The following is a 64,919-nucleotide window of genomic DNA, read 5'->3' on the forward strand; positions in this document are numbered from 1 at the left end:
GCTGCGATATACCTGCTTCCACAAAATACTGATTACGGGGATTTTTATATCTGTTTCCACCAAATATTGATTGAGGGCTGCGATATACCTGTTTCCACAAAATACTGATTAAGGGGTTTGATATACCTGCTTCCACCAAATATTGATTGAGGGCTGCGATATACCTGCTTTCACAAAATAGTGATTAAGGGGATTTATATACCTGTTTCCACCAAATATTCATTGAGGCCTGCGATATACCTGCTTCCACAAAATATTGATTGAGGCCTAATGTACCTCCAGCCACATCATCACAAGTTATTTTCTGTCAGGTGAATGCCTAATATTTGGAGCCTGTACTCCTGTGGCCTAAAATAAAAAATTTCCAGGCTCCAGCAGGGCAGATTTTTGAGAGTTTCCCTTTAAGACGCATAAAAATGGCCCCTGATTAAAATGCATATTTTTTGTGGGAATTTTTGCCAATGATCCCCCTCTGGTATGTCACTGTCCATGTTGTGGGACTATTTGTGCACTTCTAGTAAGTATTAGGTGGCTGCAAATATGACCTGAAGGTTTTTCAGGTTCGCCTGCCATTAAAGTCAATAGGGCCCGTCGCGAACGCGCGGCTCGCAAACATTTGATCGTGAACGCGCGTCCGCAAAACGTCCCGGCCGATGTTCGTCCATCACTACTGGTGAGGACACTCTCAGTAATAGCTTTTTTGTATATCCTGAGTTGAAATAAAGACTCTTTGTATTTATGACGAGTGATGAACATTCTACACTATTTTTCTATGATTTCCGGGAACCAGCCCTGCGTTCGTGCGCCTCAGCTATAATGGAGGTGAGCTGATCTTGTTTCTTATTATTAGACAGATACGTGGATAGATAGATAGATAGATAGATAGATAGATATGAGATAGATAGATAGATAGATAGATATTAGATAAATAGGTATTAGATAAATAGATAGATAGATAGATAGATAGATAGTGTTATTGTCTAGTTCTGGGTGACAATAACACGACTATTAAAAGCTGTGTTTAGAAGATCTATTTCTGCCGCTCTAACATTTATTTCTTTTAGTAAGTTAACACCCGTCAGGAATTCGGAGATTATTTTAGATTTCGTTCTGCCTTGGAGTTTTCCATAACAAACATTGTCCATGAGGGGAGATCCTGACCACCCGGCAAGAGATTTCTTCAGAGGTGGTGGTGGGTGTAGTGGAAAATCCCCCCATGTGACTCACGGGTGAGAGGGGAGGACACTTGTTTATTTACCTTGTCGCCCCCTGACCGCTTTAGACGCAGGGGACAGGGGAACAATGTTATTTGTGGATTTAGATTTGGCAGTCGGCTCATCATAACGGAGAATGTGAGTCAGAGCTAGTGCAAAGCAAGCAGATTTACTATATTATTATAGGGGGTCCTACACCCTAAAATTATGGGCAAATGCATCCCTGCTGGTACTCCTATAGGGCCTATATAGAGTGGAGGCCGCAGGTCGTGATCCTCATGGGTGGTGTCTCATGGCTCCTCCTCTCCATTACAATCACAGTCCGAGGTTGTATTGGTGGAAAGACTAATCACCTTGGTGGGGAGACTCTCTAGCCAACAATTTTTCATCAGAGGAGACCCCTGAAAAAAAGCTGGTCTTACGGAAGAGTTGGCAAGTCTCTTATGAGCTGTTGAAATGTCCTGGAAGGGTGTGCTGCAGAAGACCTAGCGCTGGACGCTGCATCATCAGGCTTGGTCTATGCACCATGGAGGACATACTGCAGGTGGCATCCCGCTAGGACATAGATCCTAGCTCCAGTGGCAGGGAACATGCTATTTGCCCGGTGGGTCTAGTTTGAGGTAGTGATGCTGAATTATTGTGGGGTCTGGGGCCTGAAAAGAACTTTTGTGGGGAACTTTTCTGTGTTTGTGGTTTGTATCCTGAACAGGATTTGTGGGTGGGTCTGGGTCTGCAGAAGGGTCAGATTTGGCCTGTGGTCTGTACAGATAGATGGTCTGGGCTCTGTATAAATGCAGTTTCTGGTCTGGGGTCTGTATAGATGGTGGTCTGGTCTGGGGCCTGCATATATGGAGAAGTCTGGGGTCTTTATTGATAGGATGGTGTTGTCTGTGGTCTGTATAGATTGTGGTCTGGACTCTATTGATAAGTGGTCTGGTCTGGGCTCTGTATACATGGGGGGGGGTCTAGTCTAGGTTCTGTGTATATGGTGGACTCTGGGCTCTGTATTGATGGGTGGTCTGGTCTGGAGTCTGTATTGATGAATAGTTTGGTCTGGGGTTTATATATATAAGGTCTGGTCTCTGGATTAATGGGGGTCTGGTATAGAGTCTGCCTGTATGGAGAAGTCTGGGCTCTGTATTGATGGGAGGGTGTATAGATGAGGGGAACTGGGCTCTGTATAGATTGTGGTCTGGTCTGGCATCTATATTGATGGGCGTCTCGTTCAGGATCTGTATATATAAAGGAGTCTGGAGTCTCTAATGATGGGTGGTCTGGTCGGGGATCTGTACAGAAGCGGGTCTGGTCTGGTGGTCTGTATTGATAGGTGGTCTGGTCTGGTTTTTGTATACATGAAGTCTGGTCTGGGGTCTGTATTGATAGGTGGTCTGGTCTGGTGTTTGCATACATGGAGTCTGGTCTGGTCTGTATTGATGGATGGTCTAGGGTCAGTTGATGGGTAGCCTGGGGTCTGTATATATGGAGGATCTGATCTACATTCTGCATTTATGGAAAAGTCTGGGGCCTGTATAGATGGGGGTCTCGTCTAGGGTAGGTACTGATGGGGGTCTGGTCAGGGGTTTGTATAGATGGGGATCTGGAGTAAGTATTGATGGGGGGCTGTATATATAGAAGTATGGTGTGTGGTCTGTATTAATTTTGGGGTGTGCTGAAGGGAGACCTTTCAAATGCCATATGTTGGGGGCTGTCATATATAAATGGGGATATTAAAAAACAAAAAATGTTCTGATTTTCAGAATCTCCCTGATGCCCTTTCTCAAAATTTTGCAAGATTGAACTACAGAGTTTGCAGGACCTACTCACTGATTTCAACGGGCATCAAGTAATGCTTTATCTCCCCTGTGGTGGCGCTGCAGGGTAACTAAACACTTGCTGCCAGGATCACCCACAGATCACAGCTGATTGCTGGAGATCACTTCAGTGGAGTATCTCTGGAGGACTCTTCTAACAACCAACTTCTAACCATGGTGGACAATCCCTTGAAGGCATCTTTAAGTGGCACCAAGCACAGACATGCCAGGCTTCTTCTCCTTAATGACTCGTTCCTGGTGACAGATGCTGACATGATGTCGGCTGAGGATGGGAAGTAGGTGGCGGGCCACCAGTCAGCACTGATGTACGATGACTTCCTTGGCTTCACTTGCTATTTATGAAGAGCTCAGTAATGGAGACTAATGCCTCTTGTCAATACCATTAATCCATCCTATAAAGCGGCATTTACTCACAAAGCAGCTACTGAAAGTGAGAAGCCTCGCCTGTAATGTAGGGAATGGGATCGGGATCCTGGGAAGGTGTGGAAATACTACCCTCTAGAGGCCAACACCAGAAAAACATGAGCAATTTTTTTTGTAATTTTTTTTGTAATTTTTTTAAAGGGATTATCCATATTCAGATTTTAGATAGCTGTCTCATAAGACCGACAGCTATTTAAATTTGGATAATCCCTTAAAAAAATATAGACAAATTGCTCATGTTTTTCTGGTGTTGGCCTCTAGAGGGAAGCAGTCCACACATTCCCAGTGTCCAGAACTTACTTTAGCTATCTCTCCTGACCCATCCGTGCACATGCCAACCAGACACTGATCGGCAACACACCTAGTCATGTTTCAAGGCTTTAAATGGATTGGAGGTTGACTTACAGGTTTTTACCTATAGATTGAACCAGAGAGACAGTTCTCTTCCTTCTTGAGAAGAGCTCATTTGCATACTTTTCCCATGAAGCATTGCCTGTAGCTGAATCTCCTCAATGAGAACCAGTAACCGCCAAAAAGAAAACATAAAACCGGTAGAACTCAAATATTTTAATAGAAAACCAAGGACGTACAAACAGTTGTAACAATCGTAACAAATTAAGACTTGAGTATTATTGGTATGACACAAATAGGGTTGAGCGAACCCGAACCCAGACTTTTTCACTGAAGTTCGGTTGATTTTATTATTTTCGGTTATAACGGAAAATAATAGCATTCTTAAGACAGAACGCTAAATAAAATGGCCATTGATGGATTAAAAATAATAAAAAAAACTCACCTCATCTACTTGATCGCGCAGCCGGTATCCTCTTCTTTCTTCTTTCTGCAGGACCTGCAAAAGGACCTGTGGTGTCGTCATCGCAGGTCCTGCTGAATGAAGATAGAAGAGGATACCGGCTGCGCGATCAAGTGGATGAGGCGAGTTTTTTATATTTTTTAACCCCTCAATGGCCATTTTATTTAGCATTCTGTCTTAAGAATGCTATTGTTTTCCATTATAACCATGTTATAACAGAAAATAATAAAGTGAAGTTCGGGTCCCCGTTAACTTTAATGGGGTCTGGGTTCGGGGTCAAGTTTGACCTGAAGTTCGGGTTCGCTCATCCCTAGACACGAACAATCTCCGTACCTTGTCTGGATAGTGGTATAAACACAAAACGTCGAAAAATAAAAGCTCATGAATTAAAATAGATGCCATACAGTCTCCACCCTTCAAAAGCAGTGGTTAAACCCCAGGAGAACTTTGGATTGAGGGTGTAGATGCTATAGAGGCAGACCATGAGGTCCATGGCCCAGCTTTGGTTGGTCCTATAGACTTTTCGATTGGATGGCAGGACTGTGCAGGATGCCACTCCCTAGAGGAACTGCAGGGGGTGGCAAAATGTTCCAAGATAGGTCGGAGACAGTAAATAATGAGGCCCCTTCCCTTCTTTGTATGTCACTACTTTAGATGGCCCCTCTATCCAAAAGAATAGAAAAAGGAATCCTGTTTCTTCTATTTAAGATATGTGAACCCCACCGGTATTGTGACCCTTCAAAGTACTTTGTTCTAAAGAGTCTCAGATACCTTAATAGGGGTGTGTCTGACAACACAATGCTGTCCGATTCCAAGGGGCAACCAACAGAGTTTTCAGCTATGGAATTTTGGCTATAAACGGAAAGTGGAAAATTCCTTTAAGACATTTCCTCCCAAATAAAGTGGTAATAAACGTCATTCAAGACCCTCCATCATGGTCCATAAAAATGGCAGCCCTGACAGCTTCAAAACAGATCAAGCCGTATAGTGGTTCCCTCACTATGTCACCTCAATTTCCTTCATAATGAAAACTATATACAGATCATGCATCACAAAAATTCCACCAAAAGGAAAACCCACTGGGGAACAGCAGCCATAATGGAGGAGGCTTGACATGTATTCGATGGCCAATTTGTAGAATTTTTTAAATTCTACAAATTTTTAAATCAAATTCTTCCGCTTACTAAACACATCCTTCATTTACCGTAACTCTAAATGTAAAATTTCTTCCAATTTTGCGTAGAATTGTACAGTCCAATGATGGAATCCCTGACAGCTGTAGTAAGAGGGACCTACCACTAGAGGGAGCTCTGAACCATTCAATAAATCGAGTGTTGGTGAGTGCTTGATATTAGGGGTAGTAGTTCTAGGTCACTTCTTTTTTGGCAGGACATTGTCCTCGAAGTATCCTTTGTTGGCGATGTTACCGGCAGGGTCGTAGAAGCCAACAGAGATGTACATTCCTTTATTGTCTGTGCTCAGTCCAAACCCGACCTGGGTAGACCCTTTCCAGACCATCTGGGTGAAGTTCCCTGGAGAATGGAAAAAAAGCGGGTGAAGGGAATGATGGGTGCACAGAAGTTGTAGAGGGCCATAAGTTAGAAAAACATGGCTGTTTTCTTCCAGATACCTGGTATTACAAATAAGCTCCAAATGTCCAAATAGTTCTAGAATATACTCCACCAACGCTGCTCCGAAGCTGCCTGTCCTTGGGGTAGCCCTTAGGAAACGGGGCCCTGAACAATTGCTCTGATTGCCACCACCTAAAATCAGCCCTACCCTTGAAAACTGGTGCCATGTTCCTCCGCTCTGAATATCCAATTATTACTAAGGAAGCTCAGGGGAGTTGTCATGCTCCTCCCCTCTGAATATCCAATTATTACTAAGGAAGCTCAGGGGAGTTGTCATGCTCCTCCCCTCTGAATATCCAATTATTACTAAGGAAGCTCAGGGGAGTTGTCATGCTCCTCCCCTCTGAATATCCAATTATTACTAAGGAAGCTCAGGGGAGTTGTCATGCTCCTCCCCTCTGAATATCCAATTATTACTAAGGAAGCTCAGGGAAGTTGTCATGCTCCTCCCCTCTTAATATCCAATTATTAATAAGGAAGCTTTAGGGGCGTTTTCATGCTTCTCCCCTCTGGATATCCAATAATTGATAATGAAGCTCAGGGGGAATTGTCAGACTCGTGTTCCTCCCCTCTAAATATCAAATTATTGATAACGAAGCTCAGGGGGAGTGGCCATGACAACCTGCTGCTTGATTTAGGTGTGACTAGAGTGTCCTATCATGACATAGGTTTTGGGGAATGTAGGATCCACTCACCTGATCCGCTCTGGAACCCAGGGGTGCTGAAGTTGTACTTTGAGATCTCATTGTACCATGATTCTGCCACCTCCTTCCCTGTGATAGGAGAACAATCAATGACATAAGATGTGAGGACCTCATGCAACGGTAGATACCAGAGGGCCCCTGTGTAAGAACAGTACGTGTGGCCCCATGGGGACCAGTAACACAGGTAACACATATTGTAACCTTCTCAATTACCATTAGCGGTCATGTAATCTAGTAGCCAGAATTGGTATTTGCCGTTAGGTCCCCTTTCCTATGGGGCCCCTGTGTAACTGTATAGGCTGAACACGCGACCTGTCCTCCCCTGACATCCCATAATGTAATTATGTTGGCCCCTAAACTGAACCAGGGTGGAAATAGTGGGCGGGGTTTACATGGCCATGTCCAAGAGTGGTCACTGGTTGACTAAACCTACATTCTTCTCAGAAGAGAAGCAGCAAAATTTCCCTCCACTGATCTCCTAAAAGTTAGGGGTACTGACCAACAAGGTTCACTACACCCAAAACGGAAATTTCACTTTTGGTGGAGTCACTCTTTAAATCTGATTTGACCCCGATGCCGAACATGCCAGCAGCCTTTCTCCTATATGTATTCGAGCTCACCGTCCCTGCATATAAAAACTCCCTTCTCAAATATCTCATTCAAGCGGGTGATTCCTCGACACTGGAAATCGAAGGTCCCTCCGACCCTCGAGGAATGGTTTGAGGAAGTAATGTTATTTCAGAGAATGGAGGAACTAATAGCCCACAACCCCTGGGCCGTCTTTAACGGGCAGCTGCCTGGGCCCAGTTGCTCCTGGGGGGTCCAAGGCAACTGCCTCTTGAGCCCCTCTGGCCACTGGAGGACCTTTCATGGGTCCATACTTTATTAATTAAGTAGCAGGACATGTAGGACATACATGGGGGATGTCCCTGCACTTACTAATATTTCTGGGCGCCACTCCGTTGCGCTGCTGTGGCCCCCGTTACATTCTTCCGTGCTGTATGCTAAGTAACAGCATCGGAACACCAGGGAGGAGACGTCAGCTTTTCTCTGTGGGCGTTCCTTCTCCCTGGCTGTAGCGCTCTCCAATCGCAGCGCAGAACGTCACAGCCAGGAAAAGGGAACGCCCACAGAGAAAAGCTGATGTCTCCTCCCTGGTGTTCCGATGCTGTTACTTAGCATACAGCGCGGGAGAATGTAACGGGGGCCACAGCAGCGCAATGGAGCAGTGACCAGAAATAATAGTAAGTGCAGGGACATCCCCCATGTATGTCCTACATGTCCTGCTACTTAGGTAATAAAGTATGGACCCATAAATGCGGCAGCGACACTTGTGTTCTCCTTCTTGCCCAGGGTCCAATCAATATTAAAGACGGCCCTGCACCCCTCCCCACACGATTTCTGAAGATATGGGGCCCCTGGGATGACTTCCGTGCCTCTGGGACATATAGGACACTAAACTAACTGTGTGACCTCTTTTCTCTTTCTACACATCTTTGAATTCTCTTTCTCCACCCGTCCCCTGCTGTTCCCTACCCCCCATGCTTGTAATGCAGAGTCTTGTCTCTTATTGCAGTGCTCGTTTCGCACAAGTTATAAGATCGCGTTGTGATGTTTCTCTCCGACCTTAGCTTTGTGTGATTATTGCTTTGTATTGCAATGCTACCTTTATTCTCTGTACAATTTGTATTTCAGAAAATTGTATAAACTCCAATAAACGCTTTCATTATGGATCTGATTTGACCACATACCGGTAGGCAGGCTGGTGTCTGTACCCCAGCGGTACCAGAGGTTCTCCCCATGTTCGGTAGAACTGTTTTGTAGAGCGCGGACCCCCACTAGGTGATCCGCCCATTTCTGGGCCTCCTGGGTCAGTGGGGTGGTGAGCTGCAAGGCCCCCGATCCGTGCACGCGCCTGTACTTGTTGTGCTCATTCAGTAGATCTTTCCGGAATGTTTTCAGGTCTTTATCTGAAAATAAGGAGAGAATAACAATGGAGGTAACAAGATATGTGACTATACCACTCTACTTATATGAGGTTGTCACAGCCCCGCCCCTTCCTGATATCTGATAATCCAGCAGATATGATGACCGGCTGATGCCAGAATATAAGGAATTATTATTATAAGTGCACTAGTAGGTGTCATATTAGTCCGAGAGCCTGCAAGTCATACCTGGAATAGCAACGACGTCATTGGGAGCCGAATCCTTCACAAAACCATCTTCGTCGTCATCGTCGTCTGTGATTTTGGAGCCCCGGGGAAGGACGTTACGGCCGTAGAACCCGGGGTTGGTGATGTTCCCACATGGGTGGTACTGGGCTACAACAATGAACATGCCCTTTCCGCTCGATGCGATGCCAACTCCAACCTCCTTAGAAGCCTTCCACACCATCTGGGTGAAATGTCCTGTGGAACGAGTGAAGAAAAAAAGATCAAAAAACAAGGCAGCAGCAACACAAAAACCCACGTCACGCTCCACCCCGTCAGGCCAACTTTGCATCAGCTTTTTACGGAATGTTCCTTTAAAAACTGGAGCTCTACAGCACAGCGACACTACCAATCTTGACCAGCAGATGGCAGTATGAACCAATATAATTTTTTTAAGTTTTTTTACACACTTATTTTTTTATTTAACGCATTTATATAACGCTTACATATTCCGAAGCACTTTACATATGTTCCCAATGGGGCTCACATTGGGAACATATACTCTTCAGTGGTTTACAGACATTAGCATATATAATACATATGAATTAGACATTCTGCTGGTTAAATACCTGTGTCCGGCTGGTGGCCTGGTTTGAAGAAATTGTAGTTCTTCTCTTCTTTGTACCAGCTGTCCGCAACTTCCTGACCTATTAAAAAAAATAAAAATAATAATTAAAATGATTGCTATGAAGTCAAAAATTGCAATTCCACTAATAAACACCAGATGGCAGACCAGCACTAGTGTCGATACCCTTGTGGTTTGTATATAAATGTATGTAATGTAGCCTTTAAAACATGAAAAGGTAAAAAAAACTAACTATAAAAAAATACTGCAGTTCCGCTAATGAACACCAGATGGCAGGCCACAAAAAGAGTACCATGCATTACAAGACTCATGATGTCACTTACAGACCTCTGAAGTGTTAAAACTTTCCCTGACCCTGAAAGCCGATATCTTGGACCACACCTGAAGCTAAACAACGTATCCAACTTGAGACATTGAGACATCTTGAATGGGCCCTGGTTGTCATTGGTGGACTTCCCCTTCAAGGAAGTCCTACAACTGACCTGTCACAGTGATGGACGGACTTCCCGTTTTAGCCCAGATATTCTCTCCACAGGACGTGTCACTGTGCTTTAGTGTCTTTAAGGTCAAGAGATGCTCCGCCCACTTCTGGGCATCTTGACTAATCCGGGTGCTCAGCTGCAGGGGTTTGGCTCCGTGTTGCGATCGGTAAGCGTTGTTTGCCTTCAGAAATTCCTTTGCAAATGCCCTCGGATCCACTGGATCATGAAAGACAGGGTACGTTAATACATAAGGAACTTTTGGACAATCTCCCCCATTCAGAAACCCCCAACCCCCCCCCCCCCCCCCCCTATAGAAGCAAGAGCCAGGGTTAAGGATGTCCTCTGGACTGGAGAACTGCTCACTGATGCCATCTAGACCTGCAGATCTCTACTTCTCTAATTCCAATAATCCACAATGTTTGACAAACTGGTGCCCCAAGACAGTCTGAAGACATTACCAGTAGAAGATGAAGAATCTTCCCCACGTGTGGAGGGATAATAGGTGGTGGTGGACGATGTCCCTCGGTCAGTGGGGCTTGTGGTTGACTCCGTCACTGGGGTTCCCTTGGGCAGCACGTTCTTCTGAAAGTACCCAGGGTTGGTGATATTCCCAGCTGGACTGTACTGCGCCACTGCTATCACCATCCCTTTGCCATCCACAGCCTTGGCAATGCCAACTTCTCTGGAGTCCTTCCAAACCACCTGCGTAAAGTGACCTGGAAAGGAGAACATAGGAAGTTCAACTACTTCATCATCAACAGGTTCATCAAGACCTCGGAAAGGTTCATGCTCTAGCCCCAAGAATAACCTTCCTTCCTTACATAACTCTTCCTTACAGTCTATGTAGGATCCGTATTATACTCCAGAGCAGTATTCACCATTCTGCACACTTCAGAGCTGAAATATCCTTCTGCTTGTTAAGTGTCTGCAGAGAGTTTGCTCTGGAGATTTGCATTTGTCTTTATAGTAGAACGGTGAGTGCAGCTTTGGAGTATAATACAGGATAAGTAATGTAATGTATGTACACATTGACGCCACCAGCAGAATAGTGAGTGCAGCTCTGGAGTATAATACAGGATGTGACTCAGGATCAGTACAGGATAAGTAATGTATGTACACAGTGACTGCACCAGCAGAATAGTGAGTGCAGCTCTGGAGTATAATACAGGATGTAACTCAGGATCAGTACAGGATAAGTAATGTATGTACACAGTGACTGCACCAGCAGAATAGTGAGTGCAGCTCTGGAGTATAATACAGGATGTAACTCGGGATCAGTACAGGATAAGTAATGTATGTACACAGTGACTGCACCAGCGGAATAGTGAGTGCAGCTCTGGAGTATAATACAGGATGTAACTCAGGATCTGTACAGGATAAGTAATGTAATGTATGTACACAGTGACTGCACCAGCAGAATAGTGAGTGCAGCTCTGGAGTATAATACAGGATGTAACTCAGGATCAGTACAGGATAAGTAATGTATGTACACAGTGACTGCACCAGCAGAATAGCGAGTGCAGCTCTGGAGTATAATACAGGATGTAACTCAGGATCAGTACAGGATAAGTAATGTATGTACACAGTGACTGCACCAGCAGAATAGTGAGTGCAGCTCCAGAGTCTATATCTGTATATAAGAATAGTGATGACGTGTGAACTTTAAGAGTGACATTATTTTTTCGGCATACACTCAGAGAAGCTTTCTCCTGTTCTCACCGTCACTCTCAGAGATGACTCACATTTAGAGGCCCTCTCTTGTCTGTATGCACATTGCCCAATAAACCCTCTAGCATTAATGTCAGAGCAAAGTCCTATAATTCATTGTATTCACGATCATTAGCTTATCACAAGTTCAAAGGACAATTCAGGAAATTGGTCAATAGTATGAAATGTGTATAGAAGGATACAATGCAGCACGTGTGAGTAGCTGGAATCTAGCACTGGTCTGCAAGAAGACACTATGCCTACCACGGGCATCGCCATAGAGGGTGCAGAGGTAGCATTACACCCAGGGCCGGCGTCATAACCCGGCATCCCCGGGCAAGTGCCGGGGCCCAATGCTCCTGGGGGGGCCCACTGAGCTGCTATGAGCACTTCCATCAATACAGATGGGAGCTCTCACTGCTGTCATTTCAGTTACGCAGTACCCCTTTGGTGGGCCCTCTGAGCTGCAGAGACTCAGAACACGCCCCCTCTACACAGGGCATGCCCCTATACACAGGACACACCCCATCTACACAGGACACGCCCCCTCTACAAAGAACACGCCACCTCTACACAGGGCACGCCCCTATACACAGTACACGCCCCCTCTACACAGGACACGCCCCCTCTACAAAGAACACGCCACCTCTACACAGGACACATGCTGCCTGAGGAGAGAGACCGCAGGGCTGGAGCTGGAGCAGAGAAGTGTGGAGACAGTCTGTGAGTCTGCACTGTGACTGTCTCTTGTCTGTGGGACAGAAGGGGGAGTCTCTTCGATCGGCTGCTGCTTCATTCTATTTAGTTGTGTTACAGTTTCATTAAGCAGTTTGTCTCCATGACACCTGCCCCCCCCCCCCCCCCCCCCCCACATATCCTGTCCTATCTCATCCTCATGGGGCCCCTGCTGTCTCCTTTCCTCCCTCATGTATCCAGAGCTCCTGTTTCACCCTCCTATCTCCTATTGCTGCCCTGCACAGACCTCCTGCCCCTACTTCTTGTATGAATCCCCCTCAGAGCCCCTTCCCCCTACTTGCTGTGTCCACCCCTCCTGTCCATCCAGGGCCCCTGTCTCACTCCTCTGCCTCTCATTATGGTGGCATCTGAACAGCATTCACCATAAGGACCTTCTAACGTCACAGGTTCATGTGACTGTGCCCCCCGCCCCGTACTGTGCCCCTTTATACCCTGCATTGTGCCCTCTTACCACACCCTGTGCAGTGCCCATAGTCATTCCCTGTACTGTGCCCTCTTATACCCTTTTATCCGGTCACTGTATGGTGGTTTTATCATTGTATGGCGGTGTTATCACTATATGGCGGTGGTATCCAATAACTGCATGGCCATAACTGTATCCCCTTCCATGCCCACACCACTTTTTTTAGACCTGGCATGAGCGGGAAAAGATTGCGGTGCTAAGGACCTTTGCGCCACAATCTGTGTCAGAAATACGCCTAACATAGACGTATTTCTATATAATAGATGACCCCCTAATTGTATTATTATTCGGGGGTAGGGATAATATCTTTATATTATATAGATTCTAGTGTATTATACTGTGCCCTGTATTTCTCAGTAGAAAATGATCCTCACCCCTGACCACCAGGACCAGTTAGCGCTCTGTCAGTACATGGCGGCCTCCCCTCTCCGCCACGCTGCTCCGCTGTGTACTGGTGCTTATTCTGACACTAGGGCCGGGTTCACATCCCATTTGTGCCATCCATTTAATGTATACCAAAAATGTATGCGTTATCAGATGCCTCAGACTGATGCCGTACAGCGGCGTCCGGTCACCATACAATCCTCAGACTGATGCCGTACAGTGGCGTCCGGTCACCATACAATCCTCAGACTGATGCCGTACAGCGGCGTCCGTTCACCATACAATTCTCAGACTGATGCCGTACAGTGGCGTCCGGTCACCATACAATTGTCAGACTGATGCCGTACAGTGGCGTCCGGTCACCATACAATCCTCAGACTGATGCCGTACAGTGGCGTCCGGTCACCATACAATCCTCAGACTGATGCCGTACAGTGGCGTCCGGTCACCATACAATCCTCAGACTGATGCCGTGCAGCGGCGTCCGGTCACCATACAATCCTCAGACTGATGCCGTACAGTGGCGTCCGGTCACCATACAATCCTCAGACTGATGCCGTGCAGCGGCGTCCGGTCACCATACAATCCTCAGACTGATGCCGTACAGTGGCGTCCGGTCACCATACAATCCTCAGACTGATGCCGTACAGCGGCGTCCGTTCACCATACAATTCTCAGACTGATGCCGTACAGTGGCGTCCGGTCACCATACAATTGTCAGACTGATGCCGTACAGTGGCGTCCGGTCACCATACAATCCTCAGACTGATGCCGTACAGTGACGTCCGGTCACCATACAATCCTCAGACTGATGCCGTACAGTGGCGTCCGGTCACCATACAATCCTCAGACTGATGCCGTACAGTGGCGTCCGTTCACCATACAATCCTCAGACTGATGCCGCACAGTGGCGTCCGTTCACCATACAATCCTCAGACTGATGCCGTACAGTGGCGTCCGGTCACCATGCAATCCTCAGACTGATGCCGTACAGTGACGTCCGGTCACCATACAATCCTCAGACTGATGCCGTACAGTGGCGTCCGTTCACCATACAATCCTCAGACTGATGCCGTACAGTGGCGTCCGTTCACCATACAATCCTCAGACTGATTCCGTACAGCGGCGTCCGGTCACCATACAATCCTCAGACTGATGCCGTACAGTGGCGTCCGGTCACCATACAATCCTCAGACTGATGCCGTACAGCGGCGTCCGGTCACCATACAATCATCAGACTGATGCCGTACAGCGGCGTCCGTTCACCATACAATCCTCAGACTGATGCCGTACAGTGGCGTCCGGTCACCATACAATCCTCAGACTGATGCCGTACAGTGGCGTCCGGTCACCATACAATCCTCAGACTGATGCCGTACAGTGGCGTCCGGTCACCATACAATCCTCAGACTGATTCCGTACAGTGGCGTCCGTTCACCATACAGTTCCATAGTAAAAAAACATATACTTTAACGTCTGCATTTTTTACTTGCCTCTGCAGGATACAAAAACGTGGAGTGCTGCACATTTGTATACATCAAACCGATAGGAAAAACGTGATGTGAACACACATTGGGGGGGGAGGGGGCGTACTAAAATTTGCTGTGGGGCCCAGTCAGTTCTACCTACATCACTGCACATCTCCTTCTCTCCTCCAGGCCGGGCTCACTGCTGCAGCGGGCCCCTGGAGAGAAGGAGCGCAGGGAGCTGCGGTTAGTGAATGACAGGACCGCCGCCTCCCCTGCAATGATAGGTATGTGAGGGGGCCACTGGGGGGTCATTCATCACACTGTGAGGGCCCCTTACACAGTATAATGACTCCCAGTGCCCCCCATTTAGTATAATGATCCCCATTGACCCTCCATTCAGCATAATGACCACCAGAGCCCCCATTAAATATAATAACCCCTCGTGCCCCCTCCATACAGTATAACCCCCAGTGTGGGGCGATTGGGGGTCATTATTCTGAATAGAGGGTCACTGTGGGGTCATTATACTGTGAGGGCCCTTTACATAGTATAATGACCCCCAGTGTCCCCCATTTAGTATAATGATCACCAATGACCCTCCATTCAGTATAATGACCCCCAGAGCCCCCTCCATACAGTATTCTCCCAGTGTGTGGGCTACTGGGGGTCATTATTCTGAATGGGGGCGACTGGGGGTTATTATTCTGAATGCAGGGCCACAGGTGGTCATTATACAGTGGGGGGGGGGGTTGGGGTTTCACTATACCGTGTGAAGGGCCACTAGTAGTCATTATACTGCATAGGGGCCACTGGGGGTCATTATACCGTGTGGGAGCCACAGGGGGTCAATGTAAAAAAATGCCTCATGGGGGCCCACTGGGATTTATCGCCCAAGGGCCCACATGAACCTGGAGCTGGCCCTGATTACACCCATGCCCTCCTAGAGCCTGACAGCTCCCAAAGGCTCTTTTGCCTCATAGACAAGACACCACAGCTACTAATGGCACATGGGAGGTGGGTGCCCTGCTATAGATGTTGCATTAGGACACAGGAGTTACACTTCCGTTGCTTGCAGATCATTGCACTTGTTACATAAGCTCTCTTTATGGGATGTTGCGCCAAATGTAAGGAATTACTCTAAGTTTTGTGAGGCAGTGACAGGCCTCATACATGAAGAGGAGATACATAGGATTTGCTGTGTTTTCCCCACGACCACCTTGCTTTAGGCGAGGCCAGGTGCGATAATCACTTAGGGATAAAGCAATCCTCAGTATGTGAGAGGAGAAGTTAGGCCCCAGGGAACAGACCTGGAGAGGGTCTGGGTGGCTCCAGCCAGGAGTGCTAGGGGCCACAAGGCTGAGGAAGCCTGAATTGGGGGGGACCCAGCAACTCCTGGAGAAGAGGGGTGTCGCACGGTCAGATTCAGGAGGACTACCGGACCATTACCCCCCCCCAAGGACTGGTGGGTTGCATTGGTCGACAGCTGGAGGCTGAATACCATGGTGTTAACTGTGTCTTAGAGGTGAGTAAGGGAGACCTCTGTATAGTGAGCGCCTAGCCGGGCAAGCATTTGTTGTTTTGGTGTTAATGTAGCACATTGTGAGGTGAAGCTGCGACTTCATGGTTCCGAGTGATGCCAAACTTGGAAATATGATGAGCTGTGTGACTAATAAAGCTTGAAAACCCCCTGTTTGATAAGAAGTCTGTCATTGCGGACCCCGCAGAGAGAGCGATCCCTTACAGTTCATATACATGAGCTCCTCACCGGTGTTGGACTGGAACCCTGGCTTGCTAAAGTTGTAGTCTTTTATCTCATTGTACCATGTATCCACAACCTCAGAGCCTAAAATACATACAAAGAGACTGTAATTAGTTGGCATCTTCTGACATATCCAAAAGAAAATTTATTCTCCAAAAATACTCTCCAAAGCATACTCCAAATATACCATTATAATAGGGGGATTCATATTTACGGTATGCAATTCCATTAAAAAGTAGATAAAGCTTCCCCTGGCTATAGTAAGATAAAATTGCTTGATAATGTCTCAAAATTTCAGCAGAAAAAAAGGGAAAATAAGTCCAGAAATTCCAAAGACACTAGAAATGGATCATGTGTCTGGTGGCGATTCCTTACCAGATGCGTCCCTCACACTTGAGTTCCACTTGTACCACAGGTTCTCTCCATGGTTGGTGTTGCTGTGCTGCAGTGCATTGATGGACAGAAGGTGGTTAGCCCATTTCTGACTAGATTCACACAGTTCTCTGGACAGCTGTAGAGGGGGTGCCCCATGCAATCGGCGATACTTATTGTGAGTGTCCAATGCTTCTTGTTCAAAATTGCCAAGTTTTACTGCTGAAAAATATAAAAACATTCAACGATTACTTCACCCAATACTCCACTTTAATCCACCATAGCAAGTCTTCATGAAATGGTAAACATTTATTCTAAATTGAAAGTATGGGTTTTTCCAAAGACCTTTGAGAACATGTTGTTGGCTACTAGACAACGAATCAGGCCATAATTTCTTCTTGGAGAACCCATGGCCAGATTGGAGCTTTATCATGAGAAGATCTAACTCATGAGAAAGGGAAATTAGGCTCAAGAGAAAAGAAAAAGGAGACCCTGATAGATAGAGATACTGTGAAGACAAAAGAAGAAGGTGACCAAGACTGAGACAATAAAAGAGAGTGTGGACCATTGAGGAGTCTGAAGACTCAACGGAAGATGAGGGTTTGTGGAAAAACCATGCTCATATAGTTAACAAGAAATAGGATCATGTAGACCCCTTGGATGTAAAGGAAGGTGACCAAGATAGATGGAGATTACAAAGAAGTCGTGAACCACTGAGAAGTTTGAAGCCCCAACAGAAGATGGGACATTTATATGAACAACAGGAAATGGGATCATATAGGATCATATAGGCTACCCATCCAATGTAAAGGGATGTGGCAAAGATGGATGGAGATAACAAAGAAATCATCATCATGAGAAGATCTAACTCATGAGAAATGGGAAATTAGGCTCATGAGAAAAGAAGGAGACCATGATAGAGAGAGATACCCTCAAGACAAAAGAAAAAGAGGACTACCAAGACTGGAGACAATAAAAGAAAGTGTGAACCATTGAGACTCTGAAGACCCAACAGAAGATGGGACATTCTGGACAAAACTTTTTCATCAGAAGATGAGAACATGTAGACCCCCTCTAATGTAAGGACCAATGTTCCACCGACCTGAGCTTCTTACCTTGCCTGCCAAATACTGCCGTTGGCTTTCGATCACTTGTCTTCTCTGGCTCTGATGGCTTGCTGACACTTGGTTTCCACCGTGAACTGGATCCATCGTTATCTGATACTGTTGGGGCTGTCCCTGAGGGCAGCACATTCCTTTCAAAATAACCTGGGTTGGTGATGTTGCCTGCCGGGTTGTACTGTCCCACCACGAAGAAAAGACCATTGCCATCTGTCGCTATACCAACGCCAACTTCTTTTGAGTCTTTCCAGACAACTTGGGTGAAGTGACCTTCATTAGAGAAGACAAAAGATGATGAAGTGAGGGGGGATTCGAATTTATGCAGTCTAACACAATTCAAGTGAGGACATTGAGATTTACCTGTGTTACTGCGGAAACCAGGCCGTCCGAAATCATAGTTCTTTATTTCATCGTACCATGATTCAACAGGTTCCTGACCTGTTGGGTGGAACGACAAGATTTTAGGTCTAAGACCAGGTTTAGGTATATCAAGAAAGAGCCTTCAAGGGACATTAAACCTTGAGATTAGAGGTAAATGTCTGCTAATTCCCTTCATTTTGTCAGAGACGTAAACTATATATTAGAGCAACCACTTAGACAGGTTCACTCTTGTTGAAAGCAACTTGAGGCTGAACTCCCCTTCAGTCCCAAATGTGAGTGAAAATACTTTCCTGAAGATGGAGTTGGCTTATAAATGCTAAGATGTTAAGACTAGGAGAACCCTTTGGGCAAAAAGGTATGCCTAGAACCGGTCCTGGGAGGGTGGAGCTTGACACAAAGAAAGAATGAACGTGTCAGGCATCTGACTAAAAAGGAGAATAGTCCTGAGTGGGCTGAGAGAGGGTTGTGGGTCATGTATGTGGTGGCTGGGTGTACAATGGCAGCATATGATCTAGTATTTGCAGGAATTACCTGGGAGTTCTCTGGTGCTGGAGCTGTATTTGTAGTACAAGTTCTCTCCATGGTCCGTCCCGCTGTGTTTGAGGGTCTGTATGGACAGCAGGTGGTCGGCCCATGCCTGTGCCGAGCGGCAGAGGTCCCGATTGAGCTGCAGCGGTGGGGCTCCATGTTTCTTCCTGTATATGTTATGGGCAGACACAAAGTCTTTCTCAAACTGGTTTCCTTCAACACCTAGAAGAAGCAGATGCGGTGAGTTAATTTAGGTTCCTTGGGTCAATAAAGGCTCTACTACTAGATTATATGACTTTTGTAGAGGCAAAGTGGGGTTTAATCAGTTTTAGGGGTGCTGTGCAGCTCAGTGCTTCTAAGAAAAGTAAAATACAAGTGTTTGTTGGAGACACCAGTATTAGAAATCTTAGCAAGCTTTAAAGGAACCCCTCACCTCCATCTCACAAAACCTCTCATTGGCTGTAAGGCACCTGGATACAGCAGGAGCTCTCCACCACTGCTTTTTCTCACAGACTCCACCTAGCACCACCCTTTAATGAAGTCCCACCCTTGGACTAGTAGGGATCAGGAGGAAATGTTCTTTACAAGATGTCTACGAGACCACCTACTTTAGAAAGCCTATTACATTTTTCTTAAAGGGATTTTCCATTTTGGACAAATCACTCCCAGATAGCGAAATGAGCTCATGAGGTTCCTGAGGAGGGGTCCTGCCAATGGAGGTGGGTAGGCACTGTTGTCAATGAACTAAGGTAACTCCGACGAAGCAAGAACCAATGCTTCGAACTGTAGCTAAATAGTGGGCTTCCTGAACCCCCCCAACTATTTCCAGCAGTCCCATTGAGAATGAATGGAGCAGCATCGCGCATTGACCATGGCTCGTTTGGGGGTTACAGGACCCCATTGTCATAGAAAACCTTTGATTTTAGTGGAACCCCTTTAAGGCCAGAGTCATACAGTCATACAGATCATATGGTCACAGTCTAGCATCCTTAATAATCACCCAATGTAGGGTTATTACATTGCAGTCGGCATACTGGAGTCCGCTGCCCGCGCGCTGTAGACTGCCCATACACAGAACATTACAGGCAGATTTGGGCTTTCCTCAGACAGCCCACGTCATTCCAATCACCTCAGTCATGGGTTAGAGATGAATCACGACATTGTACTGTAAGGAATCTCGCTACTGCAAGGGGCTTCACATGGACGAGACTTCCCCCACATACAGTCCTTACTGGGAAGACAAGTGAGCTGATCTGCAAGGAGCGGTGGGCGGGAGGCTCCATATACTCTAAGGACTAGAAGACTTGCCTAAGAATAGGACTATAAATTCTCAACTATTTTTAAAAGTTCTGTCTAATTCTGGGAAAGCTGGGTGGCAACCATTCACTAGACAGAGTCACTTCCTGCAAAGCCTTTGGCTATGGAGGGTTAATCGAACGTTATAATTGCATTGATACACCCATCACCTCCTCTTTGTTCCGACTTGAATCTACTCGGAGACCTGGTTGCTGCTATTTGTCTTTCATGCTGCAGGATTTTAGCGTGACGTAGGTATTTCACATGACCCGTCACAGGCACACAGCGGATGATGGGTCATGTAGGACAATGCAGGGTGGGGCCCAGATTTATACATGTTTTGGGTGTCCCTCTGCATCCAGTTCTGCTCTGCTCTGGATTCAACTCACCATCCAAATCAATGTTCACATCCAGTGCATTCAGAAACACTTCAGACCCTTCCACTTTTTCACATTTTACGTTTCTTCTTGTGATAAAATAAAACAATTCCAGTTTCCCCCATCAATCTGCACTAAATACCCCTTAATACAAAATGCACACAGAGATTAAGAAATGTTTGCAAATTTATGTAAAAGAAAAAGCTAAAATTTCTCATGGACATACAGTAAGCATTCAGAGTCTGCAGATCAGAGTGAAAACCAAGCCATGAGGAGGAAAGAACTGCCTGTAGAGCTCAGAGACATGATTGTGTGGAGGCACAGATCTAGAGAAGGGGATAGAATAGTTCTGCTGCACTGAAAGTTCCCAAGAACACAGTGGCCTCCATAATTCATAAATGGAAGAAGTTTAGAACAACCAGGACTCTTCTTAGAGCTGTCTGCCCTCAGGGGAGAAGGGCCTTGTTAAGAAAGATGACCCAAAGGTCACTCTGGCTGAGCTTCAAAGATCCTGTGTGCAGATGGGAGAAACTTCAAGAAGGTCAGCCATCACTGCAGCCTCCGCCAATCTGGGCTTTATGGCCGAGTTTCCAGAAAGAAGCCTCTCCTCAGTAAAGGACACATGAAGGCCGACCTAGAGCTTGTAAAGAAAATCACCTAACGAAATCTCAGACTGCGAGAAACTAGACTCTCTGGTCCGATGAAACCAACCTTTAACTGTTTGGCCTCAATTTTTAATGTCATGTCTGGAGGAAACCAGGAGCCACTCATCTCATCACCATCCATACAGCAAAGCATGTGATGGCATCATCATGTCTGGAGGAAACCAGGCGCTGCTCATCACCTGCGCCATACCACCCCTACAGTGAAGCATGGTGTTGGCAGCGTCATGCTGGGGGGACAGGGAGACTGGGAAATCTGAATTGAGCAAATTATAGAGATATACTTAATGAAAACCTGATCCAGAGCTCTGGACCTCAGACTGGGCCGAAGGTTCACCTTCCAACAAGACAGTGACCCTAAGCACACAGCTAAGACAACACGGGAGCAGCTTAGGGACAACTCTGTGAGTGGCCCAGCCAGAGCCCTGAACCCAAAGGAACATCTCTGGGGAGACCTGAAAATGGCTGTCCACCGATGACCCCATCCAACCTGACAGAGCTGGAGAAGATCTGCAGAGAAGAACTGCCAAATCAGGCTTGCAAACCTTGTGGCATCATCCCCAAGAAGACTGGAGGCTGGACTCACTGCCAAAGGGGCTCCAACTAAGTCCCAAGTAAAGGGGCTGAAGACTTATGTCCTGAGTGAAGAGACTGAATACTTATGTCCTGAGTGAAGAGACTGAATACTTACATTAATACAAGAGTTTAGTTTTTACTTTTTAATAAATTAGCAAAGGTTTTACAAATTATATTAAAATATTTTAGCACAAGAAGGGTCTGAAGACTTTCCTGAATGCATTGTACATGCACTATTCCAGCCAAGTCAGCTATGGATATGGATGTTGACGGGATCTTCACAAGTTCTCCATGGCAGAGGGCAAACATCAGGACGAGACATCTTGTCCTCAGAACAAACGTCTGGTAAAAGGGGGGACCTACTGGACTCCACCCCAGGAAACATCTAGTCTGCGGTCTGTACATGTTTAGAGGTTCTGGTCTAGTCTGTATATACAGGGTGCCTGATCTGGGGACTGTTAGTTTATAGGTCTGGTTTGAAGGACTGGTCTGTATGAAGGAGTATTTGTTTGTTTTGGGTCTGTATATAGAGAGTCTAGGTCTGGGGTCTTCTTCATAGAGGCAGTCTCCTCTTGGGATGTATATATTGGGTTTAGTCTGAAGTGTATTAGTTTGGGGGTCTGGTCTGTATATAGGGGTTCTTGTCTAGTTTGGGTCAGTATATAGGAAGTCTAGTGTGGGTTCTTCATATAGGAGGTCTGGTCTTGGTCTGTATATATTGGGTTTAGTCTGGAGTCTGTATTAGTTTTGGGGTCTAATCTGTATATAGGCAGTGTGGTCTGAGGTTTGTGTATAGGAAGTCCGAAATCTGTATACATGGTTTTTGTCTGGAGTCTGTATTACTTTGGGTCTTCTGGTCTGTGTTTCTGTATATATAGGGTGCCTGGTCTGGGGTTTATTGGTTAGGACATCTGGGCAAGGGTCTATGTTTGTTTGGGAGTTCTGGTTTGGGATTTGTATACGTTAGGGGGTCTGGTTTGTACATAGGGGATCTTTAATAGTTTGTGGGTTTTGTCTGGGTCTATACATAGGGGGTCTGCTTTGATTCTGTATATATGGTGGTCTAGTCTGGGTCTGTATATAGGGATTCTGAGGTCTGTGTTAGTTTATGGGTCTATGTCTGTATAAAGGGGTCTGTATTAATTTTGGAGTCAGGTCTGGGGTCTGTAGTGGTTCAGAGGTTTGCTCTGAGTTTGTATATAGGGGCTCTGGTTTGGAGTCAGTAATAGTCTGCGGGTTTTAATGAGGGTCAGTAAATAAAGGGTTTGCTTTGATTCTGTAGATATGAGGGTCTGGTCTGGGGTCTGTATTAGTTTGGGGGTCTGGGTCTATGTAAAGGGAGTCTTTAATAATTTTGGGTTCCGGTCTGGGTCTTGTCTGGGCTTGGTTTATATGGAGCCTGGTCTGGGGTCTGTATTAGTTTGGGGGTCTGGGTCTGTGTAAAGAGAGTCTGTAATAATTTTGGGTCTGGTCTGGGGTTGGTGTTGGTTTATATGGAGCCTGGTCTGGGGTCTGTATTAGTTTGGGGGTCTGCGTAAAGAGAGTCTATAATAATTTTGGGTTCCGATCTGGGTCTGGTCTGGGGTTGGTGTTGGTTTATATGGAGCCTGGTCTGGGGTCTGTGTAAAGAGAGTCTGTAATAATTTTGGGTTCCGGTCGGATCTGGGCTTGGTTTATATGGAGCCTGGTCTGAGGTCTGTATTAGTTTGGGGGTCTGGGTCTGTGTAAAGTGAGTCTGTAATAATTTTTGGTCTGGTCTGGGGTTGGTGTTAGTTTATATAGAGCCTGGTCTGGGGTCTGTATTAGTTTGGGGGTCTGTGTAAAGGGAGTCTGTAATAATTTTGGGTTTCGATCTGGGTCTGGTCTGGGGTTGGTGTTGGTTTATATGGAGCCTGGTCTGGGGTCTGTGTAAAGAGAGTCTGTAATAATTTTGGGTTCCGGTCGGGTCTGGGCTTGGTTTATATGGAGCCTGGTCTGAGGTCTGTATTAATTTGGGGGTCTGTGTAAAAAGAGTCTGTAATAATTTTGGGTTCCGATCTGGGTCTGGTCTGGGGTTGGTGTTTGTTTATATGGAGCCTGGTCTGAGGTCTGTATTAGTTTGGGGGTCTGGGTCTGTGTAAAAAGAGTCTGTAATAATTTTGGGTTCTGATCTGGGTCTGGTCTGGGGTTGGTGTTGGTTTATATGGAGCCTGGTCTGGGGTCTGTATTAGTTTGGGGGTCTGAGTAAAGGGAGTCTGTAAAAGTTTTGGGTTCTGGTATAGGTTTGGGGTTGGTTTATATGGAGCCTGGTGTGGGGTCTGTATATTAGTTTAAATATTTGGTCTGAATCTGCATGTAGGGGTCTGGTGTGGGATCTCTAGTAGTCTGGGGGCCTGGTCTGGGCCTAGTATTAGTTTAGGACATCTGGTCATCATTGCGTTGATGGGGGTCGTATATACAATTCGTTATTCAAATGCGTTAGGTTTGAGGGAGTGTCCTATGTAAATGAGCATGAGCAGTGCATTTAGTACAGTCCACTCCCCAGTCCTCACTACACTACCAGACCCGTCCGGCAGCCGCATGGGAGACTAGCGCATGCACAGTGCCGTGTGGATGGTTCGTCACCAGACTCTCAGTAGTGCAGCCTCAGGCTTCAGACCTGTACTTTCCAGTGATCAGAACATCATACATACAAGATGTACTGGTGAAATACACCCTCCCCCTGTCATCCCTGCACCGCACTATATATAGTGTAACCGTATAGCAGCCTTTACAGTATTAGACAACCCCCACCGCAGACTGCTGTGTCACTGCTTTATCTCACAGACGCAGGACTAATAATGGGTCATCGTCTGGTTTCAGAACAGCAGAATCATGAGAAAGAATAGACTATATGGCGGTATACGGGTTTCTTAATGCTTACCCTACCCTACACGGGGTCCCACAGGGACAGTCACCCAGCTTTCCACAGGCCCTGATTGGCATATTAATCTATATCACTGTGCAGAGCCACCACCTCTGACTTTTTTACCATTCTGTCTGCGTCAGTCCTTACTGCATTTCTGGAATTCTGTTCATGAACTGGGCAGGACTGTAGGGCGAGGTGAACCGTAGCAATGAATGGAATGATGGAAAAGGTTTCTATTGAGGTTTGTCTTCTCCAGTGGGAAATGACTACAATTTTTTTGGCATCCGCAAAACTAAACATTTTACTTTGCGGTCGTCGACTCAAGTCTTCGTGATCTGTTTATAACTGAGTCCTCGATGATATCATTCAGGGGGCGGTGAGGGGCGATAGATTAGTCCCTTAAAGTTGTACACTCTAAAGATGGAGTCTCATGTCTAAATTTTAGAATATAAGGGAACCCTCCCTATCAGCTGATGAAGCATGTTCATATTTACTTCATTTCTCTTCTGCGCCCCCTGCAGGAAAGACAGGGTATGACAATCTGTCCATGTTCTAACGATAGCAGGAGTTAGGACTTACTTGCAGTGTTGGACTGGGGTACCTAGGGCCCACCACTACAAATGTATTTTGGGGGCCCACCGTACAGATACATTCAAATATATTAAATAATCTAACAAGTTTGTTATCTGAACATAGGCTGGTGGAGGTGCTGTACATTGAATATATGTATGTAGTGCAGTAAGTCTACTGTGTTTTGTGCCACTTGTGCAGGGGGTGGTAGACTAGGGGCCGACCTTGTTCAGGGGCCCACCGGGGGATTCCCCTGTGGGCCAGTCCGAGCCTGCTTACTTGTAAGCCCATGTAATCACATATAGTATTGGTCATTTGGGCCATTAAGGGCAGGGGTGCATCAGGATCAATTGTAACCCTGGACCTACACATTCTAAGAAAAGTGGACAATCCCTTTAAGAGACATGCATGCTGGGAGTTGTAGTATGCAAAAGCTGGAGGGTCACAGGATAAACCCCTGCCATTGAACAACATAGGGCAACACAGTCTGTGACTGCCAATCGCAAGACCTGTCTACACAAGTCACCCAGAAGAACCACAAGTCCCAGCATGCACCCACAGATCGTCGCACCCAGATCTACTGCGCACAGCTGCGTTCTCTCCAGCGGACTGGAATAATATTTGTGATATGTCCTTCCCCTCGTGTTCTGTACTGCAGCCACATATCATCCACCGCTGGAACAAGACATGGCCGCTCCAGCCAACGAGCTCTTGTAAAACCGTCCTGCTTACAGTGTTACTTATGCAAATGAGCCAGGGCTTTAGAGTGAAGCTCCGGGAGTTTTCGGAGGGATAAAGATCTTGAAGATCACAGGGTCTTCCTCTGACAGTCGCCTCCTTATATAGCGATCCGAAGCAATATATAAAAGACTTAGTACCAGACAGCAGGAATCCACAAGGACAGATGGATCTGCATCTACGACCCCTAACAAATCTAGATGGTCTGAGAATATGAAATATATATGCTCCAGAGCTGCATTCACAATTCTGCAAGCTTCAGAGCTGCCATCACCTTCCTGTTTAGTGTCTGCACAGAACTTTTTCTAGGAAGTGTCTTGTTTATACCAGGCACTGTACAGTTATCTGATGTAGGAAAAACGAACTGCCCCCCTACGTTATAGGAGCTCAGAAAACCTGCATTCAGGGGAGTCTGTCAACAAGTTTGTTGAACATATACATTAATAATCAGCAGGATTGTGAATGCAGCTCTGAAGTATAATGCAGGATGTAACTCAGGATCAGTACAGGATAAGTAATGTATGTACACAGTGACTGCACCAGCAGAATAGTGAGTGCAGCTCTGGAGTATAATACAGGATAAGTAATGTATGTACACAGTGACTCCACCAGCAGAATAGTGAGTGCAGCTCTGGAGTATAATACAGGATGTAACTCAAGATCAGTACAGGATAAGTAATGTATGTACACAGTGACTGCACCAGCAGAATAGTGAGTGCAGCTCTGGAGTATAACACAGGCTGTAACTCAGGATCAGTACAGGATAAGTAATGTGTATACACAGTGACTCCACCAGCAGAATAGTGAGTGCAGCTCTGGAGTATAATACAGGATGTAACCCAGGATCAGTACAGGATAAGTAATGTATGTACACAGTGACTGCACCAGCAGAATAGTGAGTGCAGCTCTGGAGTATAATACAGGATGTAACTCAGGATCAGTACAGGATAAGTAATATATGTACACAGTGACTGCACCAGCAGAATAGTGAGTGCAGCTCTGGAGTATAATACAGGATGTAACTCAGGATCAGTACAGGATAAGTAATGTATGTACACAGTGACTGCACCAGCAGAATAGTGAGTGCAGCTCTGGAGTATAATACAGGATGTAACTCAGGATCAGTACAGGATAAGTAATGTATGTACACAGTGACTGCACCAGCAGAATAGTGAGTGCAGCTCTGGAGTGTAATACAGGATGTAACTCAGGATCAGTACAGGATAAGTAATGTATGTACACAGTGACTGCACCAGCAGAATAGTGAGTGCAGCTCTGGAGTATAATACAGGATGTAACTCAGGATCAGTACAGGATAAGTAATATATGTACACAGTGTCTGCACCAGCAGAATAGTGAGTGCAGCTCTGGAGTATAATACAGGATGTAACTGAGGATCAGTACAGGATAAGCAATGTATGTACACAGTGACTGCACCAGCAGAATAGTGAGTGCAGCTCTGGAGTATAATACAGGATGTAACTCAGGATCAGTACAGGATAAGTAATGTATGTACACAGTGACTGCACCAGCAGAATAGTGAGTGCAGCTCCGGAGTATAATACAGGATGTAACTCAGGATCAGTACAGGATAAGTAATGTATGTACACAGTGACTGCACCAGCAGAATAGTGAGTGCAGCTCTGGAGTATAATACAGGATGTAACTGAGGATCAGTTCAGGATAAGTAATGTATGTACACAGTGAGTCCACCAGCAGAATAGTGAGTGCAGCTCTGGAGTATAATACAGGATGTAACTCAGGATCAGTACAGGATAAGTAATGTATGTACACAGTGACTCCACCAGCAGAATAGTGAGTGCAGCTCTGGAGTATAATACAGGATGTAACTCAGGATCAGTACAGGATAAGTAATGTGTATACACAGTGACTCCACCAGCAGAATAGTGAGTGCAGCTCTGGAGTATAATACAGGATGTAACTCAGGATCAGTACAGGATAAGTAATGTGTATACACAGTGACTCCACCAGCAGAATAGTGAGTGCAGCTCTGGAGTATAATACAGGATGTAACTCAGGATCAGTACAGGATAAGTAATGTGTACACAGGGACTCCACCAGCAGAATAGTGAGTGCAGCTCTGGAGTATAATACAGGATGTAACTCAGGATCAGTACAGGATAAATAATGTAATGTATGTACACAGTGACTGCACCAGCAGAATAGTGAGTGCAGCTCTGGAGTATAATACAGGATGTAACTCAGGATCAGTACAGGATAAATAATGTAATGTATGTACACAGTGACTGCACCAGCAGAATAGTGAGTGCAGCTCTGGAGTATAATACAGGATGTAACTCAGGATCAGTACAGGATACGTAATGTATGTACACAGTGACTGCACCAGCAGAATAGTGAGTGCAGCTCTGGAGTATAATACAGGATGTAACTCAGGATCAGAACAGGATAAGTAATGTATGTACACAGTGACTGCACCAGCAGAATAGTGAGTGCAGCTCTGGAGTATAATACAGGATGTAACTCAGGATCAGAACAGGATAAGTAATGTATGTACACAGTGACTGCACCAGCAGAATAGTGAGTGCAGCTCTGGAGTATAATACAGGATGTAACTCAGAATCAGTACAGGATAAGTAATGTAATGTATATACAAATTTACTGTACTTCTTAATTCGATATTAACAGTGTTGTAAAGTAACAATAATTTTGTGCAAACAGAAAAAGAGGGGGGAAAAAACTTTATTTTCTATAAAATAATTTCAGGTTTTGGATAGTGCAGTGTCTTCCCTGTGTAATTTTTAGTCACATGTTTGGCCATTGCTTATCAGTGTAGTAAATCAGCAGATAATTGTACAGGCCAGAAACAATGGACAGCGTGATCATGTGACTATGTCACATGACTACCTTGTTGCGACGGCACAGGATGACATGCCCTGACATCCGTATTGTTTGCATCAGATACTGGGTACAGAATCGAGGATATTCTGTATCAATTGTGGTTAACAAAAATTATGAAGAAATGGAGATGATGGTTACTTCATGACATTGTTGCAACAATGTTGCAAAATCTACCCAATAGGAGGGGGCTGGGCTGCTGTTGCATCAGGCAGGCCTCGACAGGAGGTGTCCACTGCCCATAACTCTGCCTGGAGTTTTGGGTAAACTAAAAAACCACATTATTTCCCCAAAATATATAATCATTTTTAACTTGCCATAAAAGGGGTCCATCACCCCATCAAAGACATTAAATATTCACTACTTGGCGCAGTCTGGTCAGTGTAGGTCCACACATGGAGCGATACTCCTTTCCCCTAGGAACTAAGATGGGGAGCGCATGTTTTTGGGGTTCCCACCGTTGCTGTACCATAGAACTCAGTGGTGTGAGTATGGGGACTTCCTAATGATAATGGTCACTACTTAGAGCCTCTTTGGAGGAAGCAATTCATACACAACATGATGATGAGACTGACTCAGTGGTGACCCTCAGAGCTTACAGTCTAATTCTTTGCCTTCCCCCCTTTAAGGCTGGAGTCACACATGCAGTTTTTGAGTCAGACACAGGAGTAGTTGCAAAAGGAAGGAAAAGTATGAAGGAAAGGCTGATTCGACTCCTCTTGTTTGCATGCAAAAAAATTGCACATGTGATTCCGGCCCAAGGCGACGACCGTGGCCGATCGTTCGCTCGTACTCACCCCGGGGTCTGCGGCGCGAGACGCAGCCTCCCATCTCCTCCTAGTCCTCGCAGCCTCTACCCTGGGACGGCCTCCTGCAGCCGCTGCTTCCACACAAGGGCTGAGTCACATTACTTGGCTGTGGGCTCCTGCAGACTGAGAGCTGGGCTTGTTTGGAATAGATAAAAGATTGAGCTGTGGATGCTCGGGCTTCTCTTCCCCCGGCAGCAGGAGGAGGGGAAGGAACTCTGAAACTAGACCCCTGACAGCTGCACCAACAGCCCCTCCTGCAGGACACAACATCTGGAAGGGGAGACCATTTGTGTGCCAGGGACAGAACTTGGCATGAAATTCACCCATGCAAACCTCCCACCCTACCTATGTGCTGTTACGAACCCGAATCCTTGGAACCTGTAAAGTTATAGGATCACTACCCCTATCATCCTGAGGTAACAAAAGTGCAGCTGCATTATAAGAGGAGTGGCTGATACCGGTCACACCTACAGGTGGAAATATCTAAACGCCGAGGACAGGTGGCATAAAGTAGTGATCATGGGGGTCCGGGCCCATGTTATTATCTGTAGACACAGTGTCAGGTCTTCTATAACAGGCATGCTCAACCTGCGGCCCTCCAGCTGCTGTAAAACTACAACTCCCACAATGCCCTGCTGTAGGATGATATCTGTAGGCTGTTTGGGCATGCTGGGAGTTGTAGTTTTGCAACAGGTTGAGCATGCCTGTTCTTTAAGTTCTAAGATCCCCGAACCTATAGAGTAATTGCTATATTGGCAATCTCCACGTATGGTAGTTATTAAACAGCTGCATGCTTCCATGGTCCTCTGCTCATAGAAGGGGTCTGACAGCCGAGGGGCCCTCTACACCTCCATACCTCCCCTAGTACGCAATGGGGCTCATCAGTAAATAACTTTCCACTTCATGGGCTGCTTTAAGCATTCACCTGTTGATTGCCGGGCAGATAGCATCTCATTAGCCATGGAAATACCGCTAGGCCTAGCTCAGGACCCCATGGCGGTCCCCGAGTTCATATCAATCAAACCAATAAAATCCCCAAAGCATTGGAGGCAATACTAAGAAATATTATATAATGTCCCAGTGTAAAGAAAGGTATGAGCCCTGCACCCATACGAGCCCCGCACCCATAGGAGCCCCGCACCCATACAAGCCCTGCACCTATAGGAGCCCCGCACCCATACAAGCCCTGCACCTATACGAGCCCCACACTAATACTAGCCCTGCACCCATACAAGCCCCGCACCAATACAGGCCCTGCACCCATAGGAGCCCCGCACTAATACTAGCCCCGCACCCATAGGAGCCCCGCACTAATACTAGCCCTGCACCCATACGAGCCCCGCACCAATACAAGCCCTGCACCCATAGGAGCCCCGCACTAATACTAGCCCTGCACCCATACGAGCCCCGCACCAATACAAGCCCTGCACCCATAGGAGCCCCGCACTAATACTAGCCCTGCACCCATACGAGCCCCGCACCAATACAAGCCCTGCACCCATAGGAGCCCCGCACCCATACAAGCCCTGCACCCATTCGAGCCCCACACCCTACCATTATATATAACCTATTCTAATGAAGGAGAGGATACAAAATCTACATACCTGGCTGATACCAAAGACCTGTTATGACAGGCGCAGCTCCATGTGGCCGCCAGTAATCTAATCTCAGTGAACTTTCACAAAGTGAAAGAAAAACTAGTCAAACAAGGAGAGCGGTAAACACTGGGGAAGATTGATTGAATAATAATAAGATCAGTCATCACATGGTGTCTGTTTTATATGCATATAAGGACATATAAGGACACTAGAACAAAAAACTTCCTGCTTGTCTTCTTGCTGCCTAAATCCTGCAAATTGTATAGAAATTTACATTTACCATTTGCAGTACCACTTGTCACCACTATAAAAGGCAAAACCTTTCCATAGGGGCCAATGCAATAGCGCCCCCCCCCCCCCCCCCACATGCTGTGTCATGCAGCCTCTGGGCACTAATTTTGTAACCCCGGCCAATTAGTTCAAGTGTGTCTATTTAACCCTTGCTAGATTATAGTCCAGAGAGGCTCAGTACAGCTCTACTTAAAATACCTAAGAACAGCCCCTCCCCCCTCTATCCCCACCAGGGGCTTCCATGGTAAATTTTGCATTAGCTTTTACATATTAGCACCACAGCAAAATCAAAATTCAACCCCTCTTCCCCTCTTTCTGCTACCCATACCCTCTTCCTTGTGCACCCCAATACTTACCTTATAGATAACCCCTATCTGTGCAATCCCTTCCGACGCCCCCCCTAGAGAACGCCCCCGTATTGTTTTCCGCCTCGCCCTCTGCTCCCATTCTAGTCAATGAAGAAATCCTCCATAAAGGATCTCATGTCGCTCTTCTCTTTGCGGTATTGTCTGCAGTAAACCAGGCCTGGTGCGTGTGCGGAGTCCATGAATGGGGTCTGCGGCGGGGGCTTCTGGGTATTCTTTGTGGTGCGGTGTGGGAATCCATGGAGACTCCATGCATTTTAATTCAGTCTGATTATTCGCCCCCACCCCATGAATCTGGTTTGTGTGTTATGTTCTCTCATCCATCCAAAAGAGGCAACAGTTATATCTATAGCCCTGTAGGGGGCGGCATCAAAGGTCAGCAACAAGACCCCTTCCAACACATACATTATATTAGTGACTGCACAGGGCTCAGGGTAACATTCGCCACTATCTGCGGACAGTGAGAAGATCCATATAAGTATATCCCTTTAAGAGCTCAAATTAAAGGGGTTGTCCACAACCCCGTCTTAAGCCTCATTCACACGTCAGTGTTTCACGGACAGCACACGTCCCCATTCATTTTAATGTGTGTATTCAGACATCAGTGTTTTTAGCACGGATGCATGCTCTATTTTGTCCGTGTTCACGGATCCATCACGCCCATTATAGTCTATGGGTCCATGAAAAACACGGATGCCATCCGTGTTTCACGGATCATTAGGGAGAGATGTTTTGAAAATAATTTTTCAGCTGCACAGTGTCCGTGAAACACGGACAGCAAAAAACTGACCCACGGATTCTTCACGGACAGCTTCACGGATACATCACTGACCACCTTCTCACGGAGTTGAGCATGGACACGGACGTGTGAATGAGGCTTTACATGTGGCAATCAGTTGAGCACCTCAAGTGATTGAGTCGGATTGCTGGAGAGAAGCTGTGGAGAGCCACATCTTTCTCCTGCAGTGGCCTCTGCAGGACAAATGTGGTATTACATGCTCTCCATTCAGATGAACGTATTCCGTGGTCCTCCACCGCTGGAAGTATTTCAATAAAGAGGGGCTTGAGCAGGAGACCCTCCCCTATGATATCCATTGGACCTGTCACCTCCCATGTCTGTTTTAGCAACTACTTGCATTTCCCATGTAATAGAAACTCCATGTTTTGCTATTGCTTTATTATTCCTACTAGAAGGGGGGGGGGGGACAAACTTCAAACACAGGCAAAACTTTTCAAGATCAGTTTATGAAATGTCACCTAGGCTCGTTATATAAGGCACCGTTACATAATTTTTACAAAATAAATTTGCACATTTTCGCCCCTCCAAACATGAATTAACAGAAACTATCTGGAGCTCGGCGAGAAAATTCATCCAAGCCGAGAAATGGTGCTGTGACTGTGAAACGAGCGCTCGCACCCCGGATATATTTAGCGTCAGGCAGTGAGATGAGAAAGCATTACATAAAAGGCAGTGCACACGGCAACATATCAGAAGGCAGTGCACACGGTAACATATCAGAAGGCAGTGCACACGGCAACATATCAGGTCAGTGCACACGGTAGCATATCAGAAGGCAGTTTACACGGTAGCATATCAGAAGGCAGTGCACACGGTAGCATATCAGAATGCAGTGCACACGGCAACATATCAGAAGGCAGTGCACACGGTAGCATATCAGAAGTCAGTGCACACGGTAACATATCAGAAGTCAGTGCACACGGTAACATATCAGAAGTCAGTGCACACGGTAGCATATCAGAAGGCAGAGCACACGGTAGCATATCAGGTCAGTGCACACGGTAGCATATCAGGTCAGTGCACACTGTAGCATATCAGGTCAGTGCACACGGTAGCATATCAGGTCAGTGCACACAGTAGCATATCAGGTCAGTGCACATGGTAACATATCAGGTCAGTGTACACGGTAACATATCAGAAGTCAGTGCACACGGTAGCATATCAGAAGGCAGTGCACACGGTAGCATATCAGGTCAGTGCACACGGTAGCATATCAGGTCAGTGCACACTGTAGCATATCAGGTCAGTGCACACGGTAGCATATCAGGTCAGTGCACACAGTAGCATATCAGGTCAGTGCACACGGTAGCATATCAGGTCAGTGCACATGGTAACATATCAGGTCAGTGTACACGGTAACATATCAGGTCAGTGCACACGGTAGCATATCAGGTCAGTGTACACGGTAACATATCAGAAGTCAGTGCACACGGTAGCATATCAGGTCAGTGCACACGGTAGCATATCAGGTCAGTGTACACGGTAACATATCAGGTCAGTGCACACGGTAGCATATCAGAAGTCAGTGCACACGGTAGCATATCAGGTCAGTGCACACTGTAGCATATCAGTATCAGGTCAGTGTACACAGTAGCATATCAGGTCAGTGCACACGGTAGCATATCAGAAGTCAGTGCACACGGTAGCATATCAGAAGTCAGTGCACACGGTAGCATATCAGGTCAGTGCACACGGTAGCATATCAGGTCAGTGCACACGGTAGCATATCAGGTCAGTGCACACGGTAACATATCAGAAGCAGTGATGGCCAGTTTGCATTGTTCGCCTGCGAACACATGGGGGCTGCCATCTTAACTCACAAGTCCGGCGATGCACAGGTAAGCCCTTACTTGTGCCTGTGCCGCGAGCCGGTCTGAAAACAAATGCGGTCACCGGGAGCAGGCAGTTCCAAGAACAGCCCGATGAAGGCCCCCGGCGGCTGTTTTCGGAACTGCTTGCTCCCGCTGACCACATTTGTTTCAGACCGGCTCGCGGCACAGGCACAGGTAAGGGCTTACCTGTGCATCGCCGGACTTGTGAGTTAAGATGGCAGCCCGCATGCGAACATGGCGAACTGGCCATCACTGATCAGAAGTCAGTGCACACGGTAACATATCCCAGGTCCGATGTGTTTTTATGTGTTGCAGGCACCAGATGGGATCGCCCTGTGCAGACTGTGCTCTCTATATAAAGCACAATTCTAGGAGTCAGAATGTCGGCACTTTTGGGCACTTTTAGGCCACCTTCACACGTTGCGGAATATGTACAGTTTATCCGTGTAGAAAAAACACAGGATAGTACGGCACCAGTGAAGGGATGCGATTACACAAATCTCACGTGCACTTTGCAGATTTTTTTCCTGAGCGGAAATTGACCTGCATTGTGGATTTGAAAATCTGCAGCATGTCAATTATGTTTCCGGTTTTAGCGGTGATTTCACCCTTTTCAATGAAAGAGTGAGATCGGCGACAAAACCGCATCATATCTGCACCAAAAAACGCTTTTAGACATTGCAGATTTTGGTGCTGATATGCTGCAGAAACGCACATAAATCCGAACGGAAATTCGCTTGGATCTTCTGTGCGTTCACCTGCACACATGTGCAGGTGGCCTTATAGTAGCCCTACGTGGCAGGGGTATTACTATACTACCCGTAAGTAGCGCAATTACATTAGTACTTTTATACTGATTCTCTATGATACTTTGTAGTGTTGCACTGTATTATATTAGTATTATATAACAGTACTTTATTGGCTCTGTGTGGCCCTGCTATATTGATATTTATGGTAGTATTATATTAGCACTATATGGAGCTGTTGTATTGGTATGCTATAACAGTACTCTATTGGCTCCGTTTAGTACTGCTATATTGCTGCTTATATGAGTATTATGTTAGCACTGTATGACACTGTTATATCAGTATTGTATAACAGTACTCTATTGGCTCTGTGTGGTACTGCTATATTCATGTTCATGGTAGTATTTGATTAACACTATATGGCGCTATTATATCAGTATTGTATAGCAGTACTATATTAGCTCTGTGTAGCACTATTAGGGTCCATTCACACGTCCGCAATTCTGTTCCGCATTTTGCGGAAATGAATTGCGGACCCATTCATTTCTATGGGGCCGCACAATGTGCTGCCCGGATCCGGAATTGCGAATCTGCACTTCCGGGTCCGCAATTCCCATTCCCGAAAAAAATAGAACATGTCCTATTCTTGTCCGCAACTGTGGACAAAATTAGGCGTTTTCTATTAAGTGCTGGCGATGTGCGGTCCGCAAAATGCGGAACGCACATTGCCGATGTCCGTGTTCTGCGGATACGTGGATCCGCAAAAACACACACGGACGTGTGAATGGACCCTTATATTGATGTTTATGTTAGTATTATGTTAGCTCTATATGGCACTATTATATCAGTATTATATAACAGTACCATATTGGCTCTGTGTGCTATATAGATGCTTATAATAGTAATATGTTAGCACTATATGGAATAATACATTTTGGAAAACTATAGCAAATTTTCAATGTAAGCCTGCCCCCTAGTGCCCATATAATACTGCCATCCCGTACAGCAGTACCAGCTACCATTCAGATAATGGTGCTGTATCCCCTGGCTAGTGTCCTACTATGTATCCTATTGGTGCTACTAATTAACCCAAGTGCCAAGTAACAGAGTGACTCCAAGGCTGGCAGACCGGGTAGACGGTCTGAAGGGCCACCCATTGGTCCAGAACACATACAACCTATTTCTCACCTTGGTCAGCACTGGATCTAGGTGCACTACCACTGTCTGTCTTGACTACAGATGGTTCCTTGTTGGATCCTGGTTTCAACTGGGCATCAGACCCAGCACTGGCAGTAGGTGGCGCCGCTACGGAAGGCAGAACATTCCTCTCGAAGAAGCCTGGGTTGGTCATGTTTCCAGATGGATTATACTGGGCCACAACATAGTAGGCTTTTTTACTATCCGTAGCCACTCCAAAGCCGACCTCCTTCGACTCCTTCCAGACAACTTGAGTAAAGTGGCCTTAAAAATAGTAATTTTTGCTTAAGAAAAATGAATGGATAATATTATAATCTCCAATATTTCTAGCATGAGGCAGTTCTCCATATGGCCACTAGAGGTCAGGCTTGCCAAATGCAAGTCTATGGACAAGCAATGCAGGATTTTTGTTGTGATAAATTGACCACTAGAGGCGCCGTTTGCAGAAATATTGATTTATTTTTTTCTATATTTTTTTTTACTACAGTACAGACCAAAAGTTTGGACACACCTTCTCATTCAAAGAGTTTTCTTTATTTTCGTGACTATGAAAATTGTAGATTCACACTGAAGGCATCAAAACTATGAATTAACACATGTGGAATTATATACATAACAAAAAAGTGTGAAACAACTGAAAATATGTCATATTCTAGGTTCTTCAAAGTAGCCACCTTTTGCTTTGATTACTGCTTTGCACACTCTTGGCATTCTCTTGATGAGCTTCAAGAGGTAGTCACCTGAAATGGTCTTCACTTCACAGGTGTGCCCTGTCAGGTTTAATAAGTGGGATTTCTTGCCTTATAAATGGGGTTGGGACCATCAGTTGCGTTGTGGAGAAGTCAGGTGGATACACAGCTGATAGTCCTACTGAATAGACTGTTAGAATTTGTATTATGGCAAGAAAAAAGCAGCTAAGTAAAGAAAAACGAGTGGCCATCATTACTTTAAGAAATGAAGGTCAGTCAGTCCGAAAAATTGGGAAAACTTTGAAAGTGTCCCCAAGTGCAGTCACAAAAACCATCAAGCGCTACAAAGAAACTGTCTCACATGCGGACCGCCCCAGGAAAGGAAGACCAAGAGTCACCTCTGCTGCGGAGGATAAGTTCATCCGAGTCACCAGCCTCAGAAATCGCAGGTTAACAGCAGCTCAGATTAGAGACCAGGTCAATGCCACCCAGAGTTCTAGCAGCAGACACATCTCTAGAACAACTGTTAAGAGGAGACTGTGTGAATCAGGCCTTCATGGTAGAATATCTGCTAGGAAACCACTGCTAAGGACAGGCAACAAGCAGAAGAGACTTGTTTGGGCTAAAGAACACAAGGAATGGACATTAGACCAGTGGAAATCTGTGCTTTGGTCTGATGAGTCCAAATTTGAGATCTTTGGTTCCAACCACCGTGTCTTTGTGCGACGCAGAAAAGGTGAACGGATGGACTCTACATGCCTGGTTCCCACCGTGAAGCATGGAGGAGGAGGTGTGATGGTGTGGGGGGGCTTTGCTGGTGACACTGTTGGGGATTTATTCAAAATTGAAGGCATACTGAACCAGCATGGCTACCACAGCATCTTGCAGCGGCATGCTATTCCATCCGGTTTGCGTTTAGTTGGACCATCATTTATTTTTCAACAGGACAATGACCCCAAACACACCTCCAGGCTGTGTAAGGGCTATTTGACCATGAAGGAGAGTGATGGGGTGCTGCGCCAGATGACCTGGCCTCCACAGTCACCGGACCTGAACCCAATCGAGATGGTTTGGGGTGAGCTGGACCGCAGAGTGAAGGCAAAAGGGCCAACAAGTGCTAAGCATCTCTGGGAACTCCTTCAAGACTGTTGGAAGACCATTTCAGGTGACTACCTCTTGAAGCTCATCAAGAGAATGCCAAGAGTGTGCAAAGCAGTAATCAAAGCAAAAGGTGGCTACTTTGAAGAACCTAGAATATGACATATTTTCAGTTGTTTCACACTTTTTTGTTATGTATATAATTCCACATGTGTTAATTCATAGTTTTGATGCCTTCAGTGTGAATCTACAATTTTCATAGTCATGAAAATAAAGAAAACTCTTTGAATGAGAAGGTCTGTGCAAACTTTTGGTCTGTACTGTATCTTTGGGTTTCTCACCTGTGCTGGCGGAAAAGCCGGGTTTACTGAAGTCATAGTTCTTAATCTCGCTGTACCAGCTGTCCACCGGAACGTTGCCTGCATAATAAATAGACGGATCCATTGTGATTCGAGTATAAAATATAATGTAACTCAAGATCAGTATAAATTATTCCCCTTCTCACACAGCGGTGGATTTGCTGCAATGTATTAATGTAACTAAATGTGTCCTGCAGAGGATTGCCTGCAGCTGCAATACCAGGCACAGCCTATGGACAAGAGTGGCGCTGTTTATGGAGGAAGGTAGCCTCAAGCTTCTCTTTCTTCAGGCTTGTGGATTTTGTCTGACGTCATACCTGCTAGGACTTTAGGGCTGGAGCTGCTCTTGTAGTCTATGTTTTCTCCGTATTCGGTGTCGCTGTGTCGCACGGTCCGGATGGACAGCAGGTGGTCGGCCCATTTCTGCGATGATTCGCAGAGGTCTGTGTTCAGCTGAAGAGGAGGGGATCCGTGCAGGGCCCGATACTTATTATGAGCATCCAGGAAATCCTGCTCAAACTGCTTGGCATCAATACCTGATGGACAGCAAGGACCATGTTATTGCACACATAGTATATATAGATACACAGCGCCCTCTACTGGTCACTGATCACAGCACAGTTCTTCAAGGGTCCTTTAAAGGACTTAGGTTTTTGAAGCCATAGTTATCCAGTCCCTATAATGGTAGCCCCCCAAAGTGCCTGGGCCCCTCATACAGGTTATACTTACCCCGCATCACTTCTGATGCCCGCATGGCCACCGCTGTATCCGATGACGGGGCGTCGGTGTCAGCGGATACAGCGGTGATGCTAGGAAGGCTTGTTCCCGTCGCGGCCTGCTATTGGCGGCCCGATGCCCACCCCATTGCTGGATGTTTTGATCCACGCGACGGGTAGACTCAGCGGCGGCCGTGCGGGCATCAGAGGCGATGCAGGTGCCGAGGAGCTGGTTAAATATAACCTGTTTGAGCGGCCAGGGCATTTTAGGGGTTGGCCAGCCCCTTTAAGAAAAAAAATATTCACTAAACTAGCATAAAATGCGCCAAATTGATTAAGAGGCGTACGTGTATTAATACATTTGGGGGTGTCTTGAGCGGTCCGTTGCGCCAGAAAAGGAAATTTACAAAAGGTAAGACCTAGCGCCACCCATGTCTCGCCCAAACAGCAGAAAAAAAAATCACAACACTTTTGCACTAATGGCGCCAATGTGTGACTTTTTGATGCCACTTTTCTGGTGTAGAGCAGTTGATAATTACCACCACTCCCCACAGGCTTTCCTTAAGGCCTCTTTTTTTTTCTGTTTATGTTCCGTTTTTTGCGTTCCGTATGTATACGGAATCATTCATTTCAATGGGTCGGCAAAAAAATAAAACAGAAGGTACTCCGTATGCATTCCGTTTCGGTATTTCCATTTTTCCTTTCCGTTCAAAGATAAAACATGTCCTATTATTGTCCGCATAACGGACAAGGATAGTACTGTTCTATCAGCGGCCAGCTGTTCCGTTCCGCAAAAAACGGAATGCACACAGACGTCATCCGTATTTATTGCGGATCCGTTTTTTGCGGACCGCAAAATACTGAAAAAGGCAAACGGTCGCGTGCAAGAGGCCTAAAGGGGTTGTCTGGCCGTGGACCTGACAAACCCAGTCGTCCTGAGCATAAAAAAGTTGACTCGTCTGCTGCTCCCTGCGGAACCAGAATGCAGAGTCCCGTGACTGCTGCAGCCAATCACAGGCCTCAGCTCCGAGGACGGACAACCCCTTTAACCTGGTGCAAAGATTCAGTTTGCTTCACTGGCCATGTAACTAAATACGCTGTGACTTGCTAGTGCCCCACTTACAACCATGGCATATGCCCGCAGCGCCCCCTCCAGCTATGCCCCTAAAGTCATGGCCATGGGAGTACAGAATGTCGCCGCAGACAGCCCATTTATTTAAATGAGAACTGTGTAATACACCATCCATCTTGTGGGGGTGCTGCAGGGAGACTGAACTCTTACTGTCGGCCTTCACAGATTGCAGCTGATCCCAGCTTTGATCCCTGGTGGGAAAAAAAAGACATTGAGGGTCCTTTCCGAACATTTTTACACCAATTTTTGACATAAAAATGTCGCACGTCCCCCATTTTGTGACTTTTTGAAAGGGTGTTTTTTTTGCACTGCGTTTGACACATAGGAGTATCGAGGGTGTGGCGGGGACAGGGACTTCAGCTTTAACAAATTTACCAACATTTACGCCAGGCCGAAAACGACTACTGTCAGTCTACTTTTTTCCGCCAGGCGCACGGACCGTTGAAGAGGCCGCCTCCTCAGAAATTTGGCGCATCAACCACCGGCAAAGCCAGCGCAAAAGGGGAGAAAAAGACCAGCGTAAAACTCCATTCTTAGTGAATGACCCCCGATGTTTAAAAGCGGACGACCCCTTTAAGAGATTTCTATTCTCATGTGGAAAACCTGCAACTAGGTGTCACAATTCCCAGTGCAGATGCTGGGAGTTGTAGTTCTACAGGAATGTGGCAATGGCTCCTGATCACCTTGTTCTTGGAGTTGCAGGCCGGCAAACTTCTTGTCGAACGCCATGTTTAATCTGCAAGAAAAAGGAACATAAGACGGGACATTTCACTCCAAGAATTCACCAAATTTCCCCTCAATGTCTACACAGAGGGGGCGACATAAAATAAATGGCAAATAAATGGCGGTTGCTATGTAGGTTAATCTGTCACTCAGGATTGACTAGGGTGAGTTGTCAGACGGAATTTGTTGCCCATTTAGGAGACTAGGGGGCGACACGACGGTGCTGGTCATAAACAGGGCGATGCCCCAGATTACAAATACTAGTGAAGGGGAGCAGTTGCCCATAGCAACCAATCAGCTTCTAGCTTTCATTTCTCAGAGGCCTTGTGGAAAATGAGAGCTGGAAGCTGATTGGTTGCTATGGGTAACTACACTGGTCCTGATAAACCTGCCCCATGTTGATATCTACAGCAGTCCCTCAGCTTCCGCTCTGTAGACCACGAGGCCACGTCCTCCATGGGTCTCACTTCTGCTTCTTGTAACCACAGAGTGAGTCACAGCCGAGCCGGGGAAAGGTGAAATATTTCCTCTGCAAACTTATAAGGTTGACTAAGACAGCAAGAAAAACCAGTGCGCCTCATAATACTGTAGTATAATCTCCGGGACAGTGTGTAGATGGTGTATCTAAGCCCATGTGCGATACATTATGCTAAACCTGCATATCTAAGCTGGCCATGTGTCATACACTCTACTGAGGCTGCGTATCTAAGCCTAACATGTGTGATACTGTTTGCTGAGCTTCCGTATCTAATTGCTGAGTCTGCATATCAAAGCCTAACGTGTGCTACTGTCTGCGGGACTAGTGTATCTAATTTCTGAGCCTGCGTATCTAATCCTATCATGTGTGATACTGTCTGCTGAACTGGTGTATCTAAGATTATCATGCGCAATACTGTTTCCTGAGCCTGCGTATCTAATGGATGAGCCTGCGTATCTAAACCAGTCACGTGTCACACACTCTGATGAGACTGAGTATCTAAGCCTATCATGTGATACTGTCTGCTGAAGTAGTGTTTCTAAGCGTATCATGTGTGATGCACTCTGCTGAGCCTGCGTATCTAATTGCTGAGCCTGCATATCTAAGCCTATCATGTGTGATGCTATCTGCTGAATCTGCATAACTAAGCCTATCATGTATGATCATATCTGCTATGTTGGTGTACCCAATCCAGTCATGTGTGATACAGTCTGCCAAGTCTCTGTATCTAAGCCTATCATTGGCAATACTATGCTAAGCATCTATATCTAAGCCTATCATGTGTAATACTGTCTGGTAAGTTGTTGTATCTAATCCTATGATGTGTGATACTGTCTGCTGAGCTTATGTATCTAAGTTCATCATATGTGATACTGTCTGCTGAGCTGTGTATCTAAGACTATCCTGTGATACTGTCTACTGAGCTGTGTATCTAAGACTATCCTGTGTGATACTGTCTGCTGAGCTGTGTATCTAATCCTATCCTCTGTGATACTGTCTGCTGAGCTGTGTATCTAAGACTACCCTGTGTGATACTGTCTGCTGAGCTGTGTATCTAATCCTATCCTGTGAGATACTGACTGCTGAGCTGTGTATCTAATCCTATCCTGTGTGATACTGTCTGCTGAGCTGTGTATCTAAGACTATCCTGTGTGATACTGTCTGCTGAGCTGTGTATCTAATCCTATCCTGTGAGATACTGTCTACTGAGCTGTGTATCTAAGACTATCCTGTGTGATACTCTCTGCTGAGCTGTGTATCTAATCCTATCCTGTGTGATACTGTCTGCTGAGCTGTGTATCTAAGACTATCCTGTGTGATACTGTCTGCTGAGCTGTGTATCTAATCCTATCATGTGTGATACTGTCTGCTGAGCTGTGTATCTAATCCTATCATGTGTGATACTGACTGCTGAGCTGTGTATCTAATCCTATCCTGTGTGATACTGTCTGCTGAGCTGTGTATCTAATCCTATCCTGTGAGATACTGACTGCTGAGCTGTGTATCTAAGACTATCCTGTGTGATACTGTCTGCTGAGCCGGTGTATCTAATCCTATCCTATGTGATATTGTCTGCTGAGCTGTGTATCTAATCCTATCCTGTGTTATACTGTCTGCAGAGCTGTGTATCTAATCCTATCCTGTGTGATACTGTCTGCTGAGCTGTGTATCTAATCCTATCCTGTGTGATACTGTCTGCTGAGCCGGTGTATCTAATCCTATCCTGTGTGATACTGTCTGCTGAGCTGTGTATCTAATCCTATCCTGTGTTATACTGTCTGCTGAGCTGGTGTACCTCAGCCTAACATGGGTGAAACTGTTTGCCGAGCTGTGTATCTAATCCTATCCTGTGTGATACTGTCTGCTGAGCTGTGTATCTAATCCTATCCTGTGTTATACTGTCTGCTGAGCTGGTGTACCTCAGCCTAACATGGGTGAAACTGTTTGCCGAGCTGTGTATCTAATCCTATCCTGTGTGATACTGTCTGCTGAGCTGTGTATCTAATCCTATCCTGTGTTATACTGTCTGCTGAGCTGTGTATCTAATCCTATCCTGTGTGATACTGTCTGCTGAGCTGTGTATCTAATCCTATCCTGTGTGATACTGTCTGCTGAGCTGTGTATCTAATCCTATCCTGTGTGATACTGTCTGCTGAGCTGTGTATCTAATCCTATCCTGTGTTATACTGTCTGCTGAGCTGGTGTACCTCAGCCTAACATGGGTGAAACTGTTTGCCGAGCTATGTATCTAATTTGTTTGTGTATGATACTGTCTGCTAAACCGGTGTATCTAAGCCCATCATGTGTGATACTGTGCTGAGCCTCTGTATCTAAGCCTATAATGTGTGATACTGCCTGCTGCTGTATCTAAGCCTCCTTATTGCACACAACCGTAAGCCAATGCGTTAAAGTTGCCTGACGGTGCCGTGTTCTTCTTTCACACAGTGTAGATGTGCCCTCGTGGCGTTTGGCGGTGTGAGCGCGGTGAGTGGCGGTGTGTCAGCTGAACACCAGGTAAACAGCAGCTCCTGCATACCGCCTAATCATGTCAATAATACTAGTGTGCACACATGTAATTCTTCCTGGTAAACAGGGTGATGCTGGCACCCTGTGCCTGCCGCTGTCAGCTGACTCCTGCTATTACTGCAGGAAAAGCAGGACCGCCACTATACCCCGCACTTAAAGGGGTTGTCCAGGTTCATATCACCTGAGAATCCGCCAATCACCTCTGATCTGTGGGGAACACTAGTGGCAAGTATTCCATTTCCCTGCAGCACCACCACAGGTGAAATGAGGAATTACACAATTCCTATTTAAATTGAAGGGCAGGACGGGTCCTCCATTTGCTGCTGGTAACCTCTCTCACTAATGGTTGAGGGTCCTAAAGGTGGGAACCCCTCAATGTGGTAGTAAAACTGAGAAATACCGGACTGCCCGCTTCCCCTACCCCGAATAGTCTCTGCCAACCACATGAACTGCTCACCCTGTATGACCTCACCTGGAGCGTTCAATCCATAGGTGACCTCTGACACAGAGACATCTTCACATCCACCACCCCGAGCAGACCTGATCATAATGTGCTGGTGGACTCCTCACAGAGCTCCGCTGTGCTCCACCTCTAGAGACGGCTCCACTGCTGCACTCTGTACGTGGCCCATTGTGTATCGAGGTTTCCTTCCTATTATTACTGTTCCTGTCCTCATCACAGGGAGCGAGAGCAGTGAGAGCTCATTGTCTGCGGGGGGTGGGGGTTGGGGGGGGTGATTATAAGACACTAGGAGGACTCTGTACCTTAGCGGAGGAGATCCCAAGTCTCTACATATATTATTATACATAGGGGCGGTATTATAGTAGTTATATTCTTGTACATAGCAGCAGTATTATAGTAGTTATATTCTTGTACATAGGAGCAGTATTATAGTAGTTATATTCTTGTACATAGGAGGCAGTATTATAGTAGTTATATTCTTGTACATAGGAGCAGTATTATAGTAGTTATATTCTTGTACACAGGAGGCAGTATTATAGTAGTTATATTCTGGAACATAGGAGGCAGTATTATAGTAGTTATATTCTGGTACATAGGAGGCAGTATTATAGTAGTTATATTCTTGTACACAGGAGGCAGTATTATAGTAGTTATATTCTGGAACACAGGAGGCAGTATTATAGTAGTTATATTCTTGTACATAGGAGCAGTATTATAGTAGTTATATTCTGGTACATAGGAGGCAGTATTATAGTAGTTATATTCTTGTACATAGGAGCAGTATTATAGTAGTTATATTCATGTACATAGGAGGCAGTATTATAGTAGTTATATTCATGTACATAGGAGCAGTATTATAGTAGTTATATTCCTGTACATAGGAGCAGTATTATAGTAGTTATATTCTTGTACATAGGAGCAGTATTATAGTAGTTATATTCATGTACATAGGAGCAGTATTATAGTAGTTATATTCTTGTACATAGGAGCAGTATTCTAGTAGTTATATTCTTATACATAGGAGGCAGTATTATAGTAGTTATATTCCTGTATATAGGGGCAGTATTATAGTAGTTATATTCTTGTACATAGGAGGCAGTATTATAGTAGCTATATTCTTGTACATAGGAGGCAGTATTATAGTAGTTATATTCTTGTACATAGGAGGCAGTATTATAGTAGTTATATTCCTGTACATAGAGCAGTATTATAGTAGTTATATTATTGTACATAGGAGAAGTATAATAGTAGTTATATTCTTGTACATAGGAGCAGTATTATAGTAGTTATATTCTTGTATATAGGGGGCAGTATTATAGTAGTTATATTCTTGTACATAGGAGGCAGTATTATAGCAGTTATATTCGTGTACATAGGAGCAGTATTATAGTAGTTATATTCTTGTACATAGGAGCAGTATTATAGTAGTTATATTCTTGTACATAGGAGGCAGTATTATAGTAGTTATATTCCTGTATATAGGGGCAGTATTATAGTAGTTATATTATTGCACATAGGAGGCAGTATTATAGCAGTTATATTCGTGTACATAGGAGCAGTATTATAGTAGTTATATTCTTGTACATAGGAGCAGTATTATAGTAGTTATATTATTGCACATAGGAGGCAGTATTATAGTAGTTATATTCCTGTATATAGTGGCAGCATTATAGTAGTTATATTATTGCACATAGGAGGCAGTATTATAGTAGTTATATTCCTGAATATAGGGGCAGTATTATAGTAGTTATATTATTGCACATAGGAGGCAGTATTATAGCAGTTATATTCGTGTACATAGGAGCAGTATTATAGTAGTTATATTCTTGTACATAGGAGCAGTATTATAGTAGTTATATTCTTGTACATAGGAGGAGTATTATAGTAGTTATATTCTTGTACATAGGAGCAGTATTATAGTAGTTATATTCTTGTACATAGGAGCAGTATTATAGTAGTTATATTATTGCACATAGGAGCAGTATTATAGTAGTTATATTCTTGTCGCACTTATTCTTGTCCTACATAAACACCACTCCATATTCAGTGGGAGTAATTTGCTTTCCTCGGGGACCCCCCACCCTTTCAGTCTAGTAAACTCTACATAATACACTGCACTGAACTGATGAATTATAAAGCAGAGCCCTATTGTAGATATATATTGTAGTAGGCGCTTGCACTCTGTAAATACCTGGTAATGAATGAGTTAATACGATGAGCACAAGCAGGAAGACACTGGAGAACATGAAGTTGCGCAGGAAGATATTGATGCTTCTTGCAAATGAATCGTCTCTCAGCAACCAACGCAGTGACAGGAATTGCAACCATTGCACCATCCTGACATGCAGCGTCCGTATGTCTCAATTCTACAGGGTTATTGCATGCACCATCGTAATAGGTACAAGCGGTAATGGAGGCCCTCCAGTGAGTGCTGCCCACCCATCGCCCCTCTCCTAATGGAGGCAGACATGAAGCTTCCCCCTCCAGTGATGCTATAGCCACTACTGCATCTACAAGATTAGCATTTTATATAAACCCGCCTGACCTTGTCTGTCGCTGGAGGAGATGCTGAGGATGGAGATGCTGCCTGGGCGGCTGCCAGGATCTCCGGAGCTGCTACTGAGGCTGCCGCCCCTGGTTTTATCCTGAGCTTGCAAGTTCCTGTTGTCAATGAACCTCTGCACTGACAGAGAGAAGTCGGTGACCCCAGCAGGCGGAAGGCAGCGTGCAGTCTGCATAAGCTGCGCAATAGTTTCATCCATTATTACCGGTTCGGTATATGGGGACCATTGGGCAAGAGTCAGTGTAGAATTAAAGGGGGGCTCCACCTGATTCACATAGGCCCTAGAGACACATATTTTTACTCATTTTCAGGAAATTTTCACTGGTTTTAAGATTTTTTTGTTACCTGGAAAGCATCAACAAGCAGGCTAGCTTTTAGAAAGATATGTTTTTAGCTTCATAGGGCAGCTGCAGATACACAATGGTTTCCTGCTGTGAATGGGTTGCGGGTGTGATTATTAATAATTTACCCCCCCCCCCCACGTACACACAAAAAACCTGAGTCATTAACACATCGCTCATGTGAAGAGCTAATACTTCCTTTGGGTATTCATGTGTTAATGAATCAGATAGTACTCAGCAGTGTTATGTACTCTGAAAGAGACAAATAAGAATAGATCCATCAACAGCAGCTTGTTGATGGTTTCCATGTAGAATCCAAAAATAATTCAATCAAGACTACAGAGCCAATGTAATCACTGGCGGAGCGCTCCAAATGTTTCATACATTACTGCCATCGAGTGCCCAAATACCTTTGCTTAGTGCAAGAATTACACCGCTGTGCACTGCCTAATACCTCCATACAGCCAGGGACGGACGTACCGCCTGTGCAGCCGGGGCCCAACGTGCACAGGGGCCCAACGTAGGAGGGGGCCCTACACTCAAATTTGCAGATGGCAACAAGAATTTTTAGTCTTGTCACCATCTGCCACTGGACCAACGCGCTGCAGCTGAATACTGCGGCGGGGCACGGGAGCCCGGGGTTTCCTGCCCCACCACCGATCACCATCAGGCCTCCTTCACACGAACGTGTGTTCCCCGTGGCCGTGCTGCGAACCGCAAATTGCGGTCCGCAATGCACGGGCACCGACCGTGGGGCAGCCGCATGCGGATCGCGACCCCATTCGTTTGAATGGGGTCCGCGATCCGTCCGTTCCGCAAAAAGATAGGACAAGTTCTATCTTTTTGCGGAACGGAAGCACGGAACGGAACCCCACGAGAGCACTCCGTAGTGCTTCCGTTCCATGGTTCCGTTCCGCACCGCATCTCCGGATTTGCGGACCCATTCAAGGGGAGTGTGGGGTGGGAGGGGTAATTACTATGTGGGGGCAGTGTGGGGAGAAATTACTATATGGGGGAAAATAGCATCTGATATGGGGGTCTGAAGATCTGATATGAGGGTCTGATCTGTTATGGGGGTCTGATCTGAGGATCTGATATGGGGTCTGAGGATCTGATCTGAGGGTCTGATCTGTTATGAGGGTCTGATGATCTGTTATGGGGGTCTGAGGATCTAATATGAGGGTCTGATCTGTTATGAGGTTCTGATGATCTGTTATGGGGGTCTGAGGATCTGATATGAGGGTCTGATCTGTTATGAGGTTCTGAGGATCTGATATGGGGGTCTGAGGATCTGATATGAGGGTCTGATCTGTTATGAGGTTCTGATGATCTGTTATGGGGGTCTGAGGATCTGATATGAGTGTCTGATCTGATATGGGGGTCTGAGGGTCTGATATGCGGACTGAGGGTCTGATATGGCGGTTTGATTTGTGGATCTGATTTGAGGTTTGATATGGGGGTCTGATCTGAAAGGAAGTGGGGTATTTTTTGTATTGTCACACATTATAGGGGATATTTTTATACTGGTGCACATTAAACGGGGGCATTAATCTACTGGCACTCATTGTAAGGAGACTAGGGGGGCATTATTACTTTTGGGCACAGTAGGGACATTATTACTTTTGGGCACTGTTAACACTGAGTGCAATCTCAGATAATTATTTTTAATGGTGGGACTTTGGGGAGCACTATTACTGTGGGGGGAACCCTGGCACACTGTCAGTTTAGCGCAATTATTTTTGGGGGGACATTATGGATACACGATTAGTGTCAGTAATACTTTTTCCTGGGCGCAGTTATTTTTATTTTGTTAGTTTGTTATTTTACTTACTTATTGTCTTGTTAAACTCTGCAGGGACGAGAGATACATAGCAAGATAGTAACATAGTAACATAGTACATAAGGCCATAAAAATACATTTGTCCATCCAGTTCGGCCTGTTATCCTGCAAGTTGATCCGGAGGAAGGCAAAAAAAACCTGTGAGGTAGAAACCAATTTTCACTACCTAAGGCCTCTTTCACACTTGCGTTGTCCGGATCCGGCGTGTACTCCATTTGCCAGAATTACACTCCAGATCCAGAAAAACACAAGTGAACTGAAAGCATTTCAAAATGCGTTCAGTGTTACTATGGCAGCCAGGACGCTATTAAAGTCCTGGTTGCCATAGTAGGAGCGGGAGAGCGGTATACTTACCGTCCGTGCGGCTCCCGGGGCGCTCCAGAATGACGTCAGAGCGCCCCATGCGCATGGATGACGTGATACATGCGATCACGTGATCCATGCGCGTGGGGCGCCCTGACGTCACTCTGGAGCGCCCCGGGAGCCGCACGGACGGTAAGTATACCGCTCCCCCGCTCCCCACTACACTTTACCATGGCTGCCGGGACTTTAGCGTCCCGGCAGCCATGGTAACCATTCAGAAAAAGCTAAACGTTGGATCCGGCAATGCGCCGAAACGACGTTTAGCTTAAGGCCGGATCCGGATTAATGCCTTTCAATGGGCATTAATTCCGGATCCGGCCTTGCGGCAAGTGTTCAGGATTTTTGGCCGGAGCAAAAAGCGCAGCATGCTGCGGTAATTTCTCCGGCCAAAAAACGTTCCGGTCCGGATTTCACTCCATTCAGAATGCAATGGGATAATCCTGATCAGGATTCTTCCGGCATAGAGCCCCGACGACGGAACTCTATGCCGGAAGAAAAGAACGCAAGTGTGAAAGAGCCCTAAGGTGAAAAAAAATTCCTTCCTGACTCCAATCAGGCATCAGAATAAATCCCTGGATCAACGACCCCTCTCTAGTAGCTATAGCCTGTAATATTATTACGCTCCAGAAATACATCCGGGCCCCTCCTGAACTCCTTTATTGTACTCACCATCACCACCTCCTCAGGCAGAGAGCTCCATAGTCTCACTGCTCTTACCGTAAAGAATCCTCTTCTATGTTTGTGTAGAAACCTTCTTTCCTCCAGACGCAGAGGATGTCCCCTCGTCACAGTCCTGGGGATAAATAGATGATGGGAGAGATCTCTGTACTGACCCCTGATATATTTATACATAGTAATTTGATCTCCCCTCAGTTGTCTTTTTTCTAAAGTGAATAGCCCTAATTTTGATAATCTTGCAGGGTACTGTATTCCCTCATTCCTGTAATTACTTTAGTTGCCCTCCTCTGGACCCTCTCCAGCTCTGCTATGTCTGCCTTGTTCACAGGAGCCCAGAACTGTACACAGTCCTCCATGTGTGGTCTGACTAGTGATGTGTAAAGTGGTAGGACTATGTTCTCATCACCGCCATCTATGCCCTTTTTGATGCAATCCATTATCTTATTGGCCTTGGCAGCTGCTGCCTGACACTGGTTTATACAGCTTAGTTTGCTGTTCACTAAAATTCCTAGATCCTTTTCTATGTCAGTGTTACCGAGTGTTTTACCATTTAGTATGTACGGGTGACTTGCATTATTCCTTCCCATGTGCATAACTTTACATTTGTCAGTGTTAAACCTCATCTGCCACTTCTCTGCCCAAGCCTCCAATCTATCCAGATCCCTCTGTAGTAGTATACTGTCCTCTGTAGTTTATATACAGTATGCTGTCCTCTGTAGTATATATACAGTATACTGTCCTCTTCAGTGTCAATTACTTTACACAGTTTAGTGTCATCTGCAAAATTTTTTATTTTACTGGGCAAGCCTTCTACAAGATCATTAATAAATATATTGAAGAGAATAGGGCCCAATACTGGCCCCTGAGGTACTCCACTAGTGACAGTGACCCCTCCAGTACTGACCCCTGAGGTACTCCACTAGTGACAGTGACCCCTCCAGTACTGACCCCTGAGGTATCCCACTAGTGACAGTGACCCAATCTGAGTATTTACCATTAATAACCACCCTCTGTTTTCTATCCCTCAGCCAGTTACTTACCCACATACAGACGTTTTCTCCCAGGCCGAGCATTCTCATTTTATATACTAACCTTTTATGTGGTACAGTGTCAGATGCTTTGGAGAAGTCCAGATACACGACATCCATTGATTCGCCGCTGTCAAGTCTAGAACTTACCTCCTCATAGAAACTGATTAAATTAGTTTGACATGACCGATCCCTCATGAAGCCATGCTGATATGGCGTTATTTGCTCATTTCTGTTGAGATACTCTAAGATAGCATCTCTCAGAAAACCTTCAAACAGTTTACCCACGACAGATGTTAGACTTACCGGCATATAGTTTCCGGGCTCTGTTTTTGGACCCTTTTTAAATATTGGCACCACATTTGCTATGCGCCAATCCTGTGGAACACTCCCTGTCAGTATAGAGTCCGCAAATATCAGAAATAAGGGTCTGGCTATGACATTACTTAATTCTCTTAGGATACGGGGGTGTATGCCATCTGGTCCTGGCAATTTGTCTATTTTAATCTTTTTAAGACTCCGCTGTACTTCTTCCTGGGTCAGACAGGGCACTTTTAATGGGGAATTTATTTTTACATTCTGCATTTCATCTGAAAGTTTATTTTCTTCAGTGAATACATTGGAGAAAAAAATATTTAACAGCTTTTACCATTTATATAACTGAAGAACATTTCAGGGTTAGTTTTCCTCTCTTTGGCAATTAATCTCTCGGTCTCTAGTTTGGCCGCTTTTATTTGTTTTTTACATATTCAATTTTTTTCCTAGTTTTTCAGTGCTTCCTCGCTACCCTCCTGTTTTAGTGACTTAAATGCTTTCTTTTTGTTATTCATTGCCTTCTTAACAGTTCTATTTATCCAGATTGGTTTCTTCTTGTTCCTTAACCCTTTATTCCCATAAGGTTTGTACCTCTCCCAATTAGATTTTAGGATGCATTTAAAAATATCCCATTTTGTGGCTGTATTTTTATTTCTGAGGACTTTGTCCCAGTTAGTTACGCCTATGGCCTCTCTTAGTTGGCTAAATTTTCCTTTTTTGAAGTTTGGTATTTTTGTTCCTCCCTGTAGAAATGCTCTTTTGAAGGATAATTGGAGGATTATTACTTTATGGTCACTATTTCCCAGGTGTCCCCCGACCTGCACGTCTGTTGTTCTGTCAGGCCTATTGGTTAATACTAAGTCCAGTATGGCTGTCCCTCTAGTTGGGTCCTGAACCGGTTGGGTAAGGTAATTGTCTTTGGTTATTGCCAAGAACCTGTTTCCTTTATGACATGTACAGGTCTCAGTTAGCCAGTCTATATCTGGGTAGTTGAAGTCCCCCATAATAACCACCTCATTATGATTTGCCGCCTCGTCTATCTCATTTAGTAGTTTTTCTGTGGACTCTGGTATATTAGGGGGTTTATAGTAAACTCCTATTAGTAATTTATTATTCTTTTTGCCTCCATGTATTCTCTACCCTTGAAAGAAGTCATCATGGTGGTCTGGTGTGAATAGGGATGAGGAAAGAGAACATCTACATCAGAGGAGACATCACTGGATGTAAGAGGTATGTGCGCTGCATTTTCCTGTATGTTTTATATCGCTGTATGTAATGGTTTCCAAGTATGTCTTTAACAGTAGGGCTGGAGGAAAGGGGTTAGGTTGAGAATTTGGCATGGGGGAGGGGGCACCATTTAAATTTTTGCCTCTGGCAACAGAAAGGCTATAGGTACACCCCTGCCCCTTGCCACAAAGCACTGAGGGAAGGGTGGGGGTCCCAGGCACATTCTTTGCACAGGGGCCCTCTGCTGTCTGTGTCCGTTCCTGCATACAACATTCAAATAATACTACCATATAGTGTCCATATAACACTGCCATGTATATTTGCGAAAGTAAACAGCTTTCGACATCTCCAATTACGGAGACCACTTGCTATAATTAGTTTGGTTCTCATTCGAAAGCATAAAATCTAGAAACCGTAATTTTGTGGCCGCGCTCCAGCTGCCATCAACAGGAAGAGCAGAGACTTCGAGGCACCGTCACCTCCATAGACTGTGGCACATCTGCACTGTCACCATTTTAATAAGACTGGGGACCGGGAAGTCAGGGTGCAGCACAGGGTTAGGTCTGGGGACGTGGGTGCAGGAATGGGTGCTGCAGTGCACTCTTGACCAGCAGCACATGCTGGCCACCAGTGGTACTGCGGTCTGTCTGTTTTCCTAAAGTCTTCTAAAAAGGATTCTCGTTTTGAGCCATGCCTCGTCTGACTCGTTGGGTTTTCTGCGGTCTACAGAATAGAGTACAAGACGTTATGCATGACCGACAGAGCAGCGACCCAGCGCACATTCCTACCAGGTGCACTGCTGAGTATTCAGTGCAAAGGCTGACAAGTGCCGGATTCTTCACATAGACAATCAGACGCTTCTGGGAGCGGTCGGCTACGCTGAAATGGCGTGAAACGTCCTCACTAGGGGCACTGAATCGTCTTCTTAAGTCAGCCATGTCCTTGCTATATCTGTTGACAACCAACATGACCACTATTAGGGATCCAGTATGGGTTGTCACCGAACTTCCCTAGCCTGCCTAGTGGTACAACATTATACTGCTACATGTTACATGGGGTGGGGTGTTTGATAGGTTTATGGGACCTCTGAAAAGACCTACCTCCAACACATAGGGTAATTGGATTACGACTCCCAATGGGGGTCAGGAACTGGAGTGCGTGATATCAGTAAAATAGGTTGGCATCAAAAGCATCCATGATATTGTACAAAACAAAATTCAAAAGACTGCAGTACCACTGGCGGCCAGCATGTGGTGCTGTACATAATACTTTCAGCATCACACGCTGGCCACCAGTGGTACTGCATTTTTTGAGGGTTTTATTATTATTTAGTTATTATACTCACTTATCCCTATGCTGAAACATTATTCTACCTATTGCTTGCCCTCTAGCACCTACCGCCATATGTCGCTGCATCCTGATGGAGAATATGATGAATACAGTAAAGCCTAATCAGGACAAGTTTTAAGACTTTCCAATTGCTCTTCAGTTCTTCATCATGTTCTTGATATCTGTTTGCTGTCAGTGAATGGGAACATTCCTCACATCCAGAGATGTACAGATCTAATGCTGCGGACAGTTCTGTTACAGTTGTATCCAGTCCTGTATCCTGTCTGATAGTCTGTTACAATGTATCAGAACAGATTTCCTAGATTGCATTTGTCCTGCAGTTTGTTACAGTGTGTCAGTGCAATCTTCAGTGAGATGGGCACAGGGGCAGCCCAAATCTTTCACTTGCCCTTAAAGGGGTCCTGTAGGTGGGTAATAGGGGGTTCTTACCTTGGGAAGGCTTGATCCTCAGCTGTCACTGCTGCAGGCTATCTGCTCTGATGCTATCAGTCAGTATATGTACATATACCAGGCGGCACTGCTCACTTATGTGCTAGTGCAGGAAGTGTAGTCACTACTAGCCCAGAGCTCCTTTATATGTGATGCCGGGTGTATCACGCCTACAATGTCACCCTCCCACACTGTACACATAGGTCTATCTCTTAAAGTGTGCCCTTAGTCTGCTGTATCGAGTGTGAGTGGCCTCTGCTACGTCTCTGCCTGAAAAAAACATCCACCTGCACCAGCCTTAGAGGGAATGTCCACCCCTGGACACTTGTGAACGCTTATTTTGTGTTTTTTTAAATCATATAAACCACTGTTCCTACATAATAGCACCACAAAGTGCCTAAATAACACCGTATAGAGCCCAAAAGGAAAGTGGTCATGCAGTTTCTATATAATACCACCATATAGTATCCAAATAAATGATGTCACACTGTTCCTATATAATACCACCATATAGTGCTCAAAGAAAAAGTGTCACACCGTTCCTATGTCATACCACCATACTGTTACTATATCATGATATTGCTATATAACAGTGATGGCTAACCTCCGGCACTCTAGCTGTGGTAAAACTACGACTCCCAGCATGCTCCAATCATTTCTGTGGAGTTCTGAGAACAGCCAAGCAAGTGTGGGAGTTGTAGTTTTACCGCAGCTGGAGTGACGAAGGTTAGCCATCACAGCAATATAATAATGCCACATAGTGCCCAAATAAAAGGTGCCTCCTGATTCCTATATAATACCACCATATTGTGCCCAAATAAACAGTGTCACACAGTTCTTACATACAGTGATACCACCATATAGTGCCCAAATAAAAGGTGTCTCCTGATTCCTATATAATACCACCATATTGTGCCCAAATAAACAGTGTCACACAGTTCTTACATACAGTGATACCACCATATAGTGCCCAAATAAAAGGTAGCATGTGATTCCCATATAATACCACCATATAATCCCCAAATAAAAGGCAGCATGTGATTCCTATATAATACCACCATATCGTGCCCAAATAAAAGGTGCCACACAATTCCTACTTAATACCGCTATACAGTGCCAAAATAAAAGGTGTCAAACAATTCCTACATAATACTACTATATAGTGCCAAAATATTGCCATGTGAATCCTATTTAATACCACCATATAGTGCCTAAATAAAATGTGTCACACAATTCCTACATACTACCACTATATAGTGCTCAAATAAAATGTGTCATGTGAACCTATATAATATAGCGGCCAAATAAAAGATATCACACAGTTCCTACATAATACCACCATATAGTGTCCAAATAAAGGGTGTCACATGATTCCTACATAATACCACCATATAGTGCCCAAATATAAGGTGACACATGTTTATCGTATGATCCCACTATACAGTGCTGTGTAGCGTTTTGGCGGCATCTGTTGGGCCCCCAAGGTCCAATATTTACGATTTAGAATTAAAGGGGTTAACCAGGGTCAGAAAAAAAGTCTATTCTTTTCCAGAAACTGCACCACCCTTGTCCATGGGCTGCGTCTGGAAGTGCAGGTCAGTCCCATACACTTGAATAGAGGTAGGCTGGAATATTATAGCCAGCCTACAGTGTGGCACTGTTTTTGGAAAGGATCAGACCCTTTTTTTTCTAAATCCGGACAGTTACTTTAAAACCATGCCACTTCCTTGCAATACCATGCCTGACCATCGGGTGTGCTGTGAAGAGAATGATGATTTTTGCATGATTTTTAAAGGAGCTCCAAGCACTTTCATTCAGGTGCATGATGTAATACAACACATCGCCACCTAGTGGCAGAAATTTTTACATTTTCAGCTACATAAAACATAGACACCCCTCATTATCATGTATATCCATATTAGACTTGGGAAAGAACTGATTATTTATAGCACTGAATGGGTGCCCCAAAACTTCTCAAGAATGCAAAACCTGTAAAAGGGACCACCATTAAGTGCCATTTATAATACTGGTGGCATCTGATGTGCCAGAGGGACCTATGATCTACAACAGCAACCAGGGCCTGTACCTCCTATAGCTCTGCCCACACATAGCAGGTATTATGGAGCAAGCAAGAAGATATAAAGAACTATACCAGAAGTACCATCAGATGCTGCACCTCTTATTGACACCGTTGGTCTTCCTGATGAATAAGCATTCTTCTCAGGTGGTGGGAACATCTTGCATGTTGTCAGGTTCCCTCGTCATGAACTGACTTGCATGATGTGAGGTTTGTGCTGAGCCTTGGTCCTCACTAGCTGCTTTTTGTTATCAGTGGTCAGAGATATCTCGTACCATGAAGTCCTCAGGGTGTGGTGGAGAACAAAATAACCTCTATCAGCAAAATTGGGTGGAGGCCTCGACATTGTACTATGCGTACAGTGTAGAACCTGCCAGTGTCCCAAGTATGTTCCTGTGACATCTGTAGCAATGGGTGCTTAGTTGTATCACTAAAGGGTGACTTCAGTGCGAGTACCTATGGGCCAATCCATAAAACTCCACAAAGAGCAAAGAAATTTGTACCTAATTTTACTTTTTGTATGAATGGTCTTCTTCAATCTATTCATAAGAGGAATGAGTAGGTGGCAAGAGTCAGTTCCAGGTCTGGAGAAGGTTTTTGCAAACTTTTAAAGATCCAGGAATGTCTTGAGATGTTTTGGATGTTGTCAACATGGACTAAATGTTGGTTTCTTCAATAGTTCATGAGTTGAAGCCCCTCATGGATGATGTTCTATAAAGTATTTAAAAGAGTAATGAGTAGGAGTCGAGGGACGATTCCAGGTCTGGAGAAGGACTTTTAAAGATCTGGGAATGTCGTGTGTTGTCTTGGATGAAACAGACATGGGCTACATGGTAGTCTCTTCAACAGGCTCATGGGTTGGAGACACAACAGTCTCTCTTGTAGTGGATTGGTGGACACAATCAGGATGGTTCTCATGCCCCTCAAAACCAGAAGCATGAGTACTTGATTGTTGCCCCTAATCTACTGCATATGACCCTTGGATTCATTTCATTTCAGGTGTGTTTGTAGACTCTGAAGATACCTGGGGCACTGGTAGACATACATACAGTTTATTATATGGTGATAATTGGAACCAAGAGACCAGGTGCCCTTTGTGCCAATAGTTAGCAGTGCCTCTGATTAATTTCCTACACCCTAGTTTGCTTGCCCTTCACACCACTCTTTAAAGTATGGGATGCAGCCAGTGTGAGTTGTTCTGTCCATTTATGGGCTCCATAGAATCCTAATGGGCATCCTCCATGGTATGTATGCCACTGGGTACTATGTTTATTCCATTTACCACAGTAAATGGAATCAGTGGAGGTCCATAACAAGGTCCATGGTACTGCTTCCAGAGCACTGCTAGATGGCCATCTCAATTTTAGGTCTTAGACGGGAGTCCCTAATGCAATTAAAAAAAAATTGTTGTTGTGGACCAGACAATGGCTTTAATATCCATCTTCAATGGTCCAATCTTTAATTCAAATAAGACAAATATGGAATTCAAAAGTACGAGGGGGTGATATCGATAATGCAAAGGTTATGAAACCCCTCAAATTATACAGTGATAGAATAGAATATGTCCTTGATGATTTCAGATAACATCCTGGTACCATAGCTTGAGGGACCTGAATCCTAGTCAGTCCTTTGACGTGTACATATTGTGCCATGTTAACAAAACGAACGGGTTCAGCCTTGAAGGCAAACTGTCAAGTGTACATGGTTTAGGGTGTTTGTCTGAAAGCATAAGACACATCAGGCACCAAGCTGGAAAACAAGAACGCCTGACTTGCTGAATTCAGTAGCAACAACAAGTACAGTAAACAGATATATCAGTAAGTAACCGGTGGGTGTCCACAGAACCCAACAAAACTCTTGGCCACTGGTCCAAAATTTCCAGGGCTTTTTCAGAAAAATTCCATTAGCAACCTTACATTGGACCACACCATTGCCAGATAATAAAGTACCATCCAAGTTGAAAGCATTTTTTGGAGTGATTAAAGTATGAGACATGATGAAACTCAAAATCAAGGCAAACTTTTTGGAACTTGAGTTCTGGTCTTGAGTTCTATGTTGACCCAGCGTGTATGTGTACTCCGAACCTGCACTTCACAAACCCCAATCCTGGCCATTACCTCCCCCCTCCCGCCCCCCATAATCTTGATGATTGCTCTGGTTCTCTTCTTGATGGTGATGGCTATGATTATTGTGGGCCTGTGTAGTACTTTTGGTCGCTATCTACACATGTATGGGGCAGGCATACACTCTGACTAATGTCGTCATATGGGCATCAGGGTTCAGGTTACAGGTTTTCGCTGCTAGTTACACCGGAATCCTGACTTGCTTGTAAGTCCTTACTCAAGATGATTTTTTTTCTACTTTGTTTTTGTTGCATTGAATAACTTGATGAGACTGATGGGCGTTCAGGAATTAAGACTGAGGACAATGAGCACAATGCTAACACAAGTCTTAACCATAATACAACTACAGAGGTGTCATTTTGTAAGACAACCTTTCGTTGAGTTAAAACCACCCAATGCTTTAATTGTACACAAAACCCCCTTGCCTCTGTCTGTAATGCAATCAACAAAATACAATGGGCATTGTCTTTGACGCAATCAACAAAATGCAATTACCAAAACACATTGGGCTCTGTCTGTGATACAATTACCAAACCTAATGGGCTAACTTATTCACTCACAGGCAGAAAACACACATTTTTCCAAAAACACAGAAAACACCTCAAAACCCCACATATCCCCATAATTTATACATCCTTGGATAGCTCTGATCTGGGTGAACAACATAACCAAAAATCACCCAGATCCGAGCAGGGGTTCCCAAATTCCATGGAAGTCACATTTGGCCGACCGCAAGCATGGCTTTCCTGCCCAAAACAGTTCCACAGATTTAAGCTTTCTGTCTTCTCCTTCAAAGTGAGTATATGGGCCATAATCCTGAGGCAAGAGGCTGGCAAACAGGCCCCTCCAAAACCCAGTGGCGAGGTTATTTTCGCAACACATCTCCCCCTCCCAGGGAAGACTAACCAGATACCTGACCTCACGCCGGTCGGTACCTGAGTTAGTCTGGCAGTCCACCCACAACCAAATACTGGACCTGTTAAATTTGGTAGCCTGTCTCTGTCCAGTGAGTCCACCAAGGTTATGTTGGTAACTGGTACTGCCGGTCTCTGTGTTGCTACCTGGCTTGGAGTGGAGGTTGCTTTGTGGGCAGGGATCAGCGGTACTCTGCCCTGGCTAGTCTGTGGGGAGTCAGGCTCTGGACAAGAGGATAGGGAAGGGCAGAGGCAGACTGCGCTCTGCCCAGATGCCAGCTCATCCGCTGGGATGGGGTCAGGGAATCCTACCCCCAGGACCTTGTTGCAGATCTGCTGTGGAGAGGAGGAATCGCTTACCTCCTCCTCCTGGCATTCCTGCTGGGTTGGTGGGGGATCTGTACCGGCTGTCCAGCATCCCGGTAGGCCTGGTGCAGAGACCGCGGTCCCATCTGCACCATCGGAGTTAGGGGTGCTGTCCCCCTGTGGTTGGGGAGAAAGACCAATTGTCTCTTCTCCCTTTACAACACACTGCTGCTGGGGAGTCAGACCAACTGTCTCGACTCTCGGTAACACTTCCTGGTGCTGGGTAGTGGGTGCGACCATCTCCACTCCTAGTAATGCTGGTTTGCTTCAGGGACGGGGGACCGACAATCTCCTCTCCCTGTAATCCTGTCTGCCGCTGGGGAGAGAGACCGGTTGTCATCTCTCCCTGTAAGTTAAGCTGCCGATGTGGAGTCAGACCGACTGTCTGGACTCCGGGTAACACTGGCTGTAGTTGGGGATCTGGGCCAGCTGCCCGGCATCCCTGTAGGGCCGGTGGAGAGACTTCGGTCCCATCTCTACCTGCCGTCGGGAGGTCTTCCCAGAACCAGTCGATGAAGTTCCCTACTTTGGGCGTTGGTAGGGAAGCAGGGGGTATCGCCGCCCAGTCTTCCCAATTATAGGGGGGCAGATCTGGCTCTGCTTGTCGGGTAGGTTGGGGATAAACAGAGCTGAGCAGGTGTTGGTAGGTCTGCTCCAGCTCCCACTCCCTTGTTACCAGGTGGGTCATGTCTTTGCTCACCTCCCATCCGTCAGCATAAACATGCATGCCCATCCGGTAGTCATAGATGTCCCAAAACCTAGACTCCTCCGTGTTGCTGAGATCAATGTCCTCTTCCAAGGCCTCCCATAGTAACCCAGATCCATTATAATCCTTCCCTTCAGGTAAGTCGTGCTCGGCCGTCCAGGGGGAATGTCGAATGACATGCCACCTTAGGGCCCGGTAAGCGTCCTCTAGCCAAAGCTCCTTACATACCAGGCTCTGGAGCTCTGTTACCCACTCGTCCAGGGGCTGCTCTCCCAAGAGACCCACGCTTCTGTAGCCACTGCTCATAACTGGGGAGACTCTCACCTCGTCGCCGCTGGGCATTTTCCAGGGCATTATACCAGACTTACTTTCTGTCTGCATCCCTGTAGTCCGCGGCTGCCTCCTCCTCCTCATCATGGAACGCTGTCCGAAGACTAGTTGATTCAATCCTGCTGTATCCCGGGGAGCTGTACGGTGTCTCCGAGCTGCTTCTCCTAACACTAGGACGCCATCCCACTGCTGCCACCACTGTAACGGATCTCCTGGCACCCCAACTGGGTACCTCCATTGATGGATGCTCCTAGTGCTTCCCGAGGACTCCAAGTACTCCGCTCGACGCGGTAACCACCACAGGAACAAGGAACAGGAACAGCTCTTACAAGAGCTAGGGCTTATAGCCAGGGGAGTATACAGCGTATAGCAATCTCCACACACATGAGGCGAGGCTCTATGTTGATGTTAAACAGGAACCTTTTTAATGGGTTATTTTTCAGCCTTTCATGCAGGTCTCCTAGCAAGCCAATCACATGCATTTACAGTATTGAAACCTTCCCAGCAATTGTACACAAAACCCCCTTCCCTCTGTCTGAGACACAATCAACAAAATACAATGGGCATTGTCTTTGATGCAATCAACAAAATACAATTACCAAAACGCATTGGGCTCTGCCTTTGATACAATTACCAAACATAATGGGCTAACTTAATCACTCACAGGCAGAAAACACACATTTTTCCCAAAACACAGAAAACCCCACAAAACCCCACATATCCCATAATTTATACATACATGGATAGCTCTGATCTGGGTGAACAACATATCCAAAAATCACCCAGATCTGAGCAGGGGTTCCCGAATTCCATGGAAGTCACATTTGGCCGACCGCAAGCATGGCTTTCCTGCCCAAAACAGTTCCACAGATTTAAGCTGTGCGGCCGGTCTGTCTTCTCCTTCAAAGTTAGTACATGGGCTATAATCCTGAGGCAAGAGGCTGGCAAACAGGCCCCTCCAAAACCCAGTGGCGAGGTTATCTTCGCCACAGAACTTATGAGAGGTGGCCATGGAGTAGCAGTCATAGCAGTGGGGGCTACTGGGCTCAGCTGTCAGAGAATGCCAAAATGACACCTGAAGAAGCACAGATTTGGAGATCCTCGATTACGAAATTCCCCTTAAAGCCCCATGCATTTTAAGTTAATTCCACTTTATTATGTGAGAGTCTCTTTGAACCCTTAGACAAGATCCCAAACTCACTATAACAAGATAGCTTCAGTTAGCTTCATAGAAAAGTTCTTTAAAAACATTTCCAAAAATAGTTGGACATTCACGTTACCTTTTGTGATATTTGGGTTGTATGGAAACTATTGATCAAAAAGAGGGAAGTAGGTAACAATTTTATTGGTCAACACCTCAAGAGGTTACCCAAGTCTGTTTTGGGGATCTTAAGTATTATGGAAGAGTTAAAAAGAGAGGGACTTCTGTACAAACTTTAAGATGGAACCCTTCTCAGATTCCACCTTTCTAGACCTTCATGGGCTATCTGATCGTCATCGATAAAAATGCAAAAAGTTCATATACTCTTGCAATACAAGTCACTTACCCTGGATCTTACCCATTCCTACATGAGAGGCCACCTTCCCAGAGACCCAACTGTATGATGACTCTGTTATTCTGAAAAGTCATCATGCTTGCTCCCCCATCAGGTGTTCTTCTGGCGGTCCAGACTATAAAGAAGTTTTTGATTTTGAAGACCACGTTTTTGGTTCTCTGATATAAACCTCTCATTAATAGAACAATAGGGCATGATGTGGACGCAGTGAGGAAATAAACCAGAAAGACCATACAAGATTGTCCACAGATCAGGCTCATTTATTCGGCAATACAGATTTCATTGCACTTCAGTCCAGTCTGGCTACAGATACATATAGATTCATTATCTACAGGAGTGACAGTAGTACAGTATTTAAAAAAAATGACACAGACCCCCTACTATCCCCGCACCCTTCCCCCACCCCATGTTCTAGGTCATAACATTGCTCCTCATTATAACATTCATGTGTAAGACAATAACAAATAAAATCCAGTGTGGGAGAAAAAAAAAATTTGGCGTTCAATATACAAAAAAATGTGAGAAGACACAGGAAGCAAAACCAGAGAGATAAAGCATTTAGGGAAGGGAGGCGATGAGACTTTGATTACCCACCACCATCTTACACACTTAGCCACAATGATCATCAGTTTTGGCTTGCAGAATCCAGTAAGGCAAGTGATCTCTCTTTGAGATGCTCAGTGCCTCATGTGTCAAGATATATATATATATATCCTCCAAGGAAGAACTAAGTCAGAATGCTCGGAAATGCTTCTGTGAACCCCTAACCTCCCCTATTAACACTACTGTAAACGCAGCTCTATGAAAGCTAGAACTCATTGAGGACCAGGCAATTCAAGATCAAAGAGACCCAACGGACATCCAGTCTTGTGTCCGATGGACTCCATGCTCCACATATGATGTCTTGATTCTTGTGACCCAAGAAGCATAGGTGGCCAGAATAAAACTGTGGTTCTAAGAAACTCAAGGTAAAGTTGGGAAAATATTTGGGGTGTATTATTGATGGAGGGAGATGCTAGGAACGTATTGGTACCAGGTCTCACTCGTTCTAGATCTAGTTCTAGACTAATCATGGCCATAGACAAGATGTTGGTGGAGTCCACCATTTTCAGCAGGAACCATTAACCATCTAAGGCCACTGGTGACATGGGTCCCACTGTATGGGGTTTTCTTTGGTTTACCCCAGAGATAAGTAGCACTAGATGCATCTGGCATCCGCTTATCCAATGTGACAACCATCTCTGGTTCATTCTATGGAATATTCCTGTACACCATAGATCCTATAGTGCAAATGAGATATAACCAAACGTGCAGTGGTCACATAGCAAATTGCTCTATTCTTAGGGATGTGTGACTAAAGACACCCGCAGTTGGTGGTCCAGGGTACCTCTGCCATTGCATTGACCATCCATCCAAGCCTGACAACTTCCCTTCTTGGTTGCCCTTTAACCATTTATTGTAAACCAATATTCTGACGTCCCTCAGTATGGTGGCAATGCCGAGCCTCAGCGCAATATTACTTTGCGTTGGTGTTTTTGTAGTAGTACCAGGGGCCTAGCTATGGGGGTACACATATGCCTTGTTGGTTGAGGGAGCTATATGCCCTTATGCCACATAAGGATACACCAGTATTATAAATGGCATATGGTAGGCGGGGCCCTTGTTACAGATTTTGCATTGGAGCCCAGAAGCTTCAAGCTAAGCCAGCCACAAGTTGCTTTCAGCCTCCACAAGCCATGTTGCGCCATCCATTCCATAGTGCTTAGTGGTATAGTCGTCTATGGTACCTTCTGGCCTTTGATGGAGATCCACAGATATATCCAGATTTACGAGGGTGTGCATATGTGTATTTGAGTGAACCCGACCGTGAACTAGGGCCAGTCAGAGCTTAACTTGTGGCCAAGAAACAATGTAACAAACCGGTTCATTAACAGACCTCATTACTCATGATCAAACAGGCGGTACCACATTTTTGGGACAATGTCCAACCCTCTAAATCTCCAAATGGAAAGTCCTCCAAATAGACGTTAAAACGTACGTCTACACATACTTACGTCTGATGCATATTGCAAT

The 64,919-nt window shown here is 45.5% G+C and overlaps 1 protein-coding gene and 1 long non-coding RNA gene across 7 annotated transcripts; one reads left to right on the top strand and one right to left on the bottom strand.

The window, feature by feature from the left end:
• Positions 1-4,477: 4,477 nt before the first annotated feature.
• Positions 4,478-54,869, bottom strand: LOC122946144. Of its 5 annotated transcripts, none has more exons than XM_044305542.1 (17): positions 54,775-54,869; positions 41,134-41,186; positions 38,920-39,138; positions 38,585-38,662; positions 36,448-36,720; positions 18,840-19,058; positions 18,288-18,365; positions 17,922-18,197; positions 16,810-17,028; positions 16,441-16,518; positions 10,355-10,612; positions 9,897-10,112; positions 9,398-9,475; positions 8,793-9,026; positions 8,370-8,588; positions 6,610-6,687; positions 4,478-5,815 (listed from the first exon to the last, which is right to left on the bottom strand). In XM_044305542.1, the coding sequence occupies exons 2-17, from the start codon at positions 41,177-41,179 to the stop codon at positions 5,655-5,657; spliced, it is 2,730 nt and encodes a 909-aa protein (XP_044161477.1). In that variant the 5' UTR covers positions 41,180-41,186; positions 54,775-54,869; the 3' UTR covers positions 4,478-5,654. The 5 variants fall into 5 exon arrangements, with proteins under 5 accessions (XP_044161477.1, XP_044161475.1, XP_044161474.1 ...); XM_044305540.1 differs by lacking the exon at positions 54,775-54,869 and adding an exon at positions 47,186-47,287; XM_044305539.1 differs by lacking the exon at positions 54,775-54,869 and adding an exon at positions 46,832-46,983 and having other exon boundaries at positions 16,810-17,025.
• Positions 32,887-34,954, top strand: LOC122946154. 2 transcript variants are annotated; one of them, XR_006391217.1, is made up of 4 exons: positions 32,887-33,719; positions 33,820-34,150; positions 34,284-34,412; positions 34,774-34,954. It is a non-coding gene; the product is annotated as an uncharacterized LOC122946154 (long non-coding RNA). The 2 variants fall into 2 exon arrangements; XR_006391216.1 differs by lacking the exon at positions 34,774-34,954 and having other exon boundaries at positions 34,284-34,430.
• Positions 54,870-64,919: the final 10,050 nt, after the last annotated feature.

This window comes from Bufo gargarizans, chromosome 9 (assembly GCF_014858855.1).
Source record: "Bufo gargarizans isolate SCDJY-AF-19 chromosome 9, ASM1485885v1, whole genome shotgun sequence".
NCBI classification, from domain to species: Eukaryota; Metazoa; Chordata; class Amphibia; order Anura; family Bufonidae; genus Bufo; species Bufo gargarizans.

Bases quoted from the DNA above. Each gene is read 5' to 3' on its own strand.
- LOC122946144 (XM_044305538.1), bottom strand. From the start codon at position 46,968: ATGGTTGCAATTCCTGTCACTGCGTTGGTTGCTGAGAGACGATTCATT. The intron at 19,059-36,447 runs GTGAGAAATAGG...TGCTTCTTCTAG, and splicing joins TAGATCCAGTGCTGACCAAG to GTGTTGAAGGAAACCAGTTT. The intron at 10,613-16,440 runs GTGAGGAGCTCA...TCTCCTTTCCAG, and splicing joins AGGGTTCCAGTCCAACACCG to GTCACTTTACGCAGGTGGTT.